The sequence below is a fragment of the Anomaloglossus baeobatrachus genome, chromosome 10 (assembly GCF_048569485.1).
Source record: "Anomaloglossus baeobatrachus isolate aAnoBae1 chromosome 10, aAnoBae1.hap1, whole genome shotgun sequence".
Lineage (NCBI taxonomy): Eukaryota > Metazoa > Chordata > Amphibia > Anura > Aromobatidae > Anomaloglossus > Anomaloglossus baeobatrachus.
In genome coordinates, this window is record NC_134362.1 from 33487226 (window position 1) to 33559314 (window position 72089).

The following is a 72089-nucleotide window of genomic DNA, read 5'->3' on the forward strand; positions in this document are numbered from 1 at the left end:
TGCTGGTGCAGTCACTGTGTACATACATTACATTACTTATCCTGTACTGATCCTGAGTTACAGCCTGTATTATACTCCAGAGCTGCACTCACTATTCTGCTGGTGCAGTCACTGTGTACTTACATTAAATTACTTATCCTGTACTGATCCTGAGTTACATCCTGTATTACACTCCAGAGCTGCACTCACTATTCTGCTGGTGCAATCACTGTGTACATACATTACATTACTGATCCTGTACTGATCCGGAGTTACATCCTGTATTATCCTCCAGAGCGGCGCTCACTATTCTGCTGGTGCAGTCACTGTGTACATACATTACATTACTGATCCTGTACTGATCCTGAGTTACATCCTGTATTATACTCCAGAGCTGCACTTACTATTCTGCTGGTGGAGTCACTGTGTACATACATTACATTACTGATCCTGTACTGATCCTGAGTTACATCCTGTATTATACTCCAGAGCTGCACTCACTATTCTGCTGGTGCAATCACTGTGTACATACATTACATTACTTATTCTGAGTTACATTCTGTATTATACTCCAGAGCAGCACTCACTATTCTACTGGTGCAGTCACTGTGTACATACATTACATTACTTATTCTGAGTTACATTCAGTATTATACTCCAGAGCTGCACTCACTATTCTGCTGGTGCAGTCACTGTGTACATACATTACATTACTTATCCTGTACTGATCCTGAGTTACAGCCTGTATTATACTCCAGAGCTGCACTCACTATTCTGCTGGTGCAGTCACTGTGTACTTACATTAAATTACTTATCCTGTACTGATCCTGAGTTACATCCTGTATTACACTCCAGAGCTGCACTCACTATTCTGCTGGTGCAATCACTGTGTACATACATTACATTACTGATCCTGTACTCATCCTGAGTTACATCCTGTATTATACTCCAGAGCTGCACTCCCTATTCTGCTGGTGCAGTCACTGTGTACATACATTACATTACTGATCCTGTACTGATCCTGAGTTATATCCTGTATTATACTCCAGAGCTCCACTCACTATTCTGCTGGTACAGTCACTGTGTACATACATTACATTACTGATCCTGAGTTACATCCTGTATTATACTCCAGAGCTGCACTCACTATTCTGCTGGTGCAGTCACTGTGTACATACATTACATTACTTATCCTGTACTGATCCTGAGTTACATCCTGTATTATACTCCAGAGCTCCACTCACTATTCTGCTGGTACAGTCACTGTGTACATACATTACATTACTGATCCTGAGTTACATCCTGTATTATACTCCAGAGCTGCACTCACTATTCTGCTGGTGCAGTCACTGTGTACATACATTACATTACTTATCCTGTGAGATCCTGAGTTACCTCCTGTATTATACTCCAGAGCTGCACTCACTATTCTGCTTGTGCAGTCACTGTGTACATACATTACATTACTGATCCTGAGTTACCTCCTGCATCATACTTCAGAGCTGCACTCACTATTCTGCTGGTAAAGTCACTCTGTGCATACATTACATTACTTACCCTGTCTTAAGGGGGCTTTACACGCTGCAACATCACTAGCGTTTGCTAGCGATGTTGCGAGCGATAGCATCCGCCCCCGTCGTTGGTGGGATATGTGGTGATCACAGCCGTAGCGAACATTATCGCTATGGCAGCGTCACATGCACATACCTTGTCAGCGACGTCGCTGTGACCGCCGAAAAATCCCTCCTTCAAGGGGCGGTTCCTGCAGTATCACAGCAACGTCACTAAGCGGCCGTCCAATAGCAGAGGAGGGGCGGAGATGAGCGGCCAAAGCATCCCGCCCACCTCCTTCCTTCCTCATTGCCGGTGGAGGCAGGTAAGGAGATGTTCGTCGTTCCTGCGGTGTCACGCATAGCGATGTCATATGCCGCAGGAACGAGGAACAACATTGCACCTGCAGCAGCAACGATATTTGGGAAAGGAGCGACGTGTCAACGATCACCGATTTTGGTCATTTTTGCGCTCGTTGATTGTCGCTCCTTGGTGTCACACGCTGCGATGTCGCTAACAGCGCCGGATGTGCGTCACTAATGATGTGACCCCGACGATATATCGGTTGCGATATCGCAGCGTGTAAAGCACCCTTTAGTGTATATGGACAATCAATCCTGCAACTTAAAGGCCACTTTACACGCTGCAATCTCACTAGCGAGCATACCCGCACCCGTCGGTTGTGCGTCACGGGCAAATCGCTGCCTGTGGCGCACAACATCGTTAGGCCCCGTCACACGGACTTACCTGCCCTGCGACGTCGCTGTGGCTGGCGAACCGCCTCATTTCTAAGGGGGCGGGCCGTGCGGCGTCACAGTGACGTCACTAAGCGGCCGCCCAATAGAAGCAGAGGGGCGGAGATGAGCGGGACGTAACATCCCGCCCACCTCCTTCCTTCCTTATTGCGGGCGGCCACAGGTACGGTGATGTTCCTCTTTCCTGCGGTGTCACACGTAGCGATGTGTGCTGCTGCAGAAACGACGAACAACCTGCGTCCTGCAACAGCAACGATATTTGGGTACTGGACAGTGTGTCATCGATCAACGATAAGGTGAGTATTTTTGATCGTTAGTGGTCTCTCGTACGTGTCACACGCAACGACGTCGCTAACGAGGCCGGATGTGCGTCACAAATTCCGTGACCCCCAACATCTTCTCATGAGCGATGTCGTTGCGTGTAAAGCGGCCTTGACATTTTCTCTCGATGCATACGCTCATGTGAGCGAGTCCTGAGTCGCACCGCACACTTCATACTCTTTGCTATTTTTCTCTCTATATTTTATAAATCTGTAATAATCCTGTAAATGATCTCCTGACTCAGAGGAAGCAGAATACACACAATCAGTGTGTGGGTAATTCCAGATTCAATTAAATTGGAGTAATTAAGAAATAATTAGCTAATCCAGCATGGCAGACGAGTGTGCGGCGAGTGGCGTCCGGGCACGGTGCATACAGATGATTAGTTCTGCAATAATATTTGTGTTTAATGCATGGAATATTGTTTCTTATAGTGAAGAAGGAGGATAATCCGCCATCCATCACGCTGCACGCCTCCTGCAGGATTACGCTGGAGCAATTGTGCGCAGTGTTACATTCATAAGCTCCAATGTAGATAATTAAAGGGATGAATTTCAGAGCAGACATTCTGTAAAATTCCGGAAATTCCTGCGCACTGATCCTTCATATCTCTATGGTTTTTATAGTCATATATTCTATATATTCATGTACAGACATAATCTATTAATCTACAATTTACATACATCAACTAAAAAAATTGAAATATTAATCTTTGATTCATTTAGTGGCAGGAAAAAAATCTATATCTGGTAAGTAAGCTAATGAGTGTGGACAGTTGCTCCACCAGCAGAATAGTGAGTGCAGCTCTGGAGTATAATACAAGAGGTAACTCAGGATCAGTACAGGATAAGTAATGTAATTTATGTACACAGTGACTGCACCAGCAGAATAGTGAATGCAGCTCTGGAGTATAATACAGGATGTAACTCAGGATCAGTACAGGATAAGTAATGTAATGTATATACACAGTGACTGCACCAGCAGAATAGTGAGTGCAGCTCTGGAGTATAATACAGGATGTAACTCAGGATCAGTACAGGATAAGTAATGTAATGTATATACACAGTGTCTGCACCAGCAGAATAGTGAGTGCAGCTCTGGAGTATAATACAAGAGGTAACTCAGGATCAGTACAGGATCAGTAATGTAATGTATGTACACAGTGACTGCACCAGCAGAATAGTGAGTGCAGCTCTGAAGTATAATACAACTCAGGATCAGTACAGGATAAGTAATGTTATGTATGTGCACAGTGACTTCATCAGCAGAATAGTGAGTGCAGCTCTGGAGTATAATATAGGAGGTAACTCAGGATCAGTACAGGATTAGTAATGTAATGTTTGTACACAGTGACTGCACCAGCAGAATAGTGAGTGCAGCTCTGGAGCATAATACAGGAGGTAACTCAGGATCAGTACAGGATCAGTAATGTAATGTATGTGCACAGTGACTTCATCAGCAGAATAGCGAGTGCAGCTCTGGAGTATAATACAGGATGTAACTCAGGATCAGTACAGGATAAGTAATGTAATATATGTGCACAGTGACTGCACCAGCAGAATAGTGAGTGCAGCTCTGGAGTATAATACAGGATGTAACTCAGGATCAGTACAGGATAAGTAATGTAATGTATGTACACTGTGATTGCACCAGCAGAATAGTGAGTGCAGCTCAGGAGTATAATACAGGAGGTAACTCAGGATCAGTAATGTAATGTATGTACACAGTGACTCCACCAGCAGAATAGTGAGTGCAGCTCTGGAGTATAATACAGGATGTAACTCAGGATCAGTACAGGATAAGTAATGTAATGTATGTACACAGTGACTGCACCAGCAGAATAGTGAGTGCAGCTCAGGAGTATAATACAGGATGTGACTCAGTATTAGAGAACACTCGCACTGCCATATAGGTAGTACATAACTTGGATGAGTGCTACGCGATGTTTTATGGGATAGCACTCTTTCCAGTGTTATACTATGGAGCAGTGGAGTCCAATAAATGCTGACACAGACTTCTCCGCACTGTGACCTGATTCTCTAATGTGATAGAATCGGACACAGTAGATGACACTCGGTCACATTCGCAGCAGAGTTTGTTCCGAGTATCGTTAGTATAACCCATACAATTCCCCCACATGAGAGAATCATCGGATGCTGTACTGCAGTGTGAGTGAACTCTTAAGGCCCCGTTACATGCAATGACATATCTAACGATATATCGTCGGGGTCACGGAATTCGTAACGCACATCCGGCGCCGTTAGCGACGTCGTTGCGTGTAACAGCTCCGAGCGAGTGTTAACGATCAAAAATACTCACCTTAGTGTTGATCGTTGACACGTCGTTCATTTTCAAAATCTCGTTGGTCGCTGTGGACGCAGGTTGTTGGTCGTTCCTGAGGCAGCACACATCGCTACGTGTGACACCCCGGGAACGACGAACAACAGCGTACCTGCATCCTCCGGTAACGAGGTGGGCGTGTTGGTAATGCGGCTGGTCTCCGCCCCTCTGCTTCTATTGGTCGCCGGCTGTGTGACTTCGCTCTGGCGGCGCATGGACCTCCCCCTTAACAAAGAGGCTGTTCGCCGCCCACAGTGACGTCGCTAGGCAGGAAAGTAGGTGTGACGGGTGTTAGCGATATTGTGCGCCACGGGCAGCGATTTGACCGTGATGCACAAACGACAGGGCGGGTACGCTCGCTAGCGATATTGCTAGTGATATCGTAGCGTGTAAATGGGCCTATACTACTAGACTTGATGAGAATCGATTGCAGGTCTTGGTTAATAAGCCGGGTCAGGAATCTGTGGCCCCGAGATCCACCTCCAACCTCCCTGACTCCATGACGTTTCTTTTGATTGGCCAGACTGGTGCCAATTACACATATGTGACATCACGCCAGGCCGGCTAACAGGCGACACGTGGCTCTCAGGGCTACCGATTACTGATGAGGCCGGTGGACCAAGTCCTGGACCTCTGAGCTCAGTCATACTGTTTATGCAGCTGTTAACACAGAATTCAGATCTCGGAATCGTCAGTGACAGGAGGCTGAAGACATGGAGTAAATACAGAACAGTCTGAGACTCCTTTGCAGGACGCTCAGCGAGCGCTACATGCAGATCTACAATGTATAATGTTATGATAAGAGGCGTCATGGGCCGCTGACATAGGACGGATCTCGCGCAGTGTGATCCGCTCATCCCCGGAGGGATCCTGGCATTTAGACACTGACAATGAAGATTTGGGTTCAGACGGAGCATCTGCAGAGTGCAGCGTGCGGGGTGTAATGGAGTGCAATGCTCGCTGTCAGTGACTGCGCGGAGCTCGTCCTGTGCCGTTTACGGCGCTCTGGGGAATCCTTCGCCTGCGCCGTGCAGCTGGTTCGGTTAATGCTGACCTTTACGTTAAGTTACTGAATTGCCAGAGATTACAATTTGCTACATTCGTGAACTGTGCAATGAAACATTATTAATAATTTTATCCACAATAGAAATTAACCATTTCCCTTCTAAATTATTCCCATTTGAAGCTACAGCTGAAATGCAGAGCTCCATATTTTTTTATTTCTTTGATGTCTTGTGGTCCTATGTGAACCGCTGTCCCCACATCCCCAAAAAAAACTCCATGGAGGCAGAGTAGTTATCAGATAATACATTGTGTCCCTGCGTCTTTCTTTTCTTCCAGGGAATTTGCCGTCAGAATGTGACCAACTGTTCATGATTAGGGTTCACAGCGTTTTGGAAGCTGCATGATAATGAGACTTCTGAAAAGCCTGATGCCATTGCAACTCTACCTCTGATGATAATGAGACTTCTGAAAAGTCTTCTAACTGTCATTACAACCGTGCCTCTGATGATATTGAGACTTCTGAACAGTCTTCTAACTGTCAAAACTTCCCTTGCTCTGATGATAATGAGACTTCTGAAATGTCTTGTAACTGTCATTACAACTATGCCTCTGATAATAATGAGACTTCTGAAATGTCTTCTGTCATTACAACTGTGCCTCTGATGATAATGAGTCTTCTGAAAAGTCTTCTGCCATTACAACCCTGCTTCTGATGATAATAAGACTTCTGAAAAGTCTTCTGCCATTACAACCCTGCTTCTGATGATGAGTCTTCTGAAAAGTTTTCTTAGTGACATTACAACTCTTCATCTGATGATAGTGAGACTTCTGAAAAGTCTTCTAACTGTAATTGCAACCCTTCCTCTGATGATAATGAGACTTCTTAAAAGTTTTCTGCAATTACAACCCTGCTTCTGATAATAATGAGACTTCTGAAAAGGCTTCTGCCATTACAACCCTGCTTCTGATGATAATAAGACTTCTGAAAAGTCTTCTGTCATTACAGCCCTGCTTCTGATGATGAGTCTTCTGAAATGTTTTTTTAGGGACATTACAACTCTTCATCTGATGATAGTGAGACTTCTGAAAAGTCTTCTAACTGTCATTGCAACCCTTTCTCTGATGATAATGAGACTTCTTAAAAGTCTTCTGTCATTACAACCCTTTGCAGAAGTCTCATTATCAGACAAAGTCTTCTGTCATTGCAAACCTTCCTCTGATGAAAATGAGACTTCTGAACAGTCTTCTGTCACCGCATCCCTGCCTCTGGTAATAATGAGAATTCTAGAAAGTGTTCTGTCATTACAACCCTGCTTCTTGTGATAATGAGACTTCTTAAAAGTCTTCTAACTGACATTACAACCCTGTTTCTGATGATAATGAGATGTTGGAAAAGTCTTCTGTCATTGCAACCCTTCCTATGATAATGAGACTTCTGAAAAGTCTTCTAACTGCCAACACAACCCTGCCTCTGATGATTATGAGATTTTAGAAAAGTCTTCAAACTTCCATAACTCTGAATCTGATGATAATGAGACTTATGAAAAGTCTTCTATAAAGAGTCGGATGTGTGAATCTTAAAAACTCTTGTGGCCAGTGAGAAAACTGCAAGATTTCTAAATTTTATTAGATCTCCCACGTTTCTCCAGAACTGTGAGCTAAATGATCTGGACTCCAGATTAGCACATTTCGGCTGCAATGATACATTGTAACAAAATAATGAAACTGTAGAGACATTTCTTCTGACGGTGATGTATCTGGAGCAGGGGAGGACTGAACTATCAAGAATGAATAGAAATAGTAAACTCTCATCTACGAGAAACTACAAACATACATTATCTCTGCTTGCTTTCAGTGAAAGAAATTGATACTATTAGTAAGTTATATAGTACAGTCATGGCCAAAAGTTTTGAGAATGCTACAAATATTAATTTTTACGAAGTCTACTGCTTACGTTTTTCTAATGGCAATTTGCATATACTCCAGAATGTCATAATGAGTGATGAGCTTAACAGCAATTACTTGCAAAGTCAATATTGCCTAAGAAAATGAACTTTAACCCCCAAAACACATTTCAACATCATTGCATTCCTGCCTTAAAAGGAGCAGCTAACATTGTTTTAGTGATTGTTCCATTTACACAGGTGTGGGTGTTGATGAGGACAGGGCTGGCGATCAATCAGTCATGATTAAGAATGACACCACTGGACACTTTAAAAGGAGGCTGGTGCTTGGTATCATTGTTTCTCTTCAGGTAACCATGGTTATCTCTAAAGAAACACGTGCAGGTATCATTGCTCTGCACAAAAATGGCCTAACAGGGAAGAGTATCGCAGCTACAGAGATTGCACCTCAGTCAACAATCTATCACATCAAGAACTTCAAGGAGAGAGCTTCCATTGTTGCCAAAAAGGCTCCAGGGCGCCCAAGAAGGACCAGCAAACGCCAGGACCGTATCCTAAAACTGTTTCAGCTGCGGGATGGGACTACCAGCAGTGGCGAGCTAGCTCAGCAATGGCAGCAGGCTGGTGTGAGGCTTCTGCACGCACTGTGAGGCGGAGACTGCTTGAGCAAGGCCTGGTTTCAAGGAGGGCAGCAAAGAAGCCACTTCTCTCCAGAAAAAACATCAGGGACCGAATATTCTGCAAAAGGTACAGGGGGTGGACTGCTGCGGACTGGGCTAAAGTCATTTTCTCTGATGAATCCCCTTTTCGATTGTTTGGGACATCTGGAAAACAGCTTATTAGGAGAAGAAGAGGTGAGCGCTACCACCAGTCTTGTCTCATCCCAACTGTTAAGCATCCGGAAACCATTCATGTGCGGGGTTGCTTCTCAGCCAAGGGAATCGCACCACTCACAGTCTGGCCTAAAAACACAGCCATGAATAAAGAATGGTACCAGAATGTCCTCAAAGAGCAACTTCTCCCAACTGTCCAAGAGCAGTTTGGCGCCCAACAATGCCTTTTCCAGCATGATGGAGCACCTTGCCATAAAGCAAAGGTGATCACTAAATGGCTCATGGAACAAAACAGAGAGATTTTGGGTCCATGGCCTGGAAACTCCCCAGATCTTAATCCCATTGAGAACTTGTGGGCAATCATCAAGAGACGGGTGGACAAACAAAAACCAACAAATTCTGGCAAAATGCAAGCATTGCTTATTCAAGAATGGACCGCGATCAGTCAGGATTTGCTCCAGAAGATGATTGAGAGCTGCCAGGGAGAATTGCAGAGGTCCTGAAGAAGAAGGGTCAACACTGCAAATATTGACTTGCTGCATTAACTCATTCTAACTGTCAATAGAACCTTCTGGTCTCATAATATGATGGCAATTATATTTCTGTATGTGATGTAAACATCAGACAAACACAATTAAAAACCAGAGGGCAACAGATCATGTGAAAATATCATTTTGGTGTCATTCTCAAAACTTTTGGTTATGACTGTAGGTTACCTATCAAAAATGATGCTGTGCGTTATTAAAAATAAATGTGATTTATTGATTCAACGTGTTTCGAAGCAATTAAGCTTCTTCATCTGTTTTTGTTCCTGATGAAGCAAGGAAGGTTCGAAACGCGTCGAATCAATCAACTATGTTTTTTTAATAACGCGCAGCGTCATTATTGACCGGCAGCATGGATTAGCCCCTTATCCTTCTTTCCTACTTATTTATTCCAGCAAGGTGAGCACATATCATCTATATTTCTTTTTTTCTCAGATAAAACCCATGCCGCTGTTTCTCCCTTGTAGGGTAGTAGGTTACCTAGACATACATGTTTTTTGCTTGGAAGAAGAGGGTGCCCACATAATCTCTGTGACGATACATCACTAGGTGTCACTAGAAGCTACTAGACACAGGGAAGTCAAATACGCCAGTGATCAGAAGTCAGGAAGTCAGATAAGGTACACAGGGAGCGAGCAGAGCTGGAGTCACGGTACAAGCCAGAGGTCAGAAGCCAGGAAATCATATGAGGCAAACAGGGAGCAAGCAGAGCCGAGATCAGGGTACAAGCCGGAGGTCAGAAGCCAGGATGTCAGATAAGGTATACAGAGAGCTAACAGAGCTGGAGTCAGGGTACAAGCCGATAGCCAGGAAGTCAGATAAGGCACACATGGAGCGAGCGGAACCGAGATCAGGGTACAAGCTGAAGGTCAGAAGCTAGGATATCAGATAAGGTATACAAAGAGCAAACGGAGCCGAGGTCAGGGTACAAGCCAGAGATCAGAATCCAGAGGACTAATGTCAGAGTCAGGGGCATGGGCAGAGAAGGGTAATAAAGGTCCAGGGTAGGGAGGCAAGATAAGAACAACAAGACTCTCAGGAGCCAGAGAACAGGAACTACTACTGGCAGTGTTCCGGGTGAAGTTGCTCTCTAATAAAGCCGAGCACTCACCCAGAACGAGGCGCCTGAACACAGGCCCCTGCCCGCACCAGTGCAGGACCCGAAGGCTGCGAAGCAACTCGTCACCTGGAGCATAATACAGAACATTGGTTCTGCTGGAGAGCAGAGCACCGCGGATCATGACAATTTCCATCCGTAATTTGATCCTGAGTTTCTGATTGGCCTCGTGTATTGGATCATACTTGTTAGGGCCTTTCCAAACCCAAAATTCTTTGCTTATCACCCTTTTACACATTAGGTAGCCCTGATGCTGGAGAGAGAAAGCATAAATGAAGGAAGGGTAGTTAAGCCTAGCCTTAGAAATTCTAAGCTTATCCTTGTTGTGTTGATTTCTGTAGTCCAGATCCTTCTCCCAGTGTGTTTTATCCTTCCCTGTCCATGGTACTGAATGACAATTTGAGTTCTAGTCTGTACAGTATTAAAAAAAATAAAATGTAGATGACAGTAACCCTGACAACTGGACAAGATTACTATGTTCCCGGCAATAGTCATCAATTAACTGTTACAATGTATCAATGTAGGTAAACACTATCAGCCTGGAGTCCAGGAAAGGAGCGGATTGTTGCTACATTGTTTAAATAACACAGACTTGTCTACTGTCAGTATACAGAAGATCCTCGTCCACATCCAGAGGCAGAAACCTCATCCTAACCTCGTCCTGATGGATTTGTCACAATGGATTAGCGTAAGGACCTTCAGCTTTAAGTCCAGCGCCGGACCGAGCCATTGGGCCTTATTCATCATTTGTTTGTTTATTTAAGTTATTTTTCTTTTTTTTGTCTCATGGTTTTTGCTAAAGTGTAACAGTTTTTATACCTTTTTAGCACATTTTGCAAAATATCTAAAAACAATTAGATTTTTTCGACTGATATACAAAAAAAAATCACTCCAAGGTGAGGGCAGGACTAGAGTAAGTTGCTCCAAATTTTGTGACTTTTTTAAAAGTTGTAGCTAAAGCACCACTTCAGTGGTTTTTATTATTCAGTGCTGGAGTGGTGCTTTAAATCTAAGCCCCCTGCCCCTGGTTTTAAATTCACCCTCTGGAGTTTTCATAGTTTTTTCAGTGTCTCTTCGGTCCCGCAGCGCCATCTTGTGCCCGTACCTTCTGACTGTGCAGAGGTCAGAAGTTACGTTACTGTAACACCCATACCGGCGTCCTCGCGTTCGCCTGCTCCCCTCCCCCAGTGAGGACATCGATTCCCTCACCTGTCCAGGCGTCCTGCGGTTGTGGTCCCATCCCCGTCCTATGCTGCTGCCCTCCGGAGCATCTGTACTTCTAGAAGTCTCCCGACCTCCGTGGCCACACCCCCTTTCTTAAAGGGTCAGCGTCCTCTTTACTCGGAAGTACCTCTCAGGACAGTTGGCAGGCCACAGGTAATTAAGGTACCTCTGCCCTATCAGTAGTGCCTGGGCAACAAGTGTTACAGGTTCACCTTGCTAGTTGTCACGTCCCCTAGCACTGTGCTACTACCTCTACCGCTGCTGTCACTCTGTGCTACTTCTGCTGCTGACATCCATTTGTATTCCAGTGTGCTGCTGCCATATTACCTAACCTGCCGCTGCTGCTACAAGCCACCACGTCAGCCACGATGTCCGCTACCGCATCCATATATCCTGGACGGAATCTCTACACCTGCTGCTGCAAGGTACCCTCACCAGCTGCTGCTGCCGCACCCATCCATCCATCCATCCCGGATGAAACCTCTACATGTGCTTCTGCCGCAACCTATTGCCAGAGACTGTCGCTCGCGTACCCCTGGGGCCATCCGATGCAATACCAGCCTTCCCGAGTGGCACCCGAACTCGTACCTGCAGCGTAACACCTTCACCATTAGGGGCTCTGGAGAGGACTAGGCTCAGGTCCGTAGTCAAGCCCCTATGGGTTTTCTGTGTGTTGCGGCCCAGTGGGTTCACTTACATCTCTGCTTGCTCAGCGAGCATAACAGTCACAAATGCTCAATGCAAGTCTACGAGAGCCAGAACAGGGGCTCTCATAGACTTGTATTAAGTTGTGAACACTAGTGCGCTCCAGGTCACAAATTGCTGGAAACTGATCAGAACAACGCTGGAAATAGATGAAGATATCAACAAGTGTGTTTAAGACAGGGGCAGGGGACTTACAATTAACATACCACTCCAGTGGCACAATAAAAAAATGCTTTAATTAATCAGTCTAAAACATTTGGAAGAGACACATAAACAAATCAGAAAACTAAACAAGAACTTGAAAAAGGCACAAATTGTTTGATGAATTTGTGGCAAATCAAAAAGTCACTAATTGAGAGGTATTTATGTCCAAAAAAATTGTTTATATCCTCAGCTATGAGAATAGGACTGGGATGGTTGGATTTTCAGCCACTAACTGTAAGCAAGCATGTTTCTATTTACTGACAGCAAGCGGAGTTCTAGCAATGAGGGATTCAAAGACAAAGAAGAATGAAGTTTTTCATCCAATATCTGTTGATCCACAAAGTGTGATACATTCTCCAGACACAAAGTTGCATTTAGAATTCGGCACATTGTTGTTTGTAAATACACTTTAGTTCTTCCTTTGTTATCTGCGCTCCCATGACGCATTGTTTTCTGTGAAACGGAAACCAGCAGAATCGTGAATGCAGCTCTAGATGGGACTGGAGATAAAAACCATAGAAAATATCCTGGATAGTATTGGGAAATAAATTTCCATCCCTTCCGTGATATCACTGATAAACACTCTGCCGTCCGCGGAATTGCTTAGAAGTTACGCCGTCGTCAGGTCGAGAAAAATCTTGTTTATTCATCTGCAAAATTGTCTAAATGGACGGTATAAATCTGCCTGCGGCTCCCGCTCCGCGCCGGGGCCGCTGTACCCGCTCGCTGCAGACGTTCCAGACTATCCACCGCTCTGAGAATGGAAAGGAGTGATGGATTTATATAGGAGGAGAGGTCGGTGAATCGCGGTGTCAGGCACGGACCGCGTCCATATATTTGGTTTATTTGCTCTTTTTCACATGACCGATTCGGCCGTGGAGCGAGTTTAGTTCTCATTTTTGGGGCATTAGGAAGTGATTTGTGCCCGGGATGCGCAGGGATAACTCACCTCCGCGAGGAAGACATATTTATTTGTGATTTTGCAGCTATTTGGATCTCAGGTGCTAAATAAATTCTGTTCTACAGAGCTGACCGACGTCTGTGCTATTGTGCATGGAAGGTGGGGGGTATAATAGTGACTACATACAGAGGAGATTATTATCATGGAGTGATTGAGGTCCGTAGGACGGTGAGCCGAGGGGCGCACTTAAAGGAGGTGTTCGGTGAAAATAAGTTATCACTGAGCCACAGAATACGGGATAACTTGTTTGTCGATGGGATTCGCACCAATAGGCAGAAAGGACTGTTAGAATGGAGCAGCAGTGCACATGCCCGACCTCTGCTTCCACTACCTACTGTCATGGATGACAGACAACCCTGTGGTGTCCGACAGCTGAAGGTCGCAGCATTTGGCTGCGGAAACTGCTCCTTGATATTCCATCCTTTCCTCTGTGGTGTTAATGGAGCGTTGTGTGTCTTCTCTGTTAGCATTTACTCTTTCCCCTTTAGGACCCTGCGGAGATCTTTTCCTTTTAGTTCCTAATCATTATCCCTCACCCTCTTTGTCTTTATATATCTGCATTTGGCTGCACAAACTGCTCCTTGATATTCCATCCTTCCAGCACCCTCTGTGTCTTTATATACCTGCATTTGCCCTTGGTATATTGCTGGTGATAGAGTTAGTTTCTATTCAGTACTGATTGCAAGCAGTCGGCTTATAATCACCTGGAGAAACATTGTTGTATGTTGCTGTTCCTCTCCCATCTTGGAGATAAGTTGTTTGTTTTCCCTGTGTATTCTTTAGGACTAAAGGCCGCTTTACACGCTGCGACATCACTCAAGCGAACTCGTTGGGGTCACAGGATTTGTGACGCACATCCGGTCGCTTTAGCGATGCCGTTGCGTGTGACACCTTTGAGCGATTTTGCATCGTTTCAAAAACGTGCAAAATCGCTCATCAGTGACATGGGGGTCCATTCTCAAATATCGTTACTGCAGCAGTAATGAAGTTGTTCCTCGTTCCTGCGGCAGCACACATCGGTACGTGTGACACCGCAGGAACGAGGAGCATCTCCTTACCTGCGTCCCGCCCGCAATGCGGAAGGAAGGAGGTGGGCGGGATGTTACGTCCCGCTCATCTCCGCCTCTCCGCTTCTATTGGGCAGTGGTTCAGTGACGCAGCTGTGGCGTCGCTGTGACGCTGAACGAACCGCCCCCTTAGAAAGGAGGCGGTTCACCGGTCACAGCGACGTCGCAGGGCAGGTATGTAGTGTGACGGGTCTGGGCGATGTTGTGCGCCACGGGCAGCGATTTGCCCATGTTGCACAACCAATGGGAGCGGGTACCCACGCTAGTGATATCGGTCACGATATTGCAGCGTGTAAAGTGGCCTTTAGTGTGGGTTGACTAGTGTTCATACTACCCATTCATTACCTATACCTAGGGCCCAGTTCAGGGTCAGCCAAGGCCAAGTATCCTGCTCGACGCACAGGGGCTGAACCTCTCTAGGAACGTCAGGGGATCCAGGGGCCGGTGGAAGGTGAGGTCATGGGTCACCATATCCTCCTTCTCTAGACACAGGATTTTCCTCTTCTCTCTCCTCCCTTTTCACTTATCACTCAGTGTTTCCCCATACCTAGTTAACAGAGAGTAGTAGGATGAGGGTTTCCAGGCCGCGCCAATGACAAGACGATATTATGATGTTAGATTAATGTTGCTTTTATTCCAATATACAGGTCTACGCGTTTCGAAAGGCACCCCTTCCTTCTTCAGGACCAAAAGGCAAGAAAACATCAAATCTGCTGTACAAGGATTCCTTGCAGCACTATATACCCCACTGATGACGTCATGATCCACCCACTTTTAGAAAAAATCGGCGGGAATCTATACATTAAAACATTACAATGACGTAGTATATTAAATTTCTCAAGTTTCATAACTGGATCACTTGTAACCCTTTTTATCTATCCCAAGAGAAGGAAGGTGAATCATTAAAAAAAAAAATTTCAAAATATATAAAAAGCAATCTGTGTGTAAAGCCTCTTTTTTTATTTCTTTATATTTGTATATGTCAAGAAAAATATATGTGTATATATATATAAGGTGAGGATGTGTGAAGTGTCACAACCTTGCCTAGAACACCATATAGACACATGACATCCAGATCAAGGTTGTTGGGTGAGCTCCCCATATATGGCCGGAGCCACAGATGGACTGTTATCAATAGTGTGAAAATTGGGAGGATATATGAAGGTGAACATTGTGACATAATTCAGAAAGAAACGTCCCAGAGAAAAAGAGGAAAAGAAGAAAAAAGGAAAAAAAGAGGAGAATCCGAAAAAAAACCCTTGTGTTATATGCTGTCCTCAATCGGCATTGCAGGACGGATTTCCCTTAAGGGAAGAATACAGACATTAAAATCCAATGTCTCCGTATGCGAACCCTGTGTGCTAACTTCTCAAGGTGAGTTGAAATTAGAGTTTGAACCCAGTTTGGGTACAAACATGGTGATTACATTGCTGTGAACATAGCTATCCAACACTGAGAATACATGTGGGTGCAACTAAGTGAACAGACACCTCAGTAACGTGAAAGTTTATGTCAGGTCAGGAGCGTGGGAAAAAAAAACAACCGCGCATGCTCCGACTCAAATATGTAGCGAGTGTCGAAATAGAATCCATTGAAGGGGTGAGAAAAGTTCAACAGCGTGGGAAAAAAACAATTGCGCATGTCTGCAATCTGTGTCTCAAAGGAAAGTCTTATGATACCTCTATTGTGATATTATGTTTTATAATATGATCAAAATTTGTGCAAGGAATTGGGGCATTAAATTAGGTAGTACATAACAAAATTAAATCTACATTTATTGATTTTAATCATATAACAATCATATAACAATTGTTTTTAAAAAAAAATTATATTTCATATTTATGTCTTTTAAGTGTTCTTTTATGCAGATTTTATATAGAAATTATTTTATCAGGTCATAATAACGCGATTTTAATTTTGTTATGTACACCATGTTTGTACCCAAACTGGGTTCAAACTCCGATTTCAACTCACCTTGAGAAGTTAGCACACAGGGTTCGCATACGGAGACATTGGATTTTAATGTCTGTATTCTTCCCTTAAGGGAAATCCGTCCTGCAATGCCGATTGAGGACAGCATATAACACAAGGTTTTTTTTTCGGATTCTCCCCTTTTTTTCCTTTTTTCTTCTTTTCCTCTTTTTCTCTGGGACATTTCTTTCTGAATTATGTCACAATGTTCACCTTCATATATCCTCCCAATTTTCAAACTATTGATAACAGTCCATCTGTGGCTCCGGCCATATATGGGGAGCTCACCCAACAACCTTGATCTGGATGTCATGTGTCTATATGGTGTTCTAGGCAAGGTTGTGACACTTCACACATCCGCACCTTATATATACACATATATTTTTCTTGACATATACAAATATAAAGAAATAAAAAAAGAGGCTTTACACACAGATTGCTTTTTATATATTTTGAAAAATCTTTTTTTAATGATTCACCTTCCTTCTCTTGGGATAGATAAAAAGGGTTACAAGTGATCCAGTCATGAAACTTGAGAAATTTAATATACTACGTCATTGTAATGTTTTAATGTATAGATTCCCGCCGATTTTTTCTAAAAGTGGGTGGATCATGACGTCATCAGTGGGGTATATAGTGCTGCAAGGAATCCTTGTACAGCAGATTTGATGTTTTCTTGCCTTTTGGTCCTGAAGAAGGAAGGGGTGCCTTCCGAAACGCGTAGACCTGTATATTGGAATAAAAGCAACATTAATCTAACATCATAATATCGTCTTGTCATTGGCGCGGCCTGGAAACCCTCATCCTACTACTCTCTGTTATCTGCCAACCGAGGGACCGCTGCCGTGGCTTTGGATTTATCTACATACATGCTGTTATAGGAGTTGTGACTGTCACAACCCCTATAGGTGAGTAATACCTTATCTCTCTCTCCCCCATTGCTACTTGGGTAAGACCCTATTGCGCTTCTTTTTTCCACAGTTTATTGTCTGTCCCCATACCTAGTGTGACACCTACACTACCTATGGGATTAAATGAATAGAGAATATATGGATGCATAGAGAATGAATGGAGCGGCAGTCGGGATAAATGTTCCCCATTCTGTCAGTGACCTTCACTTTTGGTTTTCCTTTGTTTGTGTTTATCTGTGTATAACATCACATTCGTGCCCCATCCTTCACTCGTAGGAGGGGGAGAGGGGTATTTAGACTAGGTCTGGTCAGAAGCAGGGCCAGGAAGTGGACTCGGGCATCTCCACCATCAGGAGTATCCCTGAGATTAGGGATAGCATAGAGCCCCACAGTATGAGGGACAACATAGAGGCCGCTATCCCTTGTTATCCTACAAGTCACATCATGACTGTTTGTAGCCTGTGACCATAGGGATTCACAGCAGCGGTACACACAAAGTAGTACATTGTTAACTATGGCCACTTAAAAAAATTGCAATTATTTTTAATTTTTTATTTATTGTTGAACACCATATAATTATTAAAAGCAAAAAAATGAGAAAACGTTGGTATGGTTTGCGTTACAAATCTTTGACCATTGTGGTCAGGCAGTGGGAACACTTTTTTTAAAATTGGAGGTGAAAAAACGAACTTTTCATCAAATAAAAAAAAGACAAGAAAATCTGCAAAATTACTGCAGGGATAAAAATCCCGACTCCGTGTACATCACACAAAGCATCTATAAATAACGCGCTAGTTATCTGTGCACCTGCCAATTCCTTCTCCAAGTCTACAGGACCAGGAGGCTTCCCCCCTTAATAAACTTACTTTATAGGTAAAATTCAAAGAACTGCAAGAAGCAAGAAGAACAAAAAGGATCAAAAGCTTAGAGCAGCCCATAGGCACCTGACCACCGAGTAATGAGAGAAGCGCTGAGACTGCGCCCAGCTCCCAAAATCTGCAGAAATTCATGTGGAGTTCAGCTGCGACTCTACGGCTGCCTCCTGTAAACTTAAAGGGATTGTCCATAATTTAGTTAACGGGTGAAAGATGTTAAAATAAAACAATAATCACAATGTAACGTTTCAGTTTCCCGCAGCTCCATAAAACAACGTAATAGGGTTCATCAGTCTCACCCTTGTGCAACAAATTTAGACAGGTACTTATCCACCATGTAATTGTCACATGGTGTCTGGCTCAAAACCTGCCGAGTGTAAGGACTATGTCTGACGCTGTTCACACAGCAGAATCAGACACACCACACGTTGCTACTTTTGAGTTGCACAGGCGTCGACCAGCTGTGCTCTTATTAGTAATAGGACTGCCAGGAGTTAATTTCTGCTAGCCTGTGGATTACTGCTTGAGTCACATGTTTCAGGAGACCTATCATAGTCGCTTCCGCCCTTTTTAAGATGGTGGAGCCTGTTCTCCCATGCCGATGATAGCTTTTTGTGATCCTGGTCCTTGTGCTTTGTTACCCAGTTGCTGGTAAGCTTCCGTGTACTGTTTGGTGTGTTGTGGAAATACTCTTGCTGTCTGATTAGTTCCTCCCTTCCTTTAGTTTCCTCCTGATCATGTATTATCTATACCTCTGTGAGTTTAAGTTTTGTTTTTTCCCCATCTGTTTATTTGTGTGGGTGTCATGACTATAGCTGGACGCTGATGGGGTTAAATCTAGTCGGAGGGGTCTGCTCGGTTGTGCCTCGTTCTGGGGCTCACACCGCTTTCTCATGGTGTGGATACCTCCAGAACACCGCCAGTAATAGTTCCTGCTCTGCAGCATGCGCAACTGGTTCTTGTGAGTTAGTCCTGATCTGTCCCGCTACCCAGATTTCCTCTCCCTGACCTCCGTTCCCTTGTACCGTTTGTCCACCCTGTCTACCTGACCTCGGTCCTGTTCTGTGTCTCGGTCTCCTCCCCCTCCTTGTACTTACTTGCTCTCCCGGCCTCTGACCTCAGTAATGTTTCCTGACCTCGGCTCTGCTTCCACTGTTTGGCTTTTGACGTGACTTCTCAGCTCCTGACTCATTTGCTGCATCTGTTTATGGCTTGCTCACTCCCCCCCTGTATTGACGTGAAATCCCGGTTTAGACTTAGGCTTTGCTGACTACTTTTTCTGGTGCTTGCACCCTCTTGTGGACTTTTGTCTAACTGCACTTTGGAGTTCAATCTCCATTCAGCCTCTGCACCCCCTGGTGGAAGCTTGACAGTGGGATTAATTACTCCTGTCCCAGCTCTCTCCTGGGTGGAGGGAGGGCGGGGGGCACTAGACCAGGGTTATTCCGGAGCTTGGGTTGGTAAGGCGGCTCAAACATCATCACCTTGAGATGTACCTTTGGGATCAAGGTCAGATAGGGTTCCCCTAGCCTGAGGGTCAGTTTAGGCTCCCTTGACCCTGTGACAGTAATACCATCAGGGAGGCGTCTGATTGGCTCCAAATTTATTTTGCAACCAGATGATGACCCCAAACATCCAGCCAATGTCATTAAGAACTAGGAGTCCTGGAGGAGATGATCCGGCCCCCACAGAGCCCGGAGCTCACATCCTCCAGTCTGTCTGGGATCACATAAAAGAAATGCAAAGGAACCGGAATACAATGTGGTTTTTATCTGTGCTAGTGGAGGAAATCAAATAGCAGAATGCTTGGAAATAATATAAAGGTGGCTTACTCAACGCGTTTCAAAGTGATCCTCACTTCTTCGTCAGGAAAGCCACCAGGTTACCAAACCTGCAGAAGAAGGGAGGATCACTTTGAAACATGATGAATAAACCATCTTTATATTTGGTTATTTGATTTCCTCCAGCAGCGCAGGTAGTGACCACATCGTACTCCGGTTCCTTTGTATTACTTTTAGCCTTATGGCTTGTTTCAGGCTCTTATGTCACACAACAACACTAGGTGAGAAACCACGCTTTTTGATTTTACCATATTGTCACGGATAAGACCCTATTCGTTTAGTTTGTCCACAGTTGCTTCACTGGGATCACATGAAGAGACAGAAGGATCCGCACAAGCCTCATACACAGAAGATCTTGTTTTTTTACATTCGGAATGCTTTTGTCATGGCTCCGCTGTGCAGAGCATTTTGTTTTGCATTTGAAAATGCTCTGCTATTTGTCTTGTGCACTCGCTTACAGGTTGTCTTTCAGCACTAGGGTCCACGCTGTTTTTGGGAGGTGCCTTCACAGATGTGCCTCATTCCTGGTGATTGCTCTGTTTCTTTACTGGGCTTGCTCTGTCTGAATTGCGCCAGTCGTACTTCTTGTTTGCTCAGTGTGCTATTGCCTCCTGTCTGGTGTAAGTGTTCTAATCTTGGCTTCTGATCTCGGACCTCTTATTGACCATGTCTCTATCAGCTTCCTGAACCTTATACATTACCTCTCGGCTTCTGATCTCAGATCTCTTCCTGACAACGTCTCTGTCTGCTCCCAGAACCTTATATGTTACTTCCCAGCTTCTGACTTCCAACCTCTTCCTGACCACGTCTCTGTCTGCTCTCTGAACCTTATACATTACCTCCCGGCTTGTGACCTCGAACCTCTTCCTGAACACGTCTGTGTCTGCTCCCTGAACGTTATACGTTACCTCCCGGCTTCTGACCTCAGACGTCTTCCTGACCACGTCTCTGTCTGCTCCCTGAACCTTATACGTTACCTCCCGGCTTGTGAACTTGGACCTCTTCCTGACCATGTCTCTGTCTGCTCCCTGAACCATATACACTACCTCCTGGCTTCTGACCTCAGACCTTTTCCTGACCACGTCTCTGTCTGCTCCTTGAACCTTATGTTACCTCCCGGCTTCTGACCTTGGACCTCTTCCTGACCACATCTCTGCCTGCTCCCTGAACCTTTTACACTACCTCCCGGCTTCTGAACTCGGACCTCTTCCTGACCACGTCTCTGTCTGCTCCATGAACCTTATACGTTACCTCCCGACTTCTGACCTTGGACCTCTTCCTGACCATGTCTCTGTCTGCTCCCTGAACCTTATACGTTACCTCCTGGCTTATGATGCCGGCTTGTCTGATTACCCTTCTAATCATACTGCTCATAGTGTCTAGCATCACATCAGGTCTCCAAGATGTTTCGAACAACCCCCCTATTGAGTTCCTTCAAAATCTGTGTGCACGTTATCTAGAGAAATTGATGGTTTGACCTTGTTTACAAAACAAAAGGTGGTCACCAAATATTGATTACATTTCTCTTTTGTTCATTCGCTTTTTGTTTTGTTGATTGATACAAAAATTAACTAATTCTATTTTTTGAAAGTATTCGTACTTTGCAGCATTTTTTCTACTCCTGCCTAAAACTTCTGCCCAGTCCTGTATACACCTGAGAGTGGTAATAAATATGTAGTGTGTATGGTGTCCGGCGACTTTGGCTTGTTTAATGGTCTCGCTGCGTCTTATCAGCGCGGTGCAGACACTGTAATAACGAGCGGTCAGGAGGAAGTTTTTATCGCATTAGCACAGATCTAATTAATTTACTAATATGATTTTGCATTTCGCTGCTTATTGAGCATTATCATAGAGAGGGGGGAGGGGCGGCTGACATTACCCCGCGTCTTCTGCTGTTTTATAACCAGCTCTGTAATAAGAACAAACTCTGCGTCTCTGGAGATAGCGGGAATGTTCTCTGCTCGGCCATAAAAACCCACAAACCTCAATAGAGAAACAAGAGGCTTTTGGTCCAAACAAAGTTCTGATCCTCAACATCAGTTTGCAGATTTAATGCATAAACTTTTTTTTTTTGCTTTTTATATGTTATTCTCCAATTACAACCCAGACTGCTGATTGCCACTTAAACATGGAGCCACCAAGTATTTTTCTAAAAGTGTGCAGTCATGAAATCCGAAAGACTAAGAAAACCTGCAGATGTTTGAATTCAGCTCTGGAGCACATTTCCTCAATGATGGCAAATGACCGCCCCGGAGGGGCCAGATATGCAGTTCTAGTTAACTCACCGGCGGCCGCGGCTTGTCTTATACATCAGGATGCGGACATCGGTAATTTGTGTTCTGTGCCTTTAATCACAGTCCTGAGTGAGGTGTGCTTACATAGGATTGTGAATAAGGAAGTATATTCCGAAACGCGTCCCTTGTCTGTATTTTAACTTCACCTTTTAACATGGATTAATAAAGCAAACAGAAGATTTTTATCCATTGGATGTCGTGCTGGATTTTCTTTTTTGTATATCCTAGTGTCATGGCCGTGATTCATCTTCCTTGCACCATCTTTGGACTTCATACATACTGGTGAGCTGGATTTGAGAATTTTTTTCTCTTTTTGATACTTGTGCTTACATAGCACACAGTAGGTAAATAACACACCTCTCTCTAACCCTCTGGAGCATGAAGGCAGGCGACATTGCAGGCGGGCGCAGGGCAACATTATAGTGTGGCTGCTGCAGTAAGTTCACACATCAGCATATTTCTAGAGCACTGCTGTTGCCAGTCGGAATCTGGTTCAGCAGCGCTCAGGATATGTTATAAAAATTTTGGTGGGGGGACTGGGGAGGAAAGAAGAGGAGATAATGACAGCTGGGGGAGAGGAGATAATGACTGCTGGGGGAGAGGAGATAATGACTGCTGGGGGAGAAGAGATAATGACTGCTGGGGGAGAGGAGATAATGACTGCTGGGGGAGAGGAGATAATGACTGCTGGGGGAGAGGAGATAATGACTGCTGGGGGAGAGGAGATAATGACTGCTGGGGGAGAGGAGATAATGACTGCTGGGGGGAGGAGATAATGACTGCTGGGGGAGAGGAGATAATGACTGCTGGGGGAGGACATAATGACTGCTGGGGGAGAGGAGATAATGACTGCTGGGGGAGAGGAGATAATGACTGCTGGGGGAGGAGATAATGACTGCTGGGGGAGAGGAGATAATGACTGCTGGGGGAGGAGATAATGACTGCTGGGGGAGAGGAGATAATGACTGCTGGGGGAGGAGATAATGACTGCTGGGGGAGAGGAGATAATGACTGCTGGGGGAGGACATAATGACTGCTGGGGGAGAGGAGATAATGACTGCTGGGGGAGAGGAGATAATGACTGCTGGGGGAGAGGAGATAATGACTGCTGGGGGAGAGGAGATAATGACTGCTGGGGGAGGAGATAATGACTGCTGGGGGAGAGGAGAAAATGACTGTTGGGGGAGAGAGAGAGGAGATAATGAGTGCTGGGAGAAAGAGGGGGAGAGCAGATAATGACTGCTGGGGGAGAGGAGATAATGACTGCTGGGGGAGAAGAGATAATGACTGCTGGGGAGAGGAGATAATGACTGCTGGGGGAGAGGAGATAATGACTGCTGGGGGAGGAGATAATGACTGCTGGGGGAGGAGATAATGACTGCTGGGGGAGAGAAGATAATGACTGCTGGGGGAGGAGATAATGACTGCTGGGGGAGAGGAGATAATGACTGCTGGGGGAGGACATAATGACTGCTGGGGGAGAGGAGATAATGACTGCTGGGGGAGAGGAGATAATGACTGCTGGGTGAGAGGAGATAATGACAGCTGGGGGAGAGGAGATAATGACTGCTGGCGGAGAGGAGATAATGACTGCTGGGGGAGAGGAGAAAATGACTGTTGGGGGAGAGAGAGAGGAGATAATGACTGCTGGGAGAAAGAGGGGGAGAGCAGATAATGACTGCTGGGGGAGAGCAGATAATGACTGCTGGGCGAGGAGATAATGACTGCTGGGGGAGAGGAGAAAATGACTGTTGGGGGAGAGAGAGAGGAGATAATGACTGCTGGGAGAAAGAGGGGGAGAGCAGATAATGACTGCTGGGGGAGAGGAGATAATGACTGCTGGGGGAGAAGAGATAATGACTGCTGGGGGAGAGGAGATAATGACTGCTGGGGGAGGAGATAATGACTGCTGGGGGAGGAGATAATGACTGTGGGGGGAGAGAGAGAGGAGATAATGACTGCTGGGGGAGAAGAGATAATGACTGCTGGGGGAGAGGAGATAATGACTGCTGGGGGAGGAGATAATGACTGCTGGGGGAAAGAGGGGGAAAGCAGATAATGACTGCTGGGGGAGAGGAGATAATGACTGCTGGGGGAGAGGAGATAATGACTGTTGGGGGGAGGAGATAATGACTGTTGGGAGAGAGGGAGAGGAGATAATGACTGCTTGGGGAAAGAGGGGGAGAGGAGATAATGATTGCTGGGAGAGGAAATAATGACTGCTGGGGGAGAGGAGACAATGACTGCTGGAAAAGGAGGGGGAGAGGAGATAATGATTGCTGGGGGGAGAGGAGATAATGACTGCTGGGGGAGAGGAGATAATGACTGCTGGGGGAGAGGAGATAATGACTGCTGGGGGAGAGGGAGAGGAGATAATGACTGCTTGGGGGGAGAGGAGATAATGTAATTAACAGCGCTATTTAAAGGAATAAATATTATATTATTATTATTATTATTATTACTGATCTAGTGCTTCATTGCCATGAGTGGTTGTGGTGTTAACCCTTGTTGTCCTTTTGTTGCTGCCTTCCTGCTCTTGCTTTTCTCTTGACTTTCTTACTGTTTATTCCTGTGTGTTTGCAGTGTGTCTGAGTTTTGCTTTTTCCCTGTCTGTGTTTATTGCCATCACAATAGCATTCTGCAATCACATCATGATACATGGGCCCTTTTCTGTCTGTTTCCACCAGTGTGTGAATTCTTGCTTTGCTTGACAGCTGGTGACAAACGCCTTATAAACTCATCTCTGTTGTACCAATACTTAGCTCTGCTGTTCCAAGGCGTCATCCCGTATTCTCAGCTCAGCTGTTCCACGATCAAGGTGCCATCTAGCATACTGGACTCGGCCATTCTATATCTTAGGTGCCATCCTGCCTATACATCTTTGCTATTCCGTGCTTCTCCATTCAGCATATCCAGCTTATTTGTTTTATGCAGTCCATGTTCTGCAGCTTTGAGAATCCATCATTCACTGACAGCAAGCAGATTTGTTGTAAAGGACTGAGAGCAATAGGTATGTTACATTACATTGCATTAGTCTGCACCGGTCGTTTAAGACCTTTTCCTGGAGAAACAGAAATATATTGAAGGTTATTCATGTAAATGCAGGGCACAGTAATAAGCCAGAAAACGAGTAACGACTTAATTCAATGGGTCCTTCCTATGGGGTCCGGCGCAGTTCAGCTGCCAGTTAATTAAATTTCTCCAGCCTTTGTTGCGGCTAACAGTGTGGAGCGCGGGCGGCGATGGGGACACGAGTCTGGAGGGAATCATCAGCAAGGACTTCAGGCAGGCATTGAACTGCTGTCATATGTTAGCGATTTTCAGTCACTTTCACTGGGAGATGGGGAGAAAGTCACCGCCGGGAGGTGAAAAGCTCTTAATTTCAATACTAATCAAAAAATGTTTGAGAATGAGAAGAGCAGCCGCAAAAAGCCCGAAAAAAACTACAAAGTTTTGTCTGCTCCTCGGCAACAGCTAAAACTGACAGCGAGAACCTGCACTGATTCATTTACATTATAAACGCATGTGACGGACATATTCCCCTGCTCCCGAGAGATGAGCGGACAGAATCAGAGAAAGCAGGGACTGTTATGGAGGAAATAATGCCCCGAGGAAAAGCAAATAATGGAAGGAAGGAAGGAAGGAAGGAAGAAAAGAAAAGAAAGAGAGAAAGAAGGAAAGAAAGAAGGAAAGAAAGAGAAAGAAGGAAAGAAAGAGAAATAAAGATAAGGAAAGAAAGAGAAAGAAGGAAAGAAAGAGAAATAAAGATAAGGAAAGAAAGAGAAGGAAAGAAAGAGAGAGAAAATAAGAATAAAGAGAAGGAAAGAAAGAGCGAGAAAGATAGAGATGGAAAGAAAGAGAAGGAAAGAAAGAATTAAAGATAAGGAAAGAAAGAAAGAAGGAAAGAAAGAAGTAAAGAAAGAGAAAGAAGGAAAGAAAGAGAAAGAAGGAAAGAAAGAAGTAAAGAAAGAGAAAGAAGGAAAGAAAGAGAAAGAAGGAAAGAAGTAAAGAAAGAGAAAGAAGGAAAGAAAGAGAAAGAAGGAAAGAAATAAAGATAAGGAAAAAAAGAGAAGGAAAGAAAGAGAGAGAAAATAAGAATAAAGAGAAGGAAAGAAAGAGCGAGAAAGATAGAGATGGAAAGAAAGAGAAGGAAAGAAAGAAATAAAGATAAGGAAAGAAAGAAAGAAAGAAAGAGAAGGAAAGAGAGAGAGAGAAAGAAAGAGAGAGAAAGAAAGAAAAAGAAAGAGATAGAGAGAGAAAAGAAAGAGAATGAAAGAAAGTGAGAGAAAGATAGAGAAGGAATGAAAGAAATAAAAGGAAATAAAGAAATAAAGATAAGGAAAGAAAGGAAGAAGGAAAGAAAGAGAAGGAAAGAGAGAGAGAGAGACAGAATGAGAAAAAGGAAGAAAAAATAGAGAGAACGAAAGAAAAAGAAGGAAAGAAAGAGAGGACAAAAGAGAGAATTAAAGAAAACAGAATGAAAAGAAAGAAGAGAGAAGGAAAGAGAGAAAGAAAGAGAGAAAGAAGGGAAAGAAAGAAAATAAAGAGCGAAAGAAAAAAAGATACAGTTGCAATTATTATTTTTCACCAAACAAAAATTTTGACAATTCAGTTTCTTGGCTAATTTTTGCAGACTTTCTGCTGTTTGCACTAAACCAATGAAATGAGAACAATGTAAGTAGCTGAACACAACTAACAAAAGAAGTAATTTATCCAAATTCACCGGAACATGCCACTTTTACTGATTAGTGCATCTCAGAATTCACCATCCCTTCATGACCAGCATCTTTTGCAGTTAGTGGAGCCCCGCTGGCTGTTGCAAAGATGGTGCATAAAGAAATCAGCTTCTGGCACCATTCCTAATTCCGTAATCCACACGACGATCCCGTCTCTGATACATCCAGAAACTGCAGTGATGGAAAATGTGACCGATCACTGCAGCTTTCGGTCATACTAGGGCAGCAGTGGACCCGACTGTGAGAAGCGGTGATGTCAATCAGGTCACAGAAGTTCACAGCCGGGTTCCCACAGTACCAAGTGTGACCACTCCTGAAATCGCTAACAGATTGCCAGATTGCAGGACACGGCAGCATGGCAGACTGGCAATCCAGCAGTCAGGTCATTGGCGTTCATACTTGGGGGATTCCCCGGCTGCAATCAGTGAACTCAGTCAGTCAGACAGTCCAGCAATCTGGCAGCAGCTTCAACGGAGGTTTGAACACTGACAGGCGGACCCCCACTCCTGTAACCTCTGCAGCGTGCGGTGTATGGTCTGAGCACTGACAGGCGGACCCCCACTCCTGTAACCTCTGCAGCGTGCGGTGTATGGTCTGAGCACTGACAGGCGGACCCCCACTCCTGTAACCTCTGCAGTGTGCGGTGTATGGTCTGAGCACTGACAGGCGGACCCCCACGCCTGTAACCTCTGCAGTGTGCGGTGTATGGTCTGAGCACTGACAGGCGGACGCCCACTCCTGTAACCTCTGCAGCAATGCTGGCAGCACTTATACATCTATTCTGAACAGACGACCTCTGGATATGACGCTGAGCTCGTGCACTCAACTTCTTTGGTCGACCATAGCGAGGCCTGTTTGAGTGGATCCTGTCTGGTTATACCACTGTATGCTCTTGGCCACTGTGCTGCAGCTCAGTTTAAGGGTGGTGACAATCTTCTTATAGCCTCGGCCATCTTTATGTAGAGCAACAATTCTTTCTTTCAGATCCTCAGAGAATTCTTTGCCGTGAGGAGCCATGTTGATCTACCAGTGTCCAGTATGAGAGCGTGTGAGAGATAACACCAAACTGTTCCTTATTCACACTTGACACCTTGTATCACTAATAAGTCACATGACACTGGAAGGGAAAATGGCTAATTGGACACAATTTGTCCATTTTCACTCAGGGGTGTACTCACTTTTGTTGCCAGTGGTTTAGACATTAATGGCTGTGTGTTGAGTTATTTACATGACACCAAATTTACCGTTATTCAAGCTGCGCACTGACACTGTACATTGTATCACAGGGTCATAGGAAAAAGATAGAAGAAAATAGTTAAAAAAAATGGAAGGGGTGTACTCACTTTTGTGATATACTTGATATATATAGTGTAATGTTGCTGATGTTCTATATGTGACATGTGTATACAATGCTGGTCCGCACCGTGCGTTCCATGAGCCCGGGCGGGCGCACTGTCACTGAGCAGCTTTATGATGCTTTATAGGAGTCAGTTTGGATAATAATCATTGTAATGCGCTGCCAGCCGCCGTTAGTACAGTCATTATTTGCAGTCATTTCCTGCCTCTGACGCGGCCTGTGACCTACACGGAAGTCTATTCACTTACAATATTACACATCACAGCGAATGTTCTGCCAATTACTGCAAGAGAATCATCGAAAGAGTCACTTCTTCTCCATATGCAAGAAGCCGCGGAGGAGCAGAGGCATTAATATCCGCGTACAGAGAGGAACCGATCCCGCGGTCTGGAATTATATAATGAGCGGCTGATGTACGGAACAGGCTCGCACCGCGAAACATACAAATACATAATGGTCCTTCTTACTATATAGTGGCCCTTATTCCCATATAGTGATTCTTCCCTTATTTATATATAATATTTATTCACTTGTATAGCGCCATTAATTCCACAGCATTTTATAGACATGATCATCACTGTCCCCATTGGGGCTCACAATCTACCTTCCCTATCAGTTTTTGGAGTGTGAGAGGAAATAGGGGAACCCGGAGGAAACCCACGAAGAACATACAAACTCCTTGCAGATGGTGTCCTTAGTGGGATATGAACCCAGGACCCCAGCGCTGTAAGACTGCAGTGCTAACCACTGAGCCACCATATAGTGCTAACCATGGAGCCACCGTGCCACTTTCTTCTTCCTATATTGTGATCCTTCTTCCTGAAAAGTGGAACTTGTACTATACAGCGGTCTTTTTTCCTATATAGTGAACATAATTTATATACTGTATATTGGGCTTTCTTCCTATAAATTGTCCCTTTTACTATATAGATAGACTTTGTGCACAATAGACTTTCTTACTATATGGTCCTTCTACCTCTATATAGTGGTCCCTCTTCCTATATATTGGACCTTCAACCTATATTATGTTACTTTTACTATATAGCGGGCCTTTTCCGTGTATAATAGACTTTCTTACTATATAACGGTTCTTTTTACTATATATTGGGCCTGCTTCGTATATAGCAGTCCTTTTTACTATATATTCTATATATTAGGCCTTCTTTCTATATATTGGGCCTCTTCTTGTATAGTGGACCTTTTTCTTTTATAGTGGGCCTTTCTCTTATATAGTCTTTTTTCCCCCATAAGAGCCTTCTTCCTATATAGTGATCCTTCTTCTTATATAATGGGCCTAAACCCTATATATTGGTCCTTGTTCCTGTATAGTGGACCTTTTTCTTATGTAGTGGGCCTTCTCCCTATATTTGGGCCTTCTTCCTGTATAGTGGGCCTTTTTCCTATATATTGGGCCTTCTCCCTATATATTGGGCCTTCTCCCTATATATTGGACCTTCTCCCTATATATTGGACCTTCTCCCTAGGGCCTTCTTCCTATATATTGGGCCTTCTCCCTATATATTGGGCCTTCTCCCTATATATTGGACCTTCTCCCTATATATTGGGCCTTCTCCCTAGGGCCTTCTTCCTATATATTGGGCCTTCTCCCTATATATTGGGCCTTCTCCCTATATATTGGACCTTCTGACTATATATTGGGCCTTCTCCCTATATATTGGGCCTTCTCCCTATATATTGAGCCTTCTCCCTAGGGCCTTCTTCCTATATATTGGGCCTTCTCCCTATATATTGAGCCTTCTCCCTAGGGCCTTCTTCCTATATATTGAGCCTTTTCCCTATATATCGGGCCTTCTCCCTATATATTGGCCCTTTTTCCTATATATTGGGCCTTCTTCTTGCATAGTGGGCCTTTTTCCTATATATTGGGCCTTCTCCCTATATATTGGGCCCTCTCCCTATATATTGGGACTTCTCCCTATATATTGGGCCCTCTCCCTATATATTGGGCCCTCTCCCTATATATTGGGCCTTCTCCCTATATATTGGGCCCTCTCCCTATATATTGGGCCTTCTCACTATATATTGGGCCTTTTTCCTATATATTGGGCCCTCTCGTGGGACGTCTTCCTATTTACTGGTCCTTAGCGCTATATAGCGGGACATCTTCTTATTTATTGGTCCTTAGAGCTATATAGCGGGACGTCTTCCTATATAATGTGTCTTCTACCTATGTAGTTGAGCTTCTTTATAGCAGGCTTTCTTCCTATACAGTGATTCTTATTCTATACCCCAAACTTCTTCCAATGTTGTGTGCCTTATATCTATTCAGTAGATTTTGTCCCTTTATTGTGGGCCTTATTCTCTATTTGTGCATTTATAACAGTACAAAGTCACAAACAGCCCATAGAAAAGCCGGCAACAGTACCCCCGTAACAGTGCTGTCCATATATCAGCAGATGAGTGCCCAGCACAATGTCTCTGCAACCATCATATCCACAATGCATCCATTACAGCACCCCCACAACATAATGCCGCCATGGTTTCTCCATAACAAAGCTTGAGTGACCCCATAACAGTGACGATCATCATCCACTAAACTGTTACTAAAACATTGTCATTAAATCCCGAGCAATAAGTGAGAGAATTCCGCATCTTGCCAGTTATTGTGTGTGGTGTGAGGTCCTTGTACAGACATTGTGGTCTTTTTTCGCCTGTCTCGCCCATCTCCCGTACCTGCGGTGCTGCCAGCGGTCGGACATGTTTTTGCTGCCAAGTTATTGTGTTTAAAAAAAGATGAAGGCGCAAGAAGTAAAAAAACAAATCTGAGACGCAAGAAAATCCTGCAAGAAACAAAATGTGATTAAATGACTTTTTATGGATGTGGTGGAGAGCGGAGCCCCCTGCGCCGCACCCTGGGATTCTCAACCACATCCATTTTGCTTTTCACCTGCCTCAAAAAATAGATCCATTCTGCAGATGACGTGTGCACACTCACATACACATGTTCTTCCCATGATCAAATGCCAAAACTGGGAAATACAGACGGGCACAGAAAACCCAGGAACAGAGGGCGTCACATCAGGAAAAAATGAGTATAATCTGCATTGGATGCACTGGAACCTCCATCACTGATTTCATCTTATTTGGTGAGAAAAATCCCGGTGCAGAACAACCGAATCATCAGGGGATGAGCGAATGATCTTAAAGGGGTTTTCCACAAAATACACCCCAACATTTTTGGCATGTAAAGTAACAAAGCCAGACAGTTTTTCCCGATATCCCGGTGCTGGTAATCTGCATTAAAATAAACTTGGCCACATCTGATTATGAAAATCAGTCACCAATCCAGCATAGTGAGAACATAGTGAGGTAGGATCACTCGGCCGTACAAATCATCCTCAGCGTTGCAGCCACCGTGTGATTGTTTGCCTTGGCCGTTATAAGGCTCATCAAGACACACACTTGCGTTTAAAGACTTTTAATGTACCTGTCTGACAGCAGCCTCCAGTGCCTCTGCTACCTGCTTCCGGCTCTCTTGCCTGTCTGCGATTTCCAGTACTTCTTCCGCCTGCTTCCTGGTCTCCTGTCTGCCTACAGCTTCCAGTGCCTCTGCTGCTAATTTCCTGTCTGCAGCTTCCAGTACCTCTGCTACTGGTTTCCTGTCTTCCTGCAGCCTCCAGTACCTCTGCTACTGGTTTCCTGTCTTCCTGCAGCCTCCAGTACCTCTGCTACTGGTTTCCTGTCTTCCTGCAGCCTCCAGTACCTCTGCTACTGGTTTCCTGTCTTCCTGCAGCCTCCAGTACCTCTGCTACTGGTTTCCTGTCTTCCTGCAGCCTCCAGTACCTCTGCTACTGGTTTCCTGTCTTCCTGCACCCTCCAGTACTTTTGCTACTGGTCTCCTGTATGCCTGTGAATTCTAGTACATTGCTGCCTGCCTCATGGTCTTCTGTTTGCTTGCAGCTTCCAGTACCTTTGCTATGAGTCTCCTGTTTGTCTACAGCTTCCAGTACTTATGATACCAGTCTCCTGTCTGCCTACAGCTTCCAGTACCTCTGCTACCGGTCTCCTGTCTACCTGCAGCTTCCAGTATTTCTGACACCAGTCTCCAGTCTGCCTGCAATTTCCAGTTCCTCTGCTCTGGTCTCCTATCTGCCTGTAGCTTCCAGTACCTCTGCTCTGGTCTCCTATCTGCCTGTAGCTTCCAGTACCTCTGCTACTGGTCTTCTGTCTGCCTGCAGCTTCCAGTACCTATACTACCAGTCTACTGTCTGCCTGCAGCTTCCAGTACCTCTGCTCTGGTCTCCTATCTGCCTGCAGCTTCCAGTACCTCTGGTACATGTCTCCAGTCTGCAGTCTCCAGTACCTCTGGTGCCAGGTCTCCTGTCTGCAGCTTCCAGTACCTCTGCTAGCAGTCTCCTGTCTGCAGTCTCCAGTACGTCTGGTACCAGTTCTCCTATCTGCCTGCAGCTTCTAGTACCTCTGTTACCAGGTCTCCTGTCTACGGCTTCCAGTACCTCTGGTACAAGTTCTCCTGTCTGCAGCTTCCAGTACTTCTGCTACCAGTCTCCTGTCTGCAGTCTCCAGTACCTCTGGTACCAGTTCTCATATCTGCCTGCAGCTTCCAGTACCTCTGCTACCAGGTCTCCTGTCTGCAGTCTCCAGTACCTCTGGTACCAGATCTCCTTTCTGCAGCTTCCAGTACCTCTGCTACCAGTCTCCTGTCTGCAGCTTCCATTACCTCTGCTACCAGTCTCCTGTCTGCAGTCTCCAGTACCTCTGGTACCAGGTCTCCTGTCTGCAGCTTCCAGTACCTCTGCTACCAGTCTCCTGTCTGCAGCTTCCAGTACCTCTGCTACCAGTCTCCTGTCTGCAGTCTCCAGTACCTCTGGTACCAGTCTCCTGTCTGCCTGCAGTTTCCAGTACATCTGCTACCAGTCTCCTGTCTGCAGTCTCCAGTACCTCTGGTACCAGTCTCCTGTCTGCCTGCAGTTTCCAGTACATCTGCTACCAGTCTCATGTCTGCAGTCTCCAGTACCTCTGGTACATGCTTCACCCGTGCCTCACCTTCCTGCTCCACCGACGCTCGTGGCCCATGAGCCCACCAAGACCTTGGGCTTGAAGGATCCAACTCACCACCTGAGCCTACACCTTGATCGTGATAAGCCAAAAAAGTGCAATAACCTTTCCCTGCAGACCTTTGAAAACCACAAACACCATGTCTGCACTCTGTGGCAAACCCAGCCCTGCCATATCTGCGTACGCATGCCTCCTGTTTGGCACTGCTGGCATCCTTGATAAGGGGACCTGTCATGGCTCCTATGAGACCACCGTGGCAGTTGTCTGGCTGATTCATTAGGAAGTTTGCCAGTTATTCAGTCCAAACTAGCTATGCCTTAATGAGCCGTTGACAAACTGCGCTCGTCTCCGGGCTCCGATCATTAGTCTGCGCGACTTGTTGAGGTGTTTGACGTGTTCAGAAAATCCGTTTTGGAGCAGATTGTGCGTCTGTTCCAGGATAATAAAGTCATCGTCTGATCGTCTCCTGGGATCTGGGCTCTTAACATCTCCGAGCAGCGGAAACACTTGTAAGGATGTCAAGGAATAAAATAGAAAGTCTTCACATTGGCAAGATGACGGTGGCGCGGAGCTCCTCTGCTCGTTAGTAATAGAGGACTACTTGGGTGTAGGACATAATGCCATGCGCTAGACCTGGCACTCGGTGCAGCCGCGAGGGCTGGGACGTGACTTGTAACGTTTGCATCTGATAGAAGTCAATAGTATTACTATACAGTGTGTCCACCCATATCCTGTCCACCACCATTAACTTGAGAACGGCGGCAGCTATAGGCATAGAAGTGGTGTCTAGGTATAGTAAAGTAGCCATGCGCTACGCAATGAAACCATCTATAGCACCACCTGGTGGAAAACAACGGAGTTAGCATTTTTATCTCGAAATTGGAACGAGATAGAGAAAAAAAGTGAATTAAAAATTGTAGGGCATCATCAATTCAATACGAATCGACACCCAGGATATGGGTGGACACACTGTATATTCACTGTAAAAGATGGATTTAAAGGATATGGACATTTTAAGGGTCTTATTTATTTATTTTTTTAGATGCAAATGACAAAAATGGAGACTGTCACATCTAAGCGGGCCACGCTGCGGGAATGAAGCGCCTTGGAATTCCAAAATGTATTTTATTAATACCAACGCGTTTCCACACTGTTCTGAAGGTATAAAAACCAAGTGTCAATATTGATAAAAAAAAACATTTTTCAATCCCAAGGCTCTTCATTCTTACCAAAATTCCCATTTTAACAGCTCACTGACAGATTCCTAGTTAACTCATTCTGCAGCCATCAGCAGACCGTGCAGCACCGAAGCTGTAAAAGATAAACTGTGCAATTGTTTTAATAAAATTCAATTGCAAAAAGAAAAATGTCTTCAAATGTTTTTTTCTCTAGATTTTGTTACCGATGTTTCTTGCCTTTTGAATTTAGTGACCGGTTTTGGGTCTCAGTCTCACTTGTCCTCTGTGAGACTCTGCTATTTAAACAGGTTTAGTTTTCCTTTGGCAGTTGTAGGGTTAATGGAAGTATTCCGTGCCAGCAAGCAGGCCAATTACCAGCTCAGGTGTTTCTGGTCTAGATTACTTCCAGTCCCTTTATATACCCTCTGCTACCAGCAGAGGGTGCCGTTAGTCTTGATTCATTTGGATGCTGGTTTTGGAGGAGGAAGGAGCTGCAGAAACCCTTTGCTCAGTTGCTGGTGTGGCTATAGTCTTCATGGTTCTGACTGCAGCAGTATGTTGTAGTATTTCCCTCATCAGTCTTCCTTTCCTAGCGTGTTCTTTCAGTGCAGCGGTGGGGCTAGCGTCCTTCACCTGCCCACTCACTAGCCAGGGACTATTGTAGGGGCAATCCCGAAGCTTCAGGTTCCTGCTCAGTAACAAATGAGGAACCTGTATAGGGACTAGTTAGGAGTGTAGGGTACAGTGGTAGGTAACTGGAGGAGGTGTCCATCTTCCCTCTCACTAGCGCTAGATTCCACCATTGTTAGAGTGTCCCCGATGTACCCCTTGTTTGTTGTGGTGTTACCCCTAACTTGTTGTGTATTTGGCCTCCCCCTGGACCTCCCCTAGTCCATTCGTGACAGATTTACACACACAGATTTCTGACCAACCAGACTGATGAGTTGTCAGTTTACACAAATATTTTGGTAAGGTGGAATCAAATCTAATTCCAATTCTTCCTAAAAGGCAAACCTTGTATTTCCCTTATACATTTATTCACACACACCAATTTAAATTGGTCTGGCTCAGGTTTGACAGATATTGGTCAGATGCCTGTATTGAGACTGTGGGGCCTGTAAGAGGATCGACCCCAGGATTATAAGGTCATCTCCAACTACTATGAAGCACATGAACCTACAATTTCCTCCTTTACCTCCTCTACTTACAGCAATCTTACCAATTGGATGCGAGCCGATACATAGAAAAGAGTAAGGGGCAACAAGTGCTGCGCGCACCTGCATCAGTATAAGAGATGGCATCAGATAGCATTAGCACAGATACGTATTCTCATTTTTGCAAGGGCCCCTTTATGTTTTAGCTATGCCCCTAATCAGGACTGCCATCAGGGCATTACAACCATGACTGGTGTATGGGGCCCGGTGAAGTGGTGGCCCACCGGGCCCGGGGTAGTTACTAGTTACTTAGCTTTATTAAGCCCCGACCCGGCCCCCCTCTGTACTGGACCCCAGTCACAGCCGCAGTAGAGGAGCCCAGCGGTGTCGCTTCGGGTACTATACATGGCTAATTTGCGTGCGAAGAGGCGCAGCATGCAAATTAGCCATGTGCTAGACTGGAAGCAGGAGCAGGGGGTGGCGACGGGCCAGCTGACCCCAGCCCCTGCCTGGCTTCAGCTGTATATGCGTCGGAGGGTGCACCTAGTGAGGAGAAGCACAGAGCGGGGTAAGGACATGCTGGCAGCCTGGGCACCTCCTCTTTCATTCTTCTACTCACCGGGCCCCAAAGCCCCCCATGATATTGAGCCTGCATGCATGCACCTCCACTGCATTCCTGTCTTCTACTGAATGTTGCTTTTCCCTTCAGAAGAGACAATGAGGGATTGAAGTTAATGGGATCATTGGGCTTAAACAGTGACACTTATAATCCAGTAAGGAGCTCAGAACAGTTGTCACTTTCTTTGAGCAGCTCCTTTTGGAAAGTCTTGCAATACTCAATGAGACGTGCATCTCATTGTCAGGAAGCTTTAAATATGCCTGCCCTATTTGTGGGAGCGACGCGCTCCCCAATATTGTAACTTTTACATAGGAGCCATCCCGACTGCCCAAATTTCTTTGACGCTTGGCTGTAAACTTATAAATGTGCATCTATATCCTGAGCTGACCCTCAGCTCAGCACGGGGACTTGCTGTCCTTGGACTTAATAGAATTTTGTCACCTTGGCCGTTTTGTGAGTGATCTGGGGGGATTCTTTGCTGCAGGGCAGGGAGGTGGGTGAATGAACAGTGAAAGCTAACTGACCTTTGACTGTCATAATCCTCATAATATTTTGTAGGACAATCCTCACACTCATATCACGTTGTCACTATGGGTATAGCAGGGAACCGGGGCTCCTAGACTGGCCCTCGTACTAGGGCGGCCCTAGCTATCCCTGGTCTCAGAGTTACCTCTGATGATGATTATGTCTGAGCCACCTTTCTGTCCTTGCTCCTGACCAGTCCTGATCTTATACCCCCTACCCCAAGAGAGGGCTGGGACAGGAGTGTGATAAAATCAACAGAGATAGACAAACAGGGGAAACAAAAACTATCTCACAGCACGCTCACACAGAGGTATAAGACAATAATGGGTAAAGAGGAAAATAAGACCAGGGAAGAAAGAACAAAAGAATTCCACAACTCCAAGCACCCCGCAATAGAATCACTAGCAGGACTTGGACACACCAGCACACAGACCAAAACGTAAGCTATAGTTGGCATGGGAAGACAGATTCCACCATCTTAAAAATGGGGAGTAAATGTTATAGGTTTCCAACAACATGTGATGCTAGACGTAACCAGCAGGCTAGCAGAAACAACATGCGATCCCAGATGTAAACCAACAGACTAGCAGAAACAACATGAGATCCCAGAGGTAACCAACAGGCTAGCAGAAACAACATGAGATCCCAGAGGTAACCAACAGGCTAGCAGAAACAACATGAGATCCCAGAGGTAACCAACAGGCTAGCAGAAACAACATGAGATCCCAGAGGTAACCAACAGGCTAGCAGAAGCAACATGAGATCCCAGAGGTAACCAACAGGCTAGCAGAAACAATATGCGATCCCAGAGATTACCAGCAGGCTAGCAGAAACAACATGCGATCCCAGAGGTAAGCAGCAGACTAGCAGGGATTAATTCTTGCAGGCCTGACCATTAATGAGCACACAGCTAGTCAACGCCCGAACCAACCTGTGTAACTCAGAAATAACAGAGAAACCATAGTGTGGAGTGTCAGAATCTGTAGTGTGAACAGTGTCTGATGCCGCCAAAACACCCGGCGAGTTTGCGAAAAACTCTTTGTGGCAACTCAGAAGGGGGCGACCATGAGCGAAGTGGAAAGTTCCTCTTATGGCAAAACGAACACAAAATCTGTGCGTTAGCGACACATTTAGGATTAAATAAATCATATTTAGTAAGTCCAGTTTATAAATTGATGCTACCATGTAACTGAAGGACGATTCCTGTACCTTAGATGTTAATGGCAGCTCCGGACAGAGTCGCCCTTTAAATTCCAATTTATTTTATCTGTGCTTGGAAAAAAGCTTTCGACTCTTGTCCTTCTGATTAAATGGAGCCAGAATGTAAAGCTGCAGGCGAAGTGTAATGAGTCTGGCGCTTTATGAGCGGGTGGGGGGCAGGGTCATGTTTACCAAACCTTTCAATTCATTATATAGGCGGCGGTGATCCTTGGGTACCCGGCGCACGGTGCACCATCCGTCATCCTTACCGAGGTTACGGAGTCTGCGCCACTTTGCTGATACTGTATGTTCTGCACCCACTGCTGAGCGCAGGTCGTAAAATATCATTTACAGAAAGTGTTTGCTCAAGCAAGACACGAAGCACCAACTTTCTTCCAAGATTTTCATACCTAAGATATGTGTACGCCGATGTTTGCAAACCCCCCACCGGGAGTGATGATGAAACCAAGGTAGAAAACGGCACAAGTGATTAAATCGCATCATGCGCTCCAGATTTATGTTTTTAAGTTATTCTATTGGGGAGGGGGGTCTTTATTTTCCTCCTTGTCATATATAATCATCATATAACCAGCAATTACGGGATTTGCGATCATTCTTATACCGCGCCGTGCGGCTCGTGTGCGCGGTCGATGCAGGCAGGTTATCGCCTCCTGTAATTATTTTCATTAGCCGCTGGGAGATTATTTCTGCCGCTTTCATTCTGCATTAATGTCTGGAGTTTAATTGCTCATAAAAAAACCCCACAAAGAAATTCATCTGCATTAAAACCGCCATCATGCTGATCACTAAGGGGGGAGTCATTTATTATAATGTATGCAAATAGTCAAGTAATACCCCTTTAAATTTGCATTAACTGTATGAGTTGTGATGCACTGTTTCGCCTCTATCAGGGATGGTAGAAGAAATTCATGCGCACATTGATGACAGTTTAGCTCTAAACTCACCGAGTGTCATTGCGGAATCTGACGCTGTTCACACTGGAAAGTCTGACATTCCTCACTATGTCTTCTTTGGTGTTTCTGATTTACACAGATAGGCTCAGGCGTCAACCATCTGTGTTCTCATTAGTGATTGGGCTTGCAGGAGTTAATTTCTGCTGGTTACTTCTTGGATCATATGTTGTGGGAGACCTATCACAGTCATTTCCCACCTTTTTAAGATGGAGGAGCCTGTTTTCCTATGCCGACTATAGCCTTAGCTAAACCAGTCCGTGTGCTGTTGTATCCCAGTCCTGCTGGTGATCGTAGTGCTTTGTGCGTGGAGTTGTTGTGGAGTTCTCTCGTCATTTCCTCCCTGTTATTTATTTACTCCTTATCATGTACTGTCTTATATCTCCATGTCTGCTAGCTGTGCGATCGAGTTTTGGTTCCCCTGTTTGCCCTTATGTATGTGCTCAACCACCTGGGGTGAGGGAGAGGTGGGTATTAGATCAGGGCTATACAGGAGAAGAGCTAGGAAGGTGGCCCAGACATTGTCACTATCAGACAAATCTCTGGGATTAGGGACAACTAGGGCCCACCTAGCTTGAGGGCCAGTTTAAGAGCCCCGGTCCCCAGTTATCCCATCACACCCCGTGATAGGAGCGTAATGGTCACAAAGGTTTTTTTTTATAAGACAACAAGCTTAAGAGAAACAGGATATATAATGAGGCAACTGGCTTGTTCATAGGTAGATAGTTGGTCTACACAATGGGCTGGTAATTGTAAAATTTTACTTGTGTTTGTGAGAGTTTGCTGGCAATCACTTCAGCAGCAACCCCTTCACACAATGTGTTTCTCAGTCATCTTTTTTTGCAGCAGTGACTTGCAGTAGTGCAATTCTGGCAATCTGCACACTTTTTCGTTTTTCTCACTAAGTTTATGTATATAATTGTCCCTGACTTTCAGGGAGCAGTCTCCAGCAGTGTCTTGGTGTGGCAATCACTTCAATAGCAACTGCTTCACACCATGTTTTTCTCAGTCATCTTTTTTTTTTTGCAGCAGTGCCTTGCAGTAGTTCTTCCCTGGCAGTCTGCACACGTTTTAGTCCTTTTCACTAGGTTTATGTATATATACGTCCCTGACTCACAGATCTCAGTCTCCTGCCATATCTTGGTGTGGCAATCATGTCAGCAGCAGCTCCTTCACACCATATTATTCTCAGTCTTCTTTTTTTGGCAGCAGTGCCTTGCAGTAGTTCTTCCCTGGCAGTCTACACACTTTTTAGTCCTTCTTACTAAGTTTATGTGTATATATGTTCCTGACTCACAGGGATCAGTCTCCTGCTGTGTCTTGGTGTGGCAATCACTTCAGCAGCAGCTCCTTCACACCATGTTTTTTTCAGTCATCTTCTTTGGCAGCAATGTCTTGAAGTAGGTCTTCCCTGGCAATCTGCACACTTTTTAGTCCTTTTCACTAAGTTTATGTAGAGATACGTCCCTGACTCACAGAGCTTAGTCTCCTGCCATATCTTGGTGTGGAAATAATTTCAGCAGCAGCTCACTCACACCATGCCTTTCTCAGTCATTTTTTTTTTTTGCAGCAGTGTCTTGAAGTAGGTCTTTCCTGGCAATCTGCACACTTTTTAGTTCTTCTTACTAAGTTTATGTATATATACGTCCCTGACTCACAGAGCTCAGTCTCCTGCCATGTCTTGGTGTGGCAATCACTTCAGCAGCAGCTTCTTCACACCATGTTTTTCTCAGTCATCTTTTTTTTTTGGCAGCAGTGCCTTGCAGTAGTTCTTCCCTAGCAGTCTGCACACTTTTTAGAACTTTTCACTAAGGCTACTTTCACACATCAGTTTTTTGCCATCAGGTTCAATCCGGAAAAAAACGGGTAAAACGGATCCGGTACCGCATCCGTTTATCCCCCATAGACTTGCATTGTTGCCGGATTGTACCTGATGGCTTTGCGTTGCATCCGTTTTTTTACGGATGCGGCAAAATAATTGAATGCGGCGGCCGGATAGAACGTATCATGTAACGTTTTTTGTCCCCTTAAAAAAACCGCATTCTGCCGGATCCGGCGCAATACGGCATTGTATACAATGGGTGTCTATGCATGCCGGATCCGGCGCAATGCGGTTTAAACCGGATGCGGTGACCGCATCCGGTTTGTTAAACAGAGCATGCGCAAATTTTTTTTTTTCCTCATCACAAAACTTATAAAAGGATCCAGCACATTCTACACACTTCCTGCCGGCTCCTGACTTCAACTTCTGCTGTCCTCCAGTCCAGTGCTCCAGGGAAGAGGTATGTCCACAGTACTGTCCACAGATCACTGCTGTGAGCTGCGTACATGTACTTAGACATTTTTTTTTCTTTTTTTGCAGGTGCAGTGTTGCGGTACATTTCTGGGCAGCCTGTTGCTGGGTCCTTTTATCTTCCGTGGCAGTGCAAGAGTGTTCCTGAGGTAATGTCCACAGTACTGTCCACAGATCACTGCTGTGAGCTGCGTACATGTACTTAGACATTTTTTTTTTCTTTTTTTGCAGGTGCAGTGTTGCGGTACATTTCTGGGCATCCTGTTGCTGGGTCCTTTTATCTTCCGTGGCAGTGCAAGAGTGTTCCTGAGGTAATGTCCACAGTACTGTCCACAGATCACTGCTGTGAGCTGCGTACATGTACTTAGACATTTTTTTTTCTTTTTTTGCAGGTGCAGTGTTGCGGTACATTTCTGGGCATCCTGTTGCTGGGTCCTTTTATCTTCCGTGGCAGTGCAAGAGTGTTCCTGAGGTAATGTCCACAGTACTGTCCACAGATCACTGCTGTGAGCTGCGTACATGTACTTAGACATTTTTTTTTCTTTTTTTGCAGGTGCAGTGTTGCGGTACATTTCTGGGCAGCCTGTTGCTGGGTCCTTTTATCTTCCGTGGCAGTGCAAGAGTGTTCCTGAGGTTGAGGTCCTGTTGTGCGTGGCCTGTAATCAAAAAAATGTCGTCTTCTGGTAGCCCGCCCTTCGGTTCACAAACTGAGGTATTTTTTTTTTTTTGTTTTTTTTTTAAAAAATACAAAAAAAAACATTTTTTTAAATCAACGACATTTACACAGGTGGCCGAAACATCACAGGAGATGCTGCCAGAAGAGGACGGAAGGGGTGGAGAAAGACACGGAGCGGGCGATCATAGTGTAAGTTTCATACAGGAATTGTTTACCACAGCACACCAAACATATAAGTAAATAATTTTTTTTTGTTTTCTTCACTAAAGGCTTCAACTTCTAGGGCTCATGATAGAGCTCCCCCAAGACCGTCCCAGGGTCGTCGTCGAGGTGGCGGTGGTCATAGTGTAAGGTTTTTTTTTTTTTTTTATTTTTTTTTTTTTTCATGTCAGTGTGAATTTTTGTCTATTTTTTTTTTTAATTTCTTTTTTCTTTCTTTGAACAGGCATCCCAGCGTGCTCCCGATTCTGACGGTGAGGAGGCCGGATTTATCAACATCGACCTCCTCATCGATGAAGTTAGAGAGAGGGAGCCGCTGTGGAACATGGCTGACCGCCGCCACGCTGATTCGATCGTAACCCGTCGACTCTGGGACGAGGTATGCCACGCAGCGGTAGAAGGTTGGGGGGAGCTCAATTCTCGTGGCCAGAAGAAACAGCGTAAGTATTCACAGTTCAGTAGGTTATGCTGCATGATGTAATGTGTTGTATAATAACCACTTTCTGCTTTCCACTTTCAGGTGACAAACTTCAGAAGCGGTGGCGGTCTATCAGGGATCGCTTCAAAAAGGAGTTAAATCAAGAGATGCAGGCCCCGAGTGGATCCGGAGGACGCAGATCGAAGTACCGTTACTTTAGAGCGTTGTCGTTCCTCCGGACAACTATGGTGTGCAGAAGGTAAATATTCCACACAATATGTACAAAGTATAATATTTTATGTCTGTTTTTTTTTGCTTTTTTTTTTTAGTCAGGGCCAATGTATAGCAATTAAATTAATTATTGTTTTGTTTTTCCTCTTTTTAACAGCACCGTCTGCAGCACTCAGGAGCCTGCATCGAACCCGACAGGAGCGATCCCTGAACAGTCCGCCACTGGTGAACACAGGCACAGACCCCACCCATCTGAACCTTCCCTTCCATCTACATCTGTCCCATCCACCTGCGCTGGAGCTTCCCGTGAGACTTCATTACCTGAAGCTGCTGGTGATGAGATAGCTTTTCCCCTACCCCACCCCTCTGACACTGCTGCCCTCAGTAGAACACCTTTGGGTTCTGGGCGTCAGCGTCATAGGGGTCAGGAAAAGAGCTATGCGCCAGAGTTCTTGCATCTAAATGCAGCCTTCCAGAACGCCATTCAATTATTATCCGAACAAAATCGTGCATCTTTTAGCTTCCTAAATGCAAATATGGAAAAAAATACACACGAATTGTGCACGCGTCTGGACAGGCTGCATTTAGATGCAAGTAAATCTCCCAATCATTGTTTTTTTCAAGCCGTACTAGAGCGCATGGAAAAGCTATCTCTTGACCATCAGATGCATGTAATGCAAGCCACACGGAAGGCTCTGGGGCAGGTTGACTCCCAACCACCTCCACCCACCCCTACAAGACCACCTGCCCCCCCTCCAGCCATTGTCCCTACTCCCCCTGCTGCCCAGTACCAGCCTGCTGCCCAGTACCAGCCTGCAGCCCAGTACCAGCCTGCAGCCCAGTACCAGCCTGCTGCCCAGTACCAGCCTGCTGCCCAGTACCAGCCTGATGCCCAGTACCAGCCTGCGGCCCAGTACCAGCCTGCGGCCCAGTACCAGCCTGCGGGCCAGTACCAGCTCCCAACCACATCTGCCCCTACACTTCCTACCCACTACCACATCTCGCCTTCCACAACCATCATGACCCCAACTCAAACCACTAATTCACCCGCCACCTCTTCTGTCTCCCAATCCCTCCACTCCACCCCTCAATCCTTACCAAATCCCATCCCATCTCCTGGTTTCCCTCTTGGTTTCTCTACCACACCTTCATCTTCTGTTACTTCCCCACCACCACCACCAACACCACTTTCCACCCTCAATACTCCAACTGTGCGTGTGTTCCCACCTGTCAGCCCCTCCAGTACTATCTCCACCCCAAGCCCAAGATTTACAAATTTATAATTTATTTATCTATGTAATAAAAAATAAAAGTTTTTGGTTGAAAAGTATTTATTTGTTCTTGTTTTTTTTGGTGTGAATATTATTTAGCAAGTTAAGTTAATAATAAGGTAATACAAAAACATAACATGTTGTAATTTGACGGGGTAAAAATTACAAATTTTTAAAGCGAGTGAAAGATTAAAATTAACAAGGTTAACAAGATATTATTTAATTTATTTATAATTATTTTTATTTGTTATAAAACTGAAGAAAAATCTTACACCATTTGATCTTGCCAATCTACTCTACCTTCTGGGGACACAAAATAGTTAGCATATATGTCACGGATTGTTGAACAGGCAACACTACTCCTAAATCCAGGACTGGTGTAGTCTGACAAAGAGGTGGATTCCAAACTCTGGTCATCCAACGACAAAGGTTCCTTTGTTAAAACAAAATTGTGCAGTACCACACATGCTTTCACTATTTCATCAACAGTTTCAATGTTTAAATTAATGGCTGTTAACAAGACTCGCCATTTGCTGGTTAGTATCCCAAAGGAGCATTCCACCATTCTTCTGGCTCTGGATAATCTGTAATTATATATTTTTTGTGTTTGCGTCAATCCACGGCTTGCATATGGCTTCAATAGATGTTGGGATAGTTGAAAGGCTTCGTCGGCCACAAAAACAAAGGGCATTGGGGGCTCACATGTGCCAGGAAGAGGTCTTGCAGGAGGGAAATCAAAAGTATTCCCATAGATTCGCCGCCCCATTGGGGACATTTTAAAGACCTGAGAGTCATTGGATCTCCCATATGCGCCAATGTCCACTGAGATGAATTTGTATTCCGCATCCGTTATTGCCATTAGGACAATTGAAAAATACTTTTTATAATTGTAGTATTCTGACCCCGAAGCAGCAGGTTTCACAATTCTTATATGTTTGCCGTCCACTGAGCCAAGGCAATTTGGAAACTGACAAATGTTATAGTATTGTTCAGCAATTGCAAGCCATCTTTCCCTGGTGGGCTGGGGGATGAAATCCTCATGGAGGCAATCCCACAAGGCTTGGCAAGTGTCTCTAATGATTCCCGAGATGGTGGAAATTCCTAGTCGAAACTGGTAGTGGAGGGATGAAAGCGACTCTCCAGTTGCAAGGAATCTGTAAAGGAAAGACAATAATTATAAAAAAATAATAGCAAACACATTACAGTTAAAAGTCAATTTACAGGAGGATACAATTTAAAAAAAAAAAAACTTACCTAAGCGTAACCAGCAAACGCTCCTCGGGTGTTATAGAGAACCGGCTGTAGGTGTCCGTTTTACGGATGTTGTCCGCAACAAGGCCAAGGAGGACGTCAAAATTATTCACTGCCATCCGGACATAGCTTGTGAATTTTTCATGGTTTCCACGGAGCTCCAGGTATAGGGTTGAAAACACCCCACGTGTCAGTCTCTGGGCAGTCAGGGGATGGATCCAAAAGCGTCGATGTCGCTGACGCCTCAGTCGCTGTCGCTCCTTTTCTCTGACGATGATAGCCAAGCGATTTGCCTCAAATATAAAATCTGCAGCGATCTTTGTGTAATTTGCAAGAATAGCATCCATGGTTTCTGCTTGTCTCTGTCTTCATTCTGTAAATATATGCTTCAAAATACTGTATATATACTATATGTTCCCAATAGCCAATCAGAATACGGAACTCGTTAATTGTTTGTTTAGTGTTAAAAAAACGGATCCGTTAAAAAACGGACATAACGGATGCAAAACGGATGCAAACCGGACCCACCGGATCCGTTTTTTAACGGATCCGTCCTAAACGGATCCGCTAAAAAACGGATCCGGTGGGTCCGGTTGGCTCCGGTTTGCACAACAAAAACGGAAACGTTGGATACGGCAAAAAAAAGGACTGTGCCTGAATACAGAAAACTGATGTGTGAAAGTAGCCTAAGTTTATGTATGACTCACAGGGATCAGTCTCCAGCCGTGTTTTGGTGTGGCAATCCCTGACAATCAGGAATAATCCTCTTTGCGCCTCTACGTTACTCTCTACTGAAGTTCCCCATCGCTGTCATCTTGTAACTTGAGTAAAGCTCAGCCATAGGATGAGCTAGGAGACCATGATTTTTCCTGTGGTATTACAATATAGAACAGTTTTAAGTCCGCTAAGGGGAATAAAAAAATAAAAAAAGTTTTAAAAATATAAAAAGAAAATAAATATATAAAAAATTGAATCATCCCCTTTTTCCCATTAAAATTAAAGCACAAAAAAACCCTAAACAATTAAAGATATTTGGTATTGCCGCATCCATAAAAATCAGGTGCGGTAAATGCTGTAGAGAGTAAAAAAAATAAAAAATATGCACATAAAAACGCTTCAGAACTAGACATAAGGGGGCCATGGTCTTTTGCTCCCCCAAGGGCCCATGTAATCCTAAAATTGACCCTGGGTTTAGACAATTGTTTTCCTTCCTAGTATAATGTTTGTGGAGCAGAAGACATTGCTATCACCAGAGGAGCTCCTGAGTGAAGACACCGAGGCATGAATTCTCTCACCAGCCGCACCGCCGCCGCCACCGCAGGGACCCGAGACTGACAGACGCTTCATCTTTTCTGAAGGTTCAGAGAACAATTATTTCTGTAAGAAGAGACTCGGAGCCGCATTGTCACTCACATTTTACATCAGAGACGTGACACGTCTGGACATGAGAAGCACTAATTATAACATGGTCTGGAAATATCACTAATCTACCGGGTACCCCAAATACAGAGCTTTGGACCCCCAATACAAATAATTCAACCCTCCCGCCTATTATGTAACAATGATCATAATGGTATCTCTTTATGTGACAGGAGCAATCAATGAGGAAACCATGACGGTCCTGATGTACTGAACCCGTGAGCCCAATCCAGAGAGGGAGCACCATGGCTTCCGGTTTTGAATTAAAAATGTTAAAAAAGTCTTCTACAATCTGTTTCCGTCATGAAATGCTATCAGAATTATAACCTGTCTCAGTTGGGCTGGGCTCCGCTCCCTTCCCCTATGGCTGCTGCCCTTTGCTGTGCTCCACCGTCTCAGTGACATCATCTCCCTTGGCATTTTAAGTCTCTGTTGGACACACCCCTGTGTCTAAGTATTAATATAGTACAGAGGTGGACATTGGTGCAACCTGTGCAGGGACCCAGGAGGTAAGGGGCCACATCCAGCTCCAAAGCAAGTGGAATTAAGCAGAATGAGGAGGCGCCATCTACTGTTGATGCCCTCTTCTGTCTGTGTCTGCACCTGAGAAAGCACTCTTTTCTGCTTTGGACTCTGTCCTTATCCATCTTCTTCTGTTGCTCCTATCTCCTTAAACGTCTGTGATTCTGCATCTTGCACCTACTGCTCCACAATCCAAGCCGCTTAACCCATCATTTGCAGTAAGCACTATGAGCTGACAAATAGAAACTAATCACCATGCTGCATTTATGTTGACAAACTCCTGTGATTTCTGTGATTTTTCAGACCTGCTGGTTAACCCTCTGCTAGCTCTCTGCGGGTTAAACCATAATTTGCTGTGAACCTCATGAACTATTATAAGAGACATTTCACATTAAGCAATTCTTCCGCCTACATCTATGAGCTGCTCCAGACCTGCCATTGTCCTCTTCATCTGTCCTCCTGATTCTGTGACTTCCAGCGTTCAGCAAAATCACTTTTCCAGGTAGGTCCTTAGTGTTCCATGTGCCGGTACGTGTGACCACCCTGATCTGCGGCTTTGTGAATCCACTTCACCAGGTGAGCCGCCCAGTAATTGTTTCTGGAAAGGCTTGTGAAAGGAGATTGGATTTCTCCAGATGAGGTCTGTGAATACTTTTATAAAGATGGAAATATTGGATGATATGCCCCTTGAAATATTAGGATGTAGTGACACTAGTGGTAGAGTGGTGTCTGGCTCACGTATAGTGAAAGGATACAGATGTACACAGATGTTGGTTGTAAAACTCTACTCACCAAGAACTTCATGGCTGCAGCAGTCTTATATGAGGCAGCTGGATGACTTAATCAGTGATAATACAGTTGCGGCAATGCATTGCTCTTATAGAACATTTTTTTGCTTGCACTTTCCTCAGCAGCACCTCCATCATTCTACAACAGTCTCTGTGTTACTATTTTAGTGGTTCAGTGTTAGTCACAAATTGGTTGTAGAACTTTATTCACCAAGATCTTCATGGCTGCAGCAGTCTTACATCATTCAGCTGGATGACTTAACCAGAGATAATATAGTTGCGGCAATGCATTGCTCTTATAGAACAAGGAACTTTTTTTGCTTGCACTTTCCTCAGCCACACTTCCATCACTCTACAACAGTCTCTGTGTTACTATTTTAATGGTTCAGTGTAGGTCACAAATTGGTTGTAGAACTTTACTCACCAAGAGCTTCATGGCTGCAGCAGTCTTACATGGGGCAGCTGGATGACTTAATCAGAGATAATACAGTTGCGCCAATGCATTACTCTTGTAATACTTTTTGCTTGCACTTTCCTCAGCAGCACTTCCAACACTCTATAACAGTCTCTGTGCTAATATTTTAGCGGTTCAGTTTTGGTCATAAATCAATGTTATTAATGACCTACTGCAGTTTGCTGCCGATTCCAGAGACTTTCATCATATTTTGATGATCAGGAGTTAACTACTGTTTTAGACTATTGACACATTCAGATCGGCACTGGCATTAGGTTCTGGTAGATTTCCCTATAAATTGGATGAATTTCAGGGATATTACCTGCAGTGGCATAACTAGAATCCGATGTGCCCCGGTGCAAAGTTTGAGCCTAGCACCCCTACATGTTGGTGTGGGCCATTGTAGCTTTCTAAATCCTATAAGGACATATGACTTGCCCCCCTCCCCCTTCATTGTGTAGTACTGACTCCCGTAGTGTACTAATGTCCCCCATCCTGAACCACTTCCTGGTAAATATGTCCCTCATCTTCTTGTATGACCTCAACATGTCTATATCCTGGAATATATGGCCACATCCTGGAATATATGCCCCCATCGTAGTATAGATGTCCCCATCACGGCTGCATCCTAGTTTAGATGACCCCATCATGGCCCCATTCTGGTATATATGTCCCCATCATGGCCCCATCCTGGTATATATGTCCCCAACATGGCCCCATCCTAGAACAGATATACCTTTAATGGCATCATCCTGGTATATAACTTCCTCATAATGGCCCCAGCCTGGTTTGTGTCTCCATTCTGGTACATATCATACCCCTTGGTGCCGCACACAGTAATAAAAATAAACAATTATACTCACCTACTCCCCCACTCCCCCACTGTCCTCCTCCAATGATATAGCATGCCACACCTGATCAGTGGGCAAGCGGCACAGCACGTTATGTCACTGTCATGTGCAGCGCACCCAATTACAGCACTATTGGGACGCCCTGGACTAGCCAGGTTGTCACAGGTAGTCCCATACACACACACGCCCCCCCCCCTTAGTAAGAAACCAAACTACAAAACCTTTGTCACCTTCCTCCGGGTTTGATGTTCACACCAGGGGGTGGAGCCAGGCGGTTGGCTCCGCCCATCAAGGAGTTCACAGGCCCGGAGGTGGGAAAAACACTAGTCTAGTCTTGACAGTGAAGTGGAGTGGAGTGAAGTTCAAGGGCAGACCTGTGTCTAGGTCTGCCATAGTCTACACAGGTGTCTGGGTTGGAGCCCAGTCACCTCTGGAAAGGAGGCAGATGGTGGTGGCCGCCTGCAAGAGCTGGGATTACAGCCGGTGGAACCGTAGGGACCGCCGGTACCGAACTGGGGAACCGATTGGAAACCGGAGCACCAGGAGGGGTACTCGGACCCAGTACGAGGCCCAGAAACAACTGGGCCGAGTCAAGTCAACTGATTGAGGACTGGACTTAAGGACCTTTCCCACCTAAGACCCGACTGAAGACAACAGCCCAACCTTTAGGGTAACGCCACCGCCCAGGTATAGATACCCGAGGGGCCAGCGTCTGCAGGCAAAGAGGGCTCTCCCGACACATACCAAGCCGGGGAGCGGACTACCGTTGCTCAGGCATAAGAGTCGACGTTTTCTACATAACTAAGGTGCAGGAGAAAGGCGGAAACCACCAACCTGACAAGGGGAAAACTGCAGCCGGCTGCGGGCACCGTTCACCATCTTGTTTGGATTACCAGAGACTCTAGCGTGTTTGTAATAATGAGTACAACAGTGCCTTCGGGCCGCGCACCGCGCCGCACTGCGCCGCACCGACACGTCAGTACCATCCATTCCCCCGCCTCAGCACCTCCCTCGGGCCCCCGGGACCATCATCCCCCTACCCACGGAGGGGTCAACACCAAGCTGCACAACACCGTCCCCGGGAGCCTAGTCAACGGCAGCGGTGGTGTCCGTCCATTCACCACAACCCGTGGGTGGCGTCACAAACTCAAATCTCCCCTGCAAACAAATGCGGCTCCGGCCGTAGAACTCCCCACCGAAGTCCTTACGCGTAGCGCCAACTCCCTTTCAGAGCGACGTGACCCCCGGGTCCGTGAGGAGCTCGAGCCACCCACCGACGAGCACGGATCCGAGCGGCTCGGCAGCCGGCCGAGCCCCGGGGCGGTACACTATCGTCCACCAGGTGTCGGCATATTCACTGCTCTCCTCCTTGCCTTGGATTATGGGCGTGGGGAACAGTGAATATTCATAGTCTTAATTGGCTGCCAGCACATCTCCATGGAGCGATGTATTTCAGCTGGATGTGAGCCCTCAGACGCACATCCAGCTGAAACAGGAACTGGGGCCTGCAGGGCCCCTGTACCTCCGGGCCCGGTCGCAATCGCTCCGGCCATGATAGTTATGCCCTTTATTACCTGTATCATTGGCATCGAACAGCGGACATCAGTTGATGTAGCTCTGAATTTATCATTTTGCTGCACTAATAAAGCTTTTGATTCATTCCAGAAATTGTATAGAGAAAAGGAGTAAAATGTCACTCTTTTTGTAAATATATAAAGCAGCAGTTAACAAAAAAACTTCTGAACATACGTACAAAAATCATTATTTCCCCCATGCTACTTTATTCATCAGCTCCCTTCCCCCATTGTAAATCCTATTAATGGCAGAGCTTTTGCTACAATAGCGTGCAATCATTGCAGATTCCGGCCTGATGCCGTCCGCTCGCCCTGATTACAATATCCTTTCATCAATAATAATCATTCTGTTGTGTTCATCGTGATGGAAGATACGTGGTAAGCGCTGGAAATGTGGACGATCAGGAAGAAAAATACATCTAAAAATACTTCTATGAAGGAAGGTCTCAATATACAAGGAAAATGGTCTGATAGAATATGTGTGCACGTCAGAAACTGAAATTCCGTAGGTACAAAGAGCGTTCTACATATTCTATCAGATTCCACTATCAAACGATTAACCGCATATGGTTCAAACTTTTAGGCGGTGTGCACACGGTGCAGTTTTTCATGCAGAATGTTGCCAAATCTGAATGTTTATCCTTATGCAAGGAAAGTCAATGAGAATTCTAAAGAGTTGTGCGCTCGTTGCTTATTTTTTCCTTGCAGATTTGGTACAGAAAATTATCTGCAGCATGTCAATATTTGGTGTGTTTTTTCCTGCATTTTTTACCCCCTCCACTCATTGACTTGATTAAAGAGAACCAACCACCGGGCTTTTTCTATATGAACTAAAAGCAGTAACAAAAAGGAGATAGCTGCACTCTGCAGTGCTAAGAGATGTGGAACAATGAATATGGGAATATAGACATGCATTACTGCTATGAAAAACATGGAAAAATTTAGATACTTAGCAGACAAAAATGGCCAGATTTATGTGAGCCCAACAGGGTCGTGCCTTCTGATTGAGCACTCCTGCTTTTCAGCCTGAGGCTGCTTTAATTCTCCATTTGCAGGTTCCTGTCCGCTCATAAATTGGAGGGTTTTTAACAGAAACAGAAATATAAATGTGGCACTCGAGAGTTAATGTGAAAGAACGGTGATTTTTATTCCATGACACAACCAAGCACAAACATTTCGGTCCGTAACGGACCTTCCTCAGTGTGCTGTAATCAAATATAACATATAGATATAAACTGTCAGTTTTGTCTAAGATATAGACATGTAAAGGATACTTGCATTGGATGTTGAAACACATAAAAGATAAGTAAAGTGCTACAAAAAGAAGATTTTGCTAGAATCTTTAACCCAAAGAGAGGTATTAGTTTGGTAGAGCCCCAACAAAAAGAGGTCACCTTGCCGTTGGCTGTTGGGCTCATATAACTCTGGCCATTTTTGTGCGCTAAGTATCTTAATTTTTTTCATAGCAGTAATGCATGACTATATTCTCACATTCATTGTTCCACATATCTTAGCACTGCAGATTGCAGCTGTCTCCTTTTTGTTACTATGTTTCATACTCAGTTTGCACCTATTCACATTAGAAAGATAGGATGTGCCATCAGTCTTTTTCTTAGATTACAGGGTCGTGCCTTCCGATTGTGCTCTCCTGCTCTTCAGAGTTAAGCAATTTTAATTCTCCATTTGCAGGTTCCTGTCCGCCCATAAATTGTAGGTTTTTTAACCCAAAGAGAGGCATTAGTTTGGTAGAGACCCAACAAAAAGAGGTCACCTTGCCGTTGGCTGTTGGGCTCATATAACTCTGGCCATTTTTGTGTGCTAAGTATCTTAATATTTACATGGTTTTTCATAGCAGTAATGCATGTCTATATTCCCATATTCATTGTTCCACATATCTTAGCCCTACAGAGTGCAGCTGTCTGCTTTTTGTTACTATTTTTCATATTCAGTTTGCAACTGTTCACATTCGAAAGATAGAATGTGCCATCAGTCTTTTTCTTGCAGGGTCGTACCTTCTGATTGAACACTCCTGCTCTTCAGTGTTAAGCGATTTAATTCTCCATTTGCAGGTTCCTGTCCACCCATAAATCGTAGGTTTTTGTAACCCAAAGAGAGGCATTAGTTTGGTAGAGACCCAACAAAAAGAGGTCACCTTGCCGTTGGCCGTTGGGCTCACATAAATCTGGTCATTTTTGTGTGCTAAATATCTCAATATTTACATGTTTTTCATAGCAGTAATGCATGTCTATAGTCCCATATTTATTGTTCCACATATCTTAGTACTACAGAGTGCAGCAGTCTACTTTTTGCTACTATGTTTCATGTTCAGTTTGCACCTGTTCACATTAGAAAGATGGGCATCAGTCTTTTTCTTAGATTACAGGTTCGTGCCTTCTGATTGTGCACTCCTGCTCTTCAGAGTTAAGCGATTTTAATTCTCCATTTGCAGGTTCCTGTCCACCCATAAATTGTAGGTTTTTTAACCCAAAGAGAGGCATTAGTTTGCGAGTGACCCAAGAAAAAAGTCGCCTTGCCGTTGGTTGTTGGGCTCATATAACACTGGCCATTTTTGTGAGCTAAGTATCTCAATTTTAGATAGTAGTAATGCATGTCTATATTCTCATATTCATTGTTCCACATATCTTAGCACTGCAGAGTGCAGCTGTCTCTTGTTTGTTGCTATGTTTCATGTTCAGTCTGCACCTGTTCACATTAGAAAGGTAGGATGTGGCATCAGTCTTTTTCTTAGATTACATGAACTAAAGGCAGTGCCATACAGGCAGTAAGATGCAGAAGTACCTGTTGTACAAAGATCCGATGCTTGATTGATGAAATATCTTTAATCAAAGCAGAAAAAAACTGGACTTTGATTGACGGATGCAATGGGGTCGGTCCTTTATGGGTCGGGTCCTCCTCGAGTATCCTCCTCTAGTGCCTCCTTCTCCTTATTTGCTGTTGTTAGTGGCGCATGCGCATTGTCACAGGAATGATGTTTTCATTAAAATGGCAGTGGAGTCTGCGCATGCGCGTACCAGAATTTCAACCATTTTATTGAAGACACTGCAGTGAAGACCACAAGAGGCATTAGCGCGTGCGCAGATTTTTGTTTTTGAGATCTGCGCATGCATCAATGCTTCTCATAGTCTTCACTACAGTGTGTTCAATAATATGGAGCTGGTGATCACGGTATGCACATGTGCGACTCCAGCGCCATTTTAATGAATACATTCCTGGGGCCATGCGCCGCCAACAACAGCAATACGATATTCAAATAAAGAAAAGGGGGCAAGCCAGGAGGACTCCAAAGGAGGAGGTATAAATGTGAGGACTCGACCCACAAGGGTTGCACCTGTCAATCAAAGAGCAGTGCTTTTCTGCAACTTTGATTAAAGATATTTCTGCAACCAAGCACCCAATCATTCTACAGAAGGTATGCCTGGATTCAGCACCTTAGTGCCTGTATGGCACTGCCTCCACCTCATATAGAAAAATCCTGGTGGTCGATGCTCTTTAAGAAAAATGCGGAACACAAAAATGCACCAAAAATGCATCCTGTTTTTGGTGCGTTTTTTCTGCCAGAAGGTGCAGATTCGATGCAGAAAATTTCTGCACGAAATCTGGAACATGCACACATAGCCTTAGAATTTTGCAATTCTGCAACATTTTACTTTATTTCTTGCAAATTCAAAACGTAGACCAGCAGAAAATCTGACTATGTGTTGCTACTTTTCACGATTGAGGGTTTGTTACAATAATATCCACTCTGAATATAAACTTCCAGGACTCCAGGCTGATCCATTTTTCTAGCATTTAGATACATAGTAACCAACTATTAGGCTTTGAGAATTGTGTTTATCTAAGAGACGATTGTCAGCACTAAATACATTGTAACAAACCCTCCACGAGCCATTAACAAGCCTAACAGTGCAGAAACAGGAGTTCCATTGTCAGAATGTTCCATTATGGCTCTTTTGATTACTGTTCATTTCCAGGAGGGACCTTGCGGCAAACATGACAAACGACAATGCGTGTGTGTCAGCCGAAGAGGGGACGTGATGGGAGACACAATCCGGAGATAATCCGCACAGTCCGGGATCCTCTGTGATTATTACCCCTGACAGGTGAATAGGTAACGAGCCGCAGACAGGAGCAAAAAGCTCAAACCGGAGACAAACGGAAATTTAGAATTTTGATTTTTTTTTTTTAATTCTTTTCTAAATAATAAAAATTTAAATTTTTCTTAATAACAAAAGTGTCTGAATGTTGACTAGATTCATATAGGAATTCTAAAAGGCGCCTTCACAGTAAGTACACTGGCCTCATCAGGTCTGTTTAATAATGTATGCACTATATATTGTGAAATCAAATTGAAAGGGATATTCCTATCTCGCTCATTTCCAGGACTTTTTACAACTTGCTTATCGCTTTTACAGACCCCTATAGGTCGCAGTGTGACCCCCATTCACCACTAGCACAGATAGCAATCATTGGCCGCATGACAGGTTCTGTCACCAAAGGTGACATCTAGCCACAGACTTAATATAGCTCATATAAAACAAGTCATCTATCACCCTCTAAAAGATTAGGATTTTTCCGCAAATGGATATATAAGAATGGACTCTCCTTCTTTAATCCCTGTGTTTAAAGCAGATCTGTCAATAGATTTTACAATACCAACTGCACACATTATTAAATAGATATATTGGACCTGAAGGGACTGGCATACTTACTATGAAAATCCATGTCAAAACGGCAGTATACTCCTGATATTAGGATGAACATTTTATGCATCCACCGAACTCATAAAAATCTCATTTTAATACTACACAGAAAATCGGTTAAAAAGAATTATACAGCCATTATCACGTGGATTTTCATAGTAAGTACTGTAGCTTCATCAGGTCTAACAGATCTCTTTAATAATCTATGCACTATGCAGTAAGAATTGTGAGATGTGGTGACTAGCGTTGGGACAAATTTAATCGCACGTCCCTTTCCATTGGCCACGACAGTGATCTATGGCCTTTGGACGGAATAGGGAGTGTTGCCTCCTACCTGCCGACATAGGTCCAGCTGAAATCAGGACAAAAAAGTTGTGTTTGCAGAATTTTTTGCCAACAGATCTCTGCAAGATCTGTTCTAAGGGATGATTACAGGACATGTGACCATAGATTTAAGGGTGGTACTCCCTCTCCTGCCCAGTGGCCATAGGTCTCTGTCATGACTGATGGGATGATGATTTGAACCAACTCTACTAATACCCGAGTGCAACAATACAGGTTGATTAGTTTATTAATATATTGTTATAGCAGACAAAGCTCCAAATCTCATGCATAGAAGTAAAGTTACATAATAATCCCCACTACGGGGAGCAGTGAGCATGTGAATGATGTGTTATTGAGTTCATATTGTATCCAGTATGCAGTGAGCTCCCTCTAGTGGTGGCTGAAGAAAAACTGAATGTTATTAATGAACTACATCTATGTAGGAGATTTGGAGCAATGTATCAGAATACTGACCTCTGACAGTTATAGGGTTAGTTTAGATTTAAAAAAAAAACATTTAGTATCCCCTATAAGTGGGTTATAGATGCAATGTGATTGGTTGTTTGATGTCTTGTTAAAGGGGTACATACTGCATTGCAAAAACGGCAATACTTTTTTTTTTTATACAGAAAATCCTTCCAGCCGATGAATAGATCATTTTTGTGTCTTGCAAAGGAAGATGAATACAATCCAGTTGCCTCAACAACATTTCCATCAATCCTGAAGTAACAGACAGATAGCGATTTTCATTAGCGATCACCTTTTCCGGTCACAATTATCATATATCCTGGGAGTAATTACTGTGTTTATAATTGAGCAGTTGTGGAATAACATAATGAGGTTAAATCCTGAGTGATGCCCCCTATAAATAACGATCCATCAGCAGGAACACCTATTAGTGATGATAGCGCACGACGGAACATAAGACCCTCATTATCGGAGTCACTGTACTGGTGAGTGGGCAGCGAGACTGACAGACGGCCGAGAGGAGCGGTGGGGGTAAAGAGACGCCTTCCCCAAAGAGACGTCACCAACATTACCTCTAGAAAACAAAGATAAAGTCGGGTCCAGAGGATGACGAGGGGTTCTTTTTTCTGAGACCTCACCTCATCCGACCCCTCATCCCTGGTGTATAACATCTGGCCCCCCGGTGTATAACATCCTACCCCTTAGTGTATGATATCTGGCCCCATCACCCCTGGTGTATAACATCCGGCCCCTCGCCCCTGGTGTATAACATCCGGACCCTCTTCCCCAGTGTACAACATCTAGCCCTTCACCCCCGGTGTATAACATCTGGCCCCATCAGCCCCCAGTGTATAACATCCGGCCCCTCATCCCTGGTGTATAACATCCGGCCCCTTGCCCCTCCCAGTGTATAACATCCGGCCCCTCGCCCCTGGTGAATAACATCCAGCTCCCCTCCACCATGCCGTTGTCTTTACTACCATGTGACAGAGCGGCCGGTGGTGCAGATCTCACTGATACCAGCGCATCCTGTAATAGGAGCCACCAAGGTAACAGGTCCATTCATGACATTTCTCCCTCCTAAATCTTCCCACATCACCTGTGAGTGATAATATTGAGAAATGCCGGAAACACAGCAACTTGGCCACAAAGTGGAGATCCCGTAATATTACAGAGTGAGGGGCCGAGAGCTGAGGAGGAGAGAGCAGAAAAGCCACCAACACTCTGCTGACCCCATAACTGCAGAGTCCAGACGTCTGGTAACATCAGCTCAAACACTGCGTCCATCAGGAGCTTCATGACTGAGCAGCTGCAACCGTACATCACCAAGCACAATGCCGAGCCGTACATCACCAAGCACAATGCCGAGACGTACATCACCAAGCCCAATGCCGAGCCGTACATCACCAAGCACAATGCTGAGCCATACATCACCAAGCACAATGCCGAGCCGTACATCACCAAGCACAATGCTGAGCCGTACATCACCAAGCACAATGACGAGCCGTACATCACTAAGCACAATGCTGAGCCATACATTACCAAGCACAATGCTGAGCCGTACATCACCAAGCACAATCCTGAGCCGTACATCACCAAGCACAATGCCGAGCCATACATTACCAAGCACAATGCCGAGCCGTACATCACCAAGCACAATGACGAGCCGTACATCACTAAGCAAAATGCTGAGCCGTACATTACCAAGCACAATCCCGAGCCGTACATCACCAAGCACAATGCCGAGCCGTACATCACCAAGCACAATGACGAGCCGTACATCACTAAGCACAATGCCGAGCCATACATCACCAAGCACAATGCTGAGCCGTACATCACCAAGCACAATCCTGAGCCGTACATCACCAAGCACAATGCCGAGCCATACATTACCAAGCACAATGTCGAGCCATACATCACCAAGCACAATGACGAGCCGTACATCACTAAGCACAATGCTGAGCCGTACATTACCAAGCACAATCCCGGGCCGTACATCACCAAGCACAATGCCGAGCCATACATTACCAAGCACAATGACGAGCCGTACATCACTAAGCACAATGCCGAGCCATACATTACCAAGCACAATGCTGAGCCGTACATCACCAAGCACAATCCCGAGCCGTACATCACCAAGCACAATGCCGAGCCATACATTACCAAGCACAATGTCGAGCCATACATCACCAAGCACAATGACGAGCCGTACATCACTAAGCACAATGCCAAGCCATACATTACCAAGCACAATGCTGAGCCGTACATCACCAACCACAATGCCGAGCCGTACATCACCAAGCACAATGCCGAGCCGTACATCACCAAGCACAATGACGAGCCGTACATCACCAAGCACAATGCTGAGCCATACATCACCAAGCACAATGCTGAGCCGTACATCATCAAGCACAATCCTGAGCCGTACATCACCAAGCACAATGCCGAGCCATACATTACCAAGCACAATGTCGAGCCATACATCACCAAGCACAATGCCGAGCCGTACATCACCAAGCACAATACTGAGCAATACATCACCAATCACAATCCCGAGCCGTACATCACCAAGCACAATGCCGAGCCATACATTACCAAGCACAATGCCGAGCCATACATTACCAAGCACAATGCCGAGCCGTACATCACCAAGCACAATGCCGAGCTGTACATCACCAAGCACAATGCCGAGCCGTACATCACCAAGCACAATGCCGAGCCATACATCACCAAGCACAATGCCGAGCCATACATTACCAAGCACAATGTCGAGCCGTACATCACCAAGCACAATGAATGCCGAGCCGTACATCACCAGGCACAATGTTAAGTGATGGATGGAGCGGTATGAAGTCGCCACCACTGGACTCTGGAGGAGATGTGTTCTGTGCATGGATGGATCTCACTGCTGTATCTGCATCTGATGGAGGAGTCCAAGTTTGGTGAATGTCAGCAGAACGTTACCCCCTGACGGCATTGTGCCCGCTTGTACAGTTTGGTGAAGGAGGATAATGCTCTGGGTTGTTATCAGGGTCTGACCTCACAAATGTTCTTCTGGATGAAGGAGCAAAAATTCCTTCAGACTCCTCCAAAATCTTGTAGAAATCCTTCCCAGAAGAGCGGGAGCCATTATATCTGCAGAGGGGTGACTCCATAATAATGTTTATGGCTGTGGAATGGGGGGTCAGTAACGCTCTCGGAGGTGGGATGTGGAGGTGTCTATTCTCTGCATTACTCAATCTTCTTTACGTCTATTTGTCAGCTCTTCAGATGACCCATCTGGTCTAAGGAGTACAGTGGTGAGTGCCAAGTGTGACTATGGAGACTTATCTGTAATGAGACATGACTTAGGATAAAATGCCAAAGCGAAAACTCCTTAGTCGATGTTGACTTTTCAGATTACTACTTCCCATAGGTGGTGTGATGCTAGTCATTACTTACGGATAGTATAGACGGAAGGGTAGTTGGACAAGTCAGGGTCAGGAAACAGGAGGACACAATAGGGCACAGGGAGTACACAGAAATGCAGTCAAGTCACAAGCTGAAGGTTAGAATTTGAAGAGGGTATGTACTAGATTCAGGGAGCAGACAGAGACGTGGTCAGGTAACGGTCCAAGGTCAGAAGCCAGGAGGTAACGACAAGAACAGGGAGCGGGCAGAGAAGAGTCAATAAACAGTCCAGGGTCAAGAAACGTAGATCAGAACACAAGCACAAAGACAAGCCAAGAGCACAACTGCAGAACCAGAGAGTACGACTGGTGAAGTTCTGGGAGAGCATGCTCAGTAATGAAGCAGAGGAATTACCAGGAGGTGGAACACCTGAGTAATCAGCACCTCCCAGAACCAGCAAGGAAGCCTGTGCTGTCAATCAACCTGTCAGCTAGTGTTCAGAGAAACATAGCAGAGCTTCTCCAAATGCAAAATGCTCTGCACGAAGGAAACATGTCACTGCCACTCCAAGCCGCCCTCCAAGACAACTCCTTCTGGGAAATATGGAGCCACATGGACACAAAGAGCAAGAAAAAGAATGACACCCATATCCAAAATGGCAACATCTGGCTCCAGTACTTCAGAGACCTCTACAAAGACATCCCAAAAGAAGGACTAAGCCAAGAGCAGGAAAACATAACATCAAAACTAAAGACAATGGAAGAGAAAATCAAAAACTTCCAAAACCCACTGGACACACCAATTACATTACAGGAAGTTGCAGAGAAAATCACTTCCATAAAGTGTAAAAAATCTAGTGGTCTGGATGGAATCCCCCCAGAGATGTTGAAGTACAGCCCACCAGAAATTCAAGCTGCAATGGTTAAACTGTTCAACATTGTGCTGAGTGGTGGTTACCTCCCTCGTACCTGGAACCAAGGACTCATTACACCGATCCACAAGAGTGGGGACAGGTATGACCCTGCCAACTACAGAGGCATATGTGTCAGCAGTAACTTGGGAAAACTGTTCAACAGCATCCTAAACAAAAGGATCATCAGTTTCCTTACCGAGCACAATGTCCTGAGCAAAAGCCAAGCAGGGTTCGTGCCAAACCACCGCATCATGGACCACATCTACACCCTGCACAGTCTCATTCAGAGCCACGTCCACAATACAAAGCATGGGAAGATATACGCCTGCTTTGTAGACTTTAAAAGGCCTTTGACTCAGTGTGGCACCCGGGCTTGTTCTTAAAAATGCTGGAAAGCGGAATAGGAGGAAAGACCTACGATGTCATCAAAAGCTCCTACACCGAGAACCTCTGCAGCGTGAGTGTGAACGGGAGAAGAACGGCTTATTTCCAGCAGAGCCGAGGAGTCAGACAGGGCTGCAGCCTAAGTCCAACGCTCTTCAATATTTACATCAATGAGCTGGCTACTGCTCTAGAATCTTCACCTGCTCCAGGTCTCACACTCCATGATGCCCAGGTGAAATTCTTGCTCTATGCAGATGACCTACTGCTGGTGTCACCAACCGAGAAAGGTCTCCAAGACAACCTATAAATCTTGGAGAAATTCAGCTCCACATGGGCACTACCGATCAATCTAAAGAAAACCAACATCATGGTGTTCCAGAAGAGAAAAAGAAGATTTGACCAGCATCCTTCATTTGTCGTAAACGGCTGCAATCTAACAGGAACAGACAAATACACCTACTTGGGCCTGGAAATTCACCAGTCAGGGAGCTTCAAACAAGCCATAGAGACCCTGAAAAACAAGGCCTGCAAAACCTTTTATGCCATCCGAAGGAAATTGTATCATCTGAAGTGAGGGTCTGGCTAAAAATCTTCGATTCCATCATCACCCCAATCCTCCTGTACGGCAGCGAAGTCTGGGGCCCTCACACTTACCCAGATTGGTCAAGGTGGGATTCCAGCCCAACAGAAATATTCCACCTGGAATTCTGTAAGCACCTTCTCCAGGTCCATCGAAGCACCTCCAACAGCGCCTGTCGAGCCGAGCTGGGCAGATTCCCTCTACACCTAGCAGCTCTGAAGAGGGCACTATCATTTCAGGCTCATCTACAGAGTAGCAATCCAAGCTCCCATCACCACAAAGCTCTGATATATATATACGTGGGCCAGATGAACCAGGACCCCTGGCACAGCTCTCCCAAACCCAACTGGACAAAATCACCAATCACAGCAGCCTGACAAGAAGCAGAATCAGGAAGATGGTAGACGAGGGCCAGGAGAGGTATGTCAGTGACTGGAGGACCGACATCAACACCTCACAGAAACTGACCACGTACCAGAGACTACAGAGAGACTACAGACTGGCCCCATATCTGGAGAAACTCCCGGATCCCAGAGACCGCAGGACCCTGAGCCGATATAGACTCAGTGCCCACAGTCTAGCCATCGAATCCGGTCGACACAAGCAGAGCTACAAGCCAAGGGAGGACAGACTGTGCCAACACTGTGACCTGGAGACCCTGGAGGATGAAACCCACTTCCTGCTACACTGCACCAAGTACTCAGCAGTGAGGGACACTCACTTCAGGAGACTCTCCCATCTCTTCCCGGATTTCAGCTCCATGAAGGAGGAAGAGAAAATATATATCCTGCTGGGGGAAGAAGAGAGCGCAGTGGAGATAGCAGCGCGGTATGTGAGCGAATGCCATAGACTTCCAGAAAGAGAACTATGATAAGTCATGGACTTCCATAGCCCCCCATCCCAGATGTAGCCCCCCCCAGACCCCACCCTGGATGTGCCCCATCCACCGTTACTACAGTCCCCACCCTGGATATGCCCCATCATAAGCCATGGACTTCCATAGCCCCCCATCCCAGATGTGGCCCCCCCAGTCCTCACCCTGGATGTGCCCCATCCATCCTTCCTACAGTCCCCACCCCCGATGTGCCCCATCCATCCTTCCTACAGTCCCCACCCACCATCCCCACAGCCCCAGCCCCTAATGTACACTTGTTTTGGCAAAACTAATTTGTATTTGGTCCTGCCAATAAAGCTTATTTGATTTGATTTGATTTGATTTGATAGATAGATAGATAGATAGATAGATGGATAGAGGGATAGATACATAATGGATAGATAGAGGGATAGATAGATAATAGATAGATAGATAGATAATAGATAGAGGGATAGATAGATAATAGACAGATAATAGATAGAGAGATAATGGATAGAGGGATAGATAGATAATAGATAGATAGATAGATAATAGATAGATAGATAGATAGATAGATAGATAGATAGATAGAGGGATAGATAGATGGATAATAGATAGATAGAGGGATACATAGATAGATAGATAGATAGATAGATAGAGGGATAGATTGATAGGATAGATGGATAGATAGACAGATAGATGATAGTGTCACACAATGACTACTGGGGTTTCGCCAGCGAGTGCCGCAACACATAAGGTACAATGGTAGACCATAGCGCTAGGGAGAAGCGAGAGGGGTCATCTCCTAACACTCAGCAGAGACTAAACCCTGCATTCCTTCGTCAAGTCGCTAATCACGTGCCTAGGCCCTCGCTGACCCTAAACTCACCCTGTCTAGTGAGGGTCGGGAAAGCCACTACCATAAGACAACACGAGGAAGGAAAGACAAACATGGGAGAAAGACACAACAAATAAATCTCTGAAAGGAATTTCTCAGCTGCAACTGAAGTGACGCCTCAGTTTTTCCAGAGACTGGCTCCTTGCAAGTGGACAGCATAGGTATGAGCTATAGCTAACATGGAGAGGAGTGAGGAGTGGATATTTATAGTAGAAGAGAGTGGCTGCCTCTGAGGTTACAACTACCTGTTAGATCACTGCAGGATAGAAATGAACCTTAACCAGTGGCGTAACTAGAGTTTGATGGTCCCCAGTGCAAACTTTGGACCTGGGCCCCCTCCACGTACACCAACATTCGGGGTACGGGATAATGATGCCGACACTCGGGGTACAGGATAATGATGTGGACACTTGGCTCTTTCCCTCAGCACCCAGGTATTCCATGATTTGAAATCCCTCTTTCTATCAGCACGCAGCTTTCCTATGTTCTGATATCCATCTTGTCCTCGGCACACAGCTTTATTATATCAGCGCATGGGAAAGCTGAGTGCTGAGAGATGTATAGCAGAGCATGGGAAAGCTGGGTGCTGAGAGATGTATAGCAGAGCATGGGAAAGCTGGGTGCTGAGAGATGTATAGCAGAGCATGGGAAAGCTGGGTGCTGAGAGATGTATAGCAGAGCATGGGAAAGCTGGGTGCTGAGAGATGTATAGCAGAGCATGGGAAAGCTGGGTGCTGAGAGATGTATAGCAGAGCATGGGAAAGCTGGGTGCTGAGAGATGTATAGCAGAGCATGGGAAAGCTGGGTGCTGAGAGATGTATAGCAGAGCATGGGAAAGCTGGGTGCTGAGAGATGTATAGCAGAGCATGAGAAAGCTGGGTGCTGAGAGATGTATAGCAGAGCATGGGAAAGCTGGGTGCTGAGAGATGTATAGCAGAGCATGGGAAAGCTGGGTGCTGAGAGATGTATAGCAGAGCATGGGAAAGCTGGGTGCTGAGAGACAGAACCTTTTTCCCTCAGCACAAAACTTTCCCATCCCATGCTTGTATCTTTGTCCCACCTCGTATATAGCTTTCCAAATAATATAATGGCCCCCCACATAGCCTTCCATATAGTATAAAGGGTCCCACATAACCCTTCATACATTGGAATGCACCCCCATAGTCCTTCATGTATTATAATGCGTTTCTTATAGTCCTCCATGTATAAAGTTGCCCTCATAGCCCTCCAATTATTATAGTGCAACTCCCATATTCATCCATGTATTATAATTCACCCCATAGTTCTCCATATATTAAACTGCACCCCATAGTACTCCACATATTATACTGCACCACATAGTCCTCCATATATTATAATGCACCCCCATAGTCCTATATGTATTACAATGCAGCCCCATAGACCTTCATATTGTATTATGCAGCCGCATACTCCTCCATGTATAATGTACCCCTATAGTCCATGTATAAGGTGTCCTTCATGTTACATTATGCAGCCTCATAGACCTCCATGTATAATGCAGCCCCATTGACGTCCATGTATAATGCAGCCCCATAGAGTTCCATGTATAATGCAGCCCCATAGCCCTCCATGTATAATGCAGAGGCATAGACCTCCATGTATAATGCAGCCCCATAGGCCTCTGGCCAACGTGTACGCACTGATTGAAAAACAAACAAACAACAAGTACTAACCTCTCCACGTTCCCCCGCTGCTCCGGTCAGAGCGTCCTTCTGTCCTGCACTCTGTGTTCTCAGCACAGCAGTTGCACAGGAGTGACATCACCGCAGACACAGGAGGAGAATGATGAAGCATGGAGCGGAGCGCGCCGCTTGATGCTTCATCATTGCTGTGTGAGATGACGGGCTAGGGGGGCCTGCTGCCGCTGACATTGGGCTCCCTTACTCACGGGCCATATAGGGGCCACATGGTCTGCCAAAGAACAGCGCAGATCCTTTCTCAGAGATAGGAGCCGGCTGCTGATCTGCACGGTGGGTGCTGGGCCCCTAACCCTGCGGGCCCGGTCGCAATGGCAACCTCTGTGACTGCGGTCGTTATGCCTCTGACCTTAACACCTCCAGTGCCAGATGGAATTAAACACCCTCCAACTCAGGGTAAACAACGAGCATGCACTAAAGCAGATTTGAGATCCACAATGTGTTCCAAGATCACATCAGGCCGTGCCACACTCATGACAGATAGATACTGATTTCAGCAATGTGTCACTTACTGGACTGTGTGTTGCTGTTATAATACAATAAGTGGTTTATCAACAGGAGATAATCACTACAGGACTAGGTGTCTTGTGCCTCCTTATCCTACCCTGCCCCCAGCACTGCTTAACAGCTTTCTCTCAGTATTGCTTGTACACATGAAGCTGTCAATCAGTGGTGTGGGCGGGGCTATACACTGCCCAGCATTCCGAGCTCTGCTAGATCTGCAGCAGAGAAAACTGTGATTGTATTGTAACGGGGAGCCAGGGGCGCCTCCGGGCTTGTAGTCGTGGCCCTTGCTGTCAGGCTTACCCCTGGTTCCGCCGTCACCTCAAGATCGGGAGATGACTTGGTGGGGCAGAGTGTGGTGGTGCAATTGTCGGACGTCGTACAAACAGTCTTCAGGCAGAATGTAGTGAAAACAAAAGACATTTTTTTATTGCACTCTCCTTCACAATCCGGCAGTTGTAGATGACACTTCTTGGAGCTGGGGGACAACCTGTCCTAACGTACCCTCCCGTGGGGATGTGCCCTGGTTAATCTGCTTCGCCGGGCTCCCACTTCGGCTACACACACACCGGACCCACACCGGTTGCTTCGCTTCACTCCCGTTCTCTCCGGCGCCCCCTATGGATTCAGCTCCCACACTCTGCCCCTTGGTGTTCACTCTCTCACGTCCCGGATCCAACTGCCTATCACACACACACTTCTCCTCCCTCCCCGTGGTTTCTGCCGGCTCCTCCTTCCACTGTGGTGACAGCCGTCCCACCCGGCCACTAGGGGGTGCCCAAACACAATGCACATAGAAATAAATCATTTTTATTAACAACATTTCCGGGCTAACTATGCTTCCTTTGTAGGGGGTCTGCCCACCCACTACATACCTCCCCTCTTAAAACCCGAGCCTCCCGGCAAGGCTCCCGTCTAAAAATCACATTTTTAAAACTAAGCAAAACATGTTCAATAACTGCGAACCTGTCCACAGGAGGGTGCCCAAAAGAGGGTGCACCAGTCCAGCGCCCGGAGTTCCTCCTGGAAGCTCCCGGTCTTGGTCGTGCCCGGAGGCTTGGCAGCGCTCCCGGCAGGGCCGTATTTACCATTAGGCACCCGTGGTCCGGTGCCTAGGGCGGCAGATTGTGAGGGGCGGCACCTTCTGGCAGCAAAAAAAAAAAAAAAAAAAAAATTTGTTTTTTTTTTTTTTTTTTTTTTTTTTACATTTTTTTTTTTTTGTGGCCGCCGAGCACAGGGAGCTGATTGACCCCGGAACTGCCGGCGCCTGCACTTCCGGGGTCACAGGCGCGCGCCAATCAGCTCCTTCCTCTGTGCTGCGTCCACTGCTGTGTGGACGTCACATGCAGAGCTCACAGCAGGACGCCGCGGAGGACGCCGTGATGGAAGCCGGTGTCAGAAGAGGATACTCACGTGAGCCAGGAAGATGGCGGCGGGCACTGGAGCAGGTAAGTGGATTCATAAGGAGCGTGGGAGTGTCTCTAATGCAGACCAGAGATCTGCGCATGCGGGGGGGGGAGGCGGCAAAGGCAGATACTGGAGGGAGGCAGAGGCTGAGACTGGGGGGAGGCTGGAGGGAGGCAGAGGCTGAGACTGGGGGGAGGCTGGAGGGAGGCAGAGGCTGAGACTGGGGGGAGGCTGGAGGGAGGCAGAGGCTGAGACTGGAGGGAGGCAGTGGCTGAGACTGGGGGGAGGCTGGAGGGAGGCAGAGGCTGAGACTGGAGAGAGGCAGAGGCTGAGACTGGGGGGAGGCATAGGCTGAGACTGGAGGGAGGCAGAGGCTGAGACTGTGGGGAGGCTGGAGGGAGGCAGAGGCTGAGACTGGGGGAGGCTGGAGGGAGGCAGAGGCAGAGACTGGGGGGGGGGCTGGAGGGAGGCAGAGGCAGAGACTGGGGGGAGGCTGGAGGGAGGCAGAGGCTGAGACTGGGGGAGGCTGGAGAGAGGCAGAGGCTGAGACTGGGGGGAGGCTGGAGGGAGGCAGAGGCAGAGACTGGGGGGAGGCTGGAGGGAGGCAGAGTCAGAGACTGGGGGCAGGCTGGAGGGAGGCAGAGGCAGAGACTGGGGGGAGGCTGGAGGGAGGCAGAGGCTGAGACTGGAGGGAGGCTGAGACTGGGGGGAGGCTGGAGGGAGACTGAGGCTGAGACTGGGGGGAGGCTGGAGGGAGGCTGAGGCTGAGACTGGAGGGAGGCTGAGGCTGAGACTGGGGGGAGGCTGGAGGGAGGCAGAGACTGGGGGGAGGCTGGAGGGAGGCAGAGACTGGGGGGAGGCTGGAGGGAGGCTGAGGCTGAGACTGGAGGGAGGCAGAGGCTGAGACTGGAGAGAGGCAGAGGCTGAGACTGGGGGGAGGCTGGAGGGAGGCAGAGGCTGAGACTGGAGAGAGGCAGAGGCTGAGACTGGGGGGAGGTTGGAGGGAGGCAGAGGCTGAGACTGGAGGGAGGCAGAGGCTGAGACTGTGGGGAGGCTGGAGGGAGGCAGAGGCTGAGACTGGGGGAGGCTGGAGGGAGGCAGAGGCAGAGACTGGGGGGAGGCTGGAGGGAGGCAGAGGCAGAGACTGGGAAGAGGCTGGAGGGAGGCAGAGGCTGAGACTGGGGGGAGGCTGGAGAGAGGCAGAGGCTGAGACTGGGGGAGGCTGGAGGGAGGCAGAGGCAGAGACTGGGGGGAGGCTGGAGGGAGGCAGAGGCAGAGACTGGGGGGAGGCTGGAGGGAGGCAGAGGCAGAGACTGGGGGGAGGCAGAGGCTGAGACTGGGGGGAGGCTGGAGGGAGGCAGAGGCTGAGACTGTGGGGAGGCTGGAGGGAGGCAGAGGCTGAGACTGGGGGGAGGCTGGAGGGAGACTGAGGCAGAGACTGGGGGGAGGCTGGAGGGAGGCAGAGGCAGAGACTGGGGGGAGGCTGGAGGGAGGCAGAGGCTGAGACTGGGGGGAGGCTGGAGAGAGGCAGAGGCTGAGACTGGGGGGAAGCTGGAGGGAGGCAGAGGCAGAGACTGGGGGGAGGCTGGAGGGAGGCAGAGGCAGAGACTGGGGGGGAGGCTGGAGGGAGGCAGAGGCAGAGACTGGGGGGAGGCTGGAGGGAGGCAGAGTCAGAGACTGGGGGCAGGCTGGAGGGAGGCAGAGGCAGAGACTGGGGGGAGGCTGGAGGGAGGCAGAGGCTGAGACTGGAGGGAGGCTGAGACTGGGGGGAGGCTGGAGGGAGACTGAGGCTGAGACTGGGGGGAGGCTGGAGGGAGGCTGAGGCTGAGACTGAAGGGAGGCTGAGACTGGGGGGAGGCTGGAGGGAGGCAGAGACTGGGGGGAGGCTGGAGGGAGGCAGAGGCAGAGACTGGGGGGAGGCTGGAGGGAGGCTGAGGCTGAGACTGGAGGGAGGCTGAGGCTGAGACTAGAGAGATTCAGAGGCTGAGACTGGGGGGAGGCTGGAGGGAGGCAGAGGCTGAGACTGGAGAGAGGCAGAGGCTGAGACTGGGGGGAGGTTGGAGGGAGGCAGAGGCTGAGACTGGAGGGAGGCAGAGGCTGAGACTGTGGGGAGGCTGGAGGGAGGCAGAGGCTGAGACTGGGGGAGGCTGGAGGGAGGCAGAGGCAGAGACTGGGGGGAGGCTGGAGGGAGGCAGAGGCAGAGACTGGGAAGAGGCTGGAGGGAGGCAGAGGCTGAGACTGGGGGGAGGCTGGAGAGAGGCAGAGGCTGAGACTGGGGGAGGCTGGAGGGAGGCAGAGGCAGAGACTGGGGGGAGGCTGGAGGGAGGCAGAGGCAGAGACTGGGGGGAGGCTGGAGGGAGGCAGAGGCAGAGACTGGGGGGAGGCTGGAGGGAGACTGAGGCAGAGACTGGGGGGAGGCTGGAGGGAGGCAGAGGCAGAGACTGGGGGGAGGCTGGAGGGAGGCAGAGGCTGAGACTGGGGGGAGGCTGGAGAGAGGCAGAGGCTGAGACTGGGGGGAAGCTGGAGGGAGGCAGAGGCAGAGACTGGGGGGAGGCTGGAGGGAGGCAGAGGCAGAGACTGGGGGGGAGGCTGGAGGGAGGCAGAGGCAGAGACTGGGGGGAGGCTGGAGGGAGGCAGAGTCAGAGACTGGGGGCAGGCTGGAGGGAGGCAGAGGCAGAGACTGGGGGGAGGCTGGAGGGAGGCAGAGGCTGAGACTGGAGGGAGGCTGAGACTGGGGGGAGGCTGGAGGGAGACTGAGGCTGAGACTGGGGGGAGGCTGGAGGGAGGCTGAGGCTGAGACTGGAGGGAGGCTGAGGCTGAGACTGGGGGGAGGCTGGAGGGAGGCAGAGACTGGGGGGAGGCTGGAGGGAGGCAGAGACTGGGGGGAGGCTGGAGGGAGGCTGAGGCTGAGACTGGAGGGAGGCAGAGGCTGAGACTGGAGAGAGGCAGAGGCTGAGACTGGGGGGAGGCTGGAGGGAGGCAGAGGCTGAGACTGGAGAGAGGCAGAGGCTGAGACTGGGGGGAGGTTGGAGGGAGGCAGAGGCTGAGACTGGAGGGAGGCAGAGGCTGAGACTGTGGGGAGGCTGGAGGGAGGCAGAGGCTGAGACTGGGGGAGGCTGGAGGGAGGCAGAGGCAGAGACTGGGGGGAGGCTGGAGGGAGGCAGAGGCAGAGACTGGGAAGAGGCTGGAGGGAGGCAGAGGCTGAGACTGGGGGGAGGCTGGAGAGAGGCAGAGGCTGAGACTGGGGGAGGCTGGAGGGAGGCAGAGGCAGAGACTGGGGGGAGGCTGGAGGGAGGCAGAAGCAGAGACTGGGGGGAGGCTGGAGGGAGGCAGAGGCAGAGACTGGGGGGAGGCAGAGGCTGAGACTGGGGGGAGGCTGGAGGGAGGCAGAGGCTGAGACTGTGGGGAGGCTGGAGGGAGGCAGAGGCTGAGACTGGGGGGAGGCTGGAGGGAGACTGAGGCAGAGACTGGGGGGAGGCTGGAGGGAGGCAGAGGCAGAGACTGGGGGGAGGCTGGAGGGAGGCAGAGGCTGAGACTGGGGGGAGGCTGGAGAGAGGCAGAGGCTGAGACTGGGGGGAAGCTGGAGGGAGGCAGAGGCAGAGACTGGGGGGAGGCTGGAGGGAGGCAGAGGCAGAGACTGGGGGGGAGGCTGGAGGGAGGCAGAGGCAGAGACTGGGGGGAGGCTGGAGGGAGGCAGAGTCAGAGACTGGGGGCAGGCTGGAGGGAGGCAGAGGCAGAGACTGGGGGAGGCTGGAGGGAGGCAGAGGCTGAGACTGGAGGGAGGCTGAGACTGGGGGGAGGCTGGAGGGAGACTGAGGCTGAGACTGGGGGGAGGCTGGAGGGAGGCTGAGGCTGAGACTGAAGGGAGGCTGAGGCTGAGACTGGGGGGAGGCTGGAGGGAGGCAGAGACTGGGGGGAGGCTGGAGGGAGGCAGAGGCAGAGACTGGGGGGAGGCTGGAGGGAGGCTGAGGCTGAGACTGGAGGGAGGCTGAGGCTGAGACTGGAGGGAGGCTGGAGGGAGGCTGAGGCGGAGACTGGGGCAGGCTGAGGCTGGGGGGAGGCAAAGGCTGAGACTGGGGAAGAGAGGCTGATGCTGAGGGAAGATAGAGGCTGATGCTGGGGGAGAGAGGCTGATGCTGGGGGAGTGGGAGAGAGGGGCTAATGCTAGAGACAGAGGACAAGGGATGAGGGATAGTGCAATGACAAAATCGATTGGGTGGGGGGAGTGTAAGGACTCAGAATAAGAGGGGGCAGCATTGGTAGCTCATTGTGAAGAAGGGGCAGCATGTGTGGGATCAGTATGGAGTGGAGCAATGTAGGGGAGTCAATATCAAGAGTGGGGTAGTGTGTGTGGGGGGGGTCTCAGCATAAGCGTTAGTGTGGTGGTCTTAGCATGAGTGGGGCAACATGAAGGTCTCATTATGGAAAAGAGGAAGGCAGCATTAGGAGCTCATGGAGAGGGACAGCATGCATGGGACATTGTGAGAAGGGGGCAGCATGCATGGGACACTGAGGAGGGGGCAGCATGCATGAGACATTGTGAGAAGGGGGCAGCATGCATGGGACACTGAGGAGGGGGCAGCATGCATGAGACATTGTGAGGAGGGAGCAGCATGCATGGGACATTGTGAGGAAGGAGCAGCATGCATGGGACATTGTGAGGAGGGAGCATCAAGCATGAGACATTGTGCGGAGGGAGCAGCATTCATGGGACATTGTGAGGAGGGAGCAGCATGCATGGGACATTGTGAGGAGGGAGCAGCATGCATGGGACATTGTGAG

The 72089-nt window shown here is 46.8% G+C and overlaps 1 protein-coding gene across 1 annotated transcript; it reads left to right on the forward strand.

The window, feature by feature from the left end:
• Positions 1 to 42030: 42030 nt before the first annotated feature.
• On the forward strand, positions 42031 to 44340 carry LOC142255299 (uncharacterized). Its single transcript, XM_075326837.1, has 6 exons — positions 42031 to 42185; positions 42261 to 42338; positions 42419 to 42496; positions 42595 to 42808; positions 42889 to 43045; positions 43175 to 44340. Exons 1-6 carry the CDS (start codon positions 42144 to 42146, stop codon positions 44298 to 44300), a joined length of 1695 nt encoding a protein of 564 aa, XP_075182952.1. The 5' UTR covers positions 42031 to 42143; the 3' UTR covers positions 44301 to 44340.
• Positions 44341 to 72089: the final 27749 nt, after the last annotated feature.

Coding starts and splice junctions, on each gene's coding strand:
- LOC142255299 (XM_075326837.1), top strand. CDS start 42,144: ATGTCGTCTTCTGGTAGCCCGCCCTTCGGTTCACAAACTGAG. Junction 42,339..42,418: donor ACGGAGCGGGCGATCATAGT/GTAAGTTTCATA, acceptor TCTTCACTAAAG/GCTTCAACTTCTAGGGCTCA. Junction 42,497..42,594: donor GAGGTGGCGGTGGTCATAGT/GTAAGGTTTTTT, acceptor TTCTTTGAACAG/GCATCCCAGCGTGCTCCCGA.